Here is a 72089-nt window from a genome sequence, read left to right as displayed (position 1 = left end):
TACATAAGCATATATTTTAGTTACAATCTGTACATAAGCATACATAACCAAATACACTGTTGCTATTATTACTGTGAACAAACTGCTATCTACTATATCAATTAAGAATAAGAAAAATAAAAGTCTTTATTTTACCTCCACTTATTCCTTCTTTGGTACGCTTTCATACTTTATATAGATATGAGTTTCTGACCTACATTGTTTTCCTTCTCTCCAAAGAAATTTTTTTAACGACCACTTCTGAATATGTTATTATGCTTAGACATAGTGCTTGTGGCACTTATCTTCCCTGATGTTCTCTGAGCTTCCTGGACTGGTGGTTTGTTGTCTGACAGAAATTTGGGGAAAATTCTCATTTATCATTGTTTCAAATATTTCTTCTGTTCCTTTCTCTCGTTCTTCTATTTCTGGTATTGCCATCATGCATATGTTACACCTTTTGAGTTGTCTCACAGTTCTTGAATATTCTATTATTTTTTTTCAACATTTGTTTTCTTTGCTTTTCAGTTTTAGAGGTTTCTATTGGTATATTCTCAAGCCCAAAGATTCTTCCCTCTGTCATATCCAGTCTATCAATAAGCCCATCAGAGACATTCTTCATTTCTGTTACAGTGTTTCTGACCCCTAGGATTTATTTTTGGTTCTTTCTTAGTTTTCCCATCTCTCTGCTTACACTGGCCATATGTTCTTGAATGTTGTCTACTTTTATCACTAGAGGTCTTAGCATATTAATCATAGTGGTTTCAAAGTCCTTGTCTGATAATTCCAACATCCCTGCCACGCCTGGTCCTGATGCTTACTTTATCTCTTCCAACTATGTTTTTTGTATACCTTGTAACTCTTTTCTTGACAGCCAAACATGATATACTAGGTAACAGAAACTGCTGTAGAAAGGCCTTTTGTAATGTGGTGGTAAGATTGGGGGAAGGGGAAGCATTCCTTAAACCTATTTTTACATCTCACTCTTTTAAAAGTGAGCCTATGCCTCTAGCCTGTGAATTTCATGAGTGTTTTTCAGTTTTCTTCTCTCCCTTAGGTAGGACAGGAGGCTAGACTGGGCTGGAGCTGGTACTCCCCTTCCTCAGGCCAATTAGGCTCTGATAAAACTCTAGCAGTTTAGGCTCTAGTTAACTAGTTTCTTGAGGGCAGATCTTATTAAGAAGAACTGAACGTCCTGGCTTATTTCAAAATAGTTCCTTTTCCTCTCTTCATGCTGAAGGCACAGGGAATTTTTCTCTGATATTTTCTGTGACATCCTGGTCAAGTTCCTATAGGTAAAACTTCCAAAATCATGGGAGCTTCCCAATAACTGTGTCCCCTGGAGTTTTTAACTCACAGATTGGTCCATACCTAACCTCCAGCAAGTCATCTATTACAGTTTAGGTTTTTGTATCTCAGCACTGGTTCTTGCAGGGGTTTCTGCTCTGGTATATTGTGATTCTCTGTGTCCGCCTCTCTGTCTCTCCAATTTTGGATGCAGCCATCACCTCACTTTTCTTACATATTAAGAAGAATTGATGATTTTTCACTTTGTTCAGCTTTTGACTTTCTAGGACAGAGTAGTGACTTTCAAGTTCCTTAAATGTGGAATTAGAAACCAGAAGTCTTCCTCTAAAAACATTTTAATTTATATATTTATAACTGAGAGTTTCAACAAAATGTTTCAATAGCTAAAAATTAATCCAAGATAAATTGATTTGTCTGAAATTTTAAATTATTTGACTTCATGTTTCCTTAGTACTTATGACTTAGTTTGTTTCCATGGGTAATTCTATAGTGCAATAGCTCACAAAGATTAATTTGAATATAGAGTAATTAAAAAGTAGCATTAAAGCTCCTAAAAGTCTAATGGACCTTGCAAAACGTTTAAATAAAAATTGAAGGATAATGCATTGTTATACCTTTAATTTTAATATATTTCAAATATTTAAGCTTTGCATTTCCAAAAAATGTTGATAATACAATGACTGAGTCCTTGACTCCTAATTAACAGTATCCTTTCCTGTGTATTATATTTTCAAAGATAAGAAATGGTTCTAATATGAAAATTTCATTACAAAAGTGCTATAGTTAGATAAATACTATTATTGCATTCCTATTGGTTCTTAAAACAATATGCCTATATATTTATTTAGATAATTTATATTAGTTCACAAATAATTCAGAATTCAATGGAGTTGGATTTAGTTACAGTCATAGTAACTAAATTTCCAAACATAAATCTTCTCTAAATTTTTTCCTTTGTCCTCATTTCAATAAACTTTCCTGAACTCATTCTCTTTATTTACTTACTCATTCTTTTTTATTTCCACTAAAATATATACATTTATGTTTTTTTAATCTTGTATGACATCACTTCTTGTTATTTGGCATTTGCTTTGCATAGGGTAAGTGCTCAGTAAATATTTGATAAACTATGTGACTTGAAATTATAAACCAGAGTAATATTTCATGAATATGCAGTGAAAATGAAAACTGCAAAGCAGGCTCGGCCCAGGGGGTAAGTGGTTAAGTTCATGTGCTTCACTTCAGCGGCATGGGGTTCACTGGTTCAGATCCAGGGTGTGTACCTACACACCGCTTGTCAAGCCATGCTGTGGTGACATCCCACATACAAAAATAGAGGAGGAGTGGCACAGATGTTAGCTCAAGGACAATCTTCCTCAAACCAAAAGAAGAAGATTGGCAATAGGTGTTCACTCAGGGCCAATCTTCCTCACCACAAAGACACAAAAAAACCACAAATAAGATGGCAGAAAAAACTCCAAATTTATCCTTAATCAGCATAGTAAATGTTACTAGAGTAAACCAATTTACAGAGAGAGAGAAAGATATATATATATACTTTCATACATATATAAATTATATATACACATAAATTATGTATAATTATATATGTACACAAATTTTATGTATATGTTTATTTATATGTATCTATCCATCTACCTATATAAATAAATACAGAAAGAGAGGGAAAATGAGAGAGGGAGAGAGAGACAGAAAGAGGCAGAATCACACTAGAAATAGCATAATCTACCTCTATAAGGATTACAGAAGACAGGCTCTGAAAAAAACTAGAAGTGTTGAAAATAAGGAAAGAAAAAATCATGTCCATAATTATATCCATAAAACACTAAACCAAAGAAAACTATGTATGATATTCCCAACAGATATTTTATTAGGCAAAATGTGTTTATATCAAATGGACTCTAAATAATAATAAAAGGAGCAATCCACTAAAACGTTAAAATAAGTGAGCAAAGAACATCATGTAGGAAATATATAAGCCGTAATTAATCAATACAACATATGGGAGATTTTAACGTATTGAGAATGCAAGAAATCAAGTCCTGAAAACTATCACATGGGTTCCAGCCGGGCACTCAGTTAGACCAGAGTGATCTCCTGTTGAACTAAATAATTTCACAGAACACCACACCAGACACAATCTTTCTGTGATCACAATGGAGTGAGAGAAAAGCAAGACCACTTTTTAAATCGTATTTGAGCACAATCGCAACAATGTACCAACCACAAAACTGATCAAGCATGCTCCTCTCCTGACTGGAATGAATGATTTGTTTCTTTACCAGTTAGCGTTGAGTTCCATTCTTCCTGCCTTCTACTTAAAATTTGTAAGATATCCATTCATAGGACTGCCTCGACTTTTTTTTATAACCATTTTTTTAATTGAGGTAACATTGGTTTATAACATTATATAAATTTCAGGTGTATATCATTATATTTTGATTTCTGTGTAGACTCCATTATGTTCACCACCCAAAGGCTAATTACCGTCCATCACCACACACATGTGCCCAGTCACCCCTTTTGCCCTCCTCCCTCCCCACGTCCCCTTTGGCAACCATCAATCTAATCTCTGTATCTATGTGTTTGTTTGTTTTTGTTGTTGTTTTTATCTTCTACTTATGAGCGAGATCATACATATTTGGCTTTCTCTGTCTAACTTATTTCACTATAATACCCTCAAGGTCCATCCATGTTGTCACAAATGCCAGATTTTGTCATTTTTATGGCTGCGTAGTATTCCATTGTGTATATATGCTACATCTTCTTTATCAGTTCGTCCTTTAATGGGCATCTAGGTTGCTTCCAAGTCTTGGATATTGTGAATAATGCTGCAATGAACATAGGGGTGCATGTATCTTTATGCATATTGTGTTTTCATGTTCTTTGGATAAATACCCTGCAGTGGTATTTCTATTCTTAATTTTTTGAGGAATCTCCATACTGTTTTCCATAGTGGCTGCACCAGTTTATATTCCCATCAGCAATGTAAAAGTGTTCCCTTTTTTCCACATCCTCTCCAACATTTGTTATTTCTCATCTGGTTAATTATAGCCATTCTGATGGGTGTGAGGTGATTGTAGTTTTGATTTGCATTTCCCTAATAATTAGTGATATTGAACATCTTTTCATGTGCCTGTTGGCCATCTGTAGATCTTCTTTGGAAAAATGTCTGTTCAGATCTTTTGCCCATTTTTAATTGGGTTGTTTGTTCCTTTGTCGTTCAGATGTATGAGTTCTTTACATATTTTGGATACTAACCCTTTCTCAGATATATAGTTTGCAAATATCTTCTCCCAATTGTTTGGTTGTCTTTTTGTTTTGTTGATGGCTTCCTTTGCTGTGCAGAAACTTTTTACTTTGATGTAGCCCCATTTGTTTATTTTTTTTTTGTTTCCCTTGCCCGTTGACACATGGTATTTGAAAAGACGCTGTCAAGAATGATGTCAAAGTACGTATGGCTTATGTTTTCTTCTAGATGTTTTATGGTTTCACCTCTTACCTTCAAGTCTTTAATCCATTTTGAGTTGATTTTTGTGTATGGTGTAAGATAATGGTCTACATTCCTTCTTTTGCCTATGGCTGTCTAGTTTTCCCAACACCATTTATTGAAGAGAATTTTGTTTCTCCATAGTATGTTCTTGGTTCTTTTGTCAAAGATTAGCTGGTCATAGATGTGTGAGTTTATTTCTGGGTTCCCAATTCTGTCTCCCACTTTTAATATCGTGCAATCCAGAGAAAAACCACCAGTCCTCAAACTCTTCTCCACATTACCTAGCACAAGCTCCCCAACACCCTTAATACTGAAACACTAAATAATTCCACATTGTATGTTTCCTCCATCATTGAAATCAGGCAATAAATCCAACTTTATTTGACTATTGGTGTTTGCCTGCTGGTTATAGATGAAAAGTATCAACAATATTTTCAAAATTTAGCAGTTAAGACTGACAATATTATCAAGGATATATTTTTTTTAAAGATTTAATTTTTTTTCTTTTTCTCCCCAAAGCCCCCTGGTACATAGTTGTATATTCTTCGTTGTGGGTCCTTCTGCTGTGGCATGTGGGACGCTGCCTCAGCATGGTTTGATGAGCAGTGCCATGTCCGTGCCCGGGATTCGAACCAACAAAACACTGGGCCGCCTGCAGCGGAGCGTGTGAAATTAACCACTCAGCCATGGGGCCAGCCCCAATCAAGGATATATTTTTGACAGTATTATCAATGATATATTTTTAAGCACCTTAACAGTCAGCTAGGTGGAGAGAAGGATTTGTTTAAAATTAGGGAAACCACAAATTAAAATAAATAGGAATTAAGACATCTGAGTTTTGTAATAAAAGTTATCTATCAAATCTAAAGCCTTTGCAGAAAGAAAATGTTGAGTTGCTGAAAAGTGCTTTAGAACTTAGTAAATTTTAACTTTGTCAACGTTAACTGGTTTCCTGGCTTAAAATAATAACACTATCATTTTTTAAACTCTGCAAAAGAGGTTTTAGAGATATCAGTGATACCTAAATTGAAAGCAACTAATTTGGGGAGTTACTAGATGCTTTCAGGTTCAATTTATCTTCTGTTTTCTTCTTCAGCATATTCTGTGACTCAACAAATATTTTACCAGTAGAATAAAATGGCATGGCATTTGTCCCTATTTAGACTAATTTATTTTCTTCTTTTTGAATTTAAAGTAAAAATCCACATTAAGTAAATTCTACAGGACTTAGGTTTTATGGTAAATGTTCGTGGTAGTAACATAGACATGATTATTCTAGACATTAACATGTTTTTATAATAGTGTACATTAAATGCTGTCATTTTTTACATTTTTTCTAAGCATTAAAGAAATAAACTTGGGGTGTATTATCTAATGATATTTTTTCCAATTGTTTTAGTCTAAAATTTAACTTAACATTTTATAAATTTAAACATAAGAAAAGTTTTCATTTAGTAATCCTTTCTAATTACTAATTTCATATAGTAATCCTCATTTTTATTTTGTTTAAAATTTATTTTTTAATATCTTTTTAAATATGAGAAGCCTTTTTATATATTAAGTAATATCCCCAGGGTAAAATACAGTCAATTCTGCTATAATATGACATGCATTCCTAAAGATTTCTGCCCTATTTTAAATCAATAATAAAACTTGTGTAAAGGAAAAATAGGGTTAGAAGCACAACACTCAAAAACTCTGTGATATATAAAAAAATAGATGGGAACTAATGAAAACAGTGAAACATATTAAATTGTTAAAAAATATATAAGTACTATAATAAATATAACATTTTACCTGGAAAAAGACTGGAAGTTGGTGTGAGAAAGGTTGTAGCTTGTGAATTGATGGCGGAGGGTTATCTGAAGTAAGATGGAAATTTCTAACACCAGATGTGGGTGAGTGTGACTCCTAATCTGCACAATGACCTGAGGTAGCTGGTGGATGCTTGAGGTGTGTGCTTCTGTGCATTTTATGTGTCTTGAGGCTATTGGGTTCAGCTAAGTACAGCGTTCTAGTTCATCCAGTGTTTCTTGCAGATAAAATCATGCATAAGCAAGCACGAAATTCACATTATGCTCAAATTGTTCCTTAATGTATCAGTCACAGTTGAACAAATTTGTGTTTTCAAAAGAGGAATTGAGGCAAAACTGACTGTAATACCGTTCTATTTGGATTTCAGAATCATAAAGTTTGAAAGCTAACGAAAACCTTTGTCTTTTGTATTATTTCCTCATTTTACTTCCTTGTATGACTCATTCTACAACAGAAGAGTAATTCTGAGCTTTCCAAATTTTAGTTAAACTCTGAGGATATACCAGATCTGGTCTCAGCAATAAAGCGCTTTTGTTACCAGTATTTCTCTGGCCTTGAACCTCCTGCCTTTCTCCTGAATACATGATTTCACCTTAGACACAGTTCTAGTAATTGGTTCCTTTCCCCGTGTTTTGAAACGTACAGAATCATAATGGCACTAAAGATCAGATCTCCAGGCAGATTATACAAAATTGTCTAGTGAGGGAAAGAGGATACTGCCTTTGAATGAGATGTATGTGCATCTCCACTAATATAGGAAACAGAGAGCTAACTGTAAGATGATTTAATTTACTTATCACACACTAAAGATGGAACTGATCTAAAAATGGCGCTGTTATCTAATTATTGCAGGAATAAAGTGTTATAGACTAACTCTAGTAAAATTATGTCATCATCCTCATCATAATAAATAATCTATGTATATTTGACTGAGATTAAGCTTCTTTTTAAAAGAAGCAGAAGCAGACTAAAGACAGGAAATAAGTATTTCAAAACATTACTAGTACTTACTTTGAGTTGATCTATATGTTTAATTTTTTGGAATTTTTCTAACTTCTGAATTTTGGCTTAATAGTTCATTTATCTCTATCTTATCTTGCTTAAAAATTAAAACAATTAAAAGACTTAAAATTTGGAAAGCTCAGAACTGTCCGCTGAGTACAATTTTGCCTAATCATTGGTTTGATTCACCGGCTCTCTGCCAGTGTCCCATGATCAGAGCTCTGCAGTTGCACTTTCTCTCCACTTAGCGTGGAATCAATTGGGTAAAAGGTGAGATCAGCACTTACAGCCACTTGAGAGATGAGAATCAAGAACTGCCAATGGATGGTGAACATGATGTAATCTACACAGAAATTGAAATATATAATGATGTACACCTGAAAATTATATAATGTTATAAACCAAGGTTACCGCAAAAAAAATATATATATATTTAAAAAAAAAAAAACAGGGGCCGGTTCTGTGGCACAGTGGTTATGTTTGCACGTTCTGCTTCTCAGTGGCCCAGGGTTCGCCGGTTTGGATCCCAGGTGCGCACACGGCACAGCCTGGCAAAAGCCATGCTGTGGTAGGCGTCCCACGTATAAAATAGAGGAAGATGGGCATGGATGTTAGCTCAGGGCCAGTCTTCCTCAGCAAAAAGAGGAAGATTGGCAGTAGTTAGCTCAGGACTAATCTTCCTCAAGGAAAAAAACAAGAAAAGAAATGCCGATGGAGCACCACTTAAGGTGGTTCTTTCATTCAGACCACCGAGGAAGATATCATGGTCAGATAATGTATTACATTAAATTGCTATTACAACGTCTGTAATTATTGATGCCACTGCTTTGAGGATTTTAAATCTAAAATTCAGTTTTATTTTTGCAAGTTTCTGCTACATTGTATAACTCTTTTGATCATTTCTTCAGTACTAGCAATAGTCTTCCTATAGTTTATATTGTGTACACTCATCCTGTATTTATTTTAATTCTGTTTAAAGTTCACTCTCAAATGTTGAGCTCTGCTTCTTGGGACATGTGTGCCAACTGGATTTTGTAAAGACATAATATTCTAATTCAAATTTTTATCTATTTTAAACTTAATCTGGTGTCTGATCATAACTTCTCTCATGATGCTAATATATCATTTGGAAAAGAAAAATGTATTGCATTATGCTGAACATCACTTCTGAGTACTTTTTGAGAGCCTTAAGAGGTTATGTAACAAAATCCTCATTTAAAAAAACTGTCAAGTGAATCAAGAGAACATCTTCAGTTCTACAAAGAGGACCAAATCAATACATTCCCTGAGAAAACTGGTAGATTGATTTGTGCTTCATCTTTCAACAATCACTTTTTTATTTCTTCATCTAGTATTTGATGTTCCAAGTGTCCTTTCTCACACTGAGATCATTCAGCTCTAAGAATGATAAGCCAGGAGACATCCAATAATAAAATACACAAGTAAAAGGCATTTCTCATCTACTTTGAAACACAAAAACTCTTGAGAAAATTTTTGGTTCACAGTACTTCACATTTTGGTTCATAGTACTTTTGGTTTGCAAAAGAAAGATACTGTTTTTTTACAAGCTTTATATTCTTTAAAAGTACTATGAGAAGAAGTAGCAATTTTATGAAACAAGCTAAGAAATGGGGACGATTTATCTTGTTGATTTCTCCAGGTGATTATGATGAATGCTAATAAGACTGCAGACTGCAAATGAGATAATGTAATACAACTAGGGTTTTATAAAAGTGAAGAATAATGAAGGCACTCAGAGAATCAAATAACGTATGTGGATGATCTGAACTATCTTTTCCTCTTTAAGAGTAAATTTTAATTGAGAATTAGGGCTACAAAGGGAATCCTAAGCAATTATGTCTAGTGCATTTAAAGGAAAAATAAGTAGGTCTCCAAAAAAATATTTTCCTATGCAATAGAAAAAAAATTTTGAAAAAAGAAAAATGAAGAAAAAAATACTTGACAAAAATCATTAGGATGAAATAAATTAAAATAAGTCAGGCTATATTAACTTGTTTGAATTCCTAGCTACGTGACTCATTTTGCATGTCTTTGTCTGAAAAAGCCATCCACACTGACTATTTCTACATCATGTTTACAACAAAATTGTTTAATGGACTAGCAGTTTGAAACCATTTTCGGAAGGCTCACTACGTTCTCAAAAGGGTGAGCACTTTAGTTTCAACCCATTTTCCCTGTTAGTACGAGAATTTGATAGACAATTTTCCCCTGGGGAAAAATTAACAATCCCCACACAATGAATGAGGAAATTATTGTGTGATGCAGTGACCATGATATTGCCAAAAGTTTCAAATTTACATAAATGCAACTGTAAATAAAGGTCTGTTTGTCTATTCTCCACTGTTTTCTCTGGAATGAATGTCAACAGCATCGCTTACATAGAGGCTCTAGGATTTTGGAGCGGAGCTGCACGTGAATTGGCACACAATTTTCATTGTCATTAAACTGACAGTATAAGAGGTGTCTGTTATTAATGTGGCTAGTTTATTATAAGATACAACTGTAGCCCTGGTCAAATTGCATGCCACCCACTATATATTTATCAACTATATTGACCCATACAAATAAGTGCACAGTAATCAACATTAGGAATATTAAGAGTACATTCTATGTTTCTTGATTCTTTCTATAGAAAACTGTGTTTCTGAACTAAATAATAAGGCTTGGACTTTGCAGCTAGACTGCTCAGTGTTAAATATTGGCTTTGTGAGAAAACCATGTAATTTCTCTGTGTCTCAGTTTCCTTATCAGTAAGTTAGAGTTGCTGGAGGATTAAATAGTTTGATTCACGTAAAGTGTTTATAGCAGTATTGGACATTAATTCAGCCTTCAAAAAATACTAGCATACTATAAAGTTGAATGGTTAAAAGAATATGGATATTTCCAGTTTACCCTGAAGATGTGGAGCACTAGAAAGAACATTGCTCCCACACTTAAAAAAAAGTCTGGATAAAGTGCCAGTTAACAACTTGTCTCAAACCCATCAGAAACCTGCGGTTGCAGGGCAAATAAGCAATCGCAAATCTAGGGAGAGACGAACGTCTCCAAGGGAAAACAGGAACTGGACATAGGCTTACCCGGGACAGATTCTGGTTTTCCTTCTTGGGATTTGATAGTTTGCTTTCTATGTTAAGCAAACCCTTTCCCATGAGTGATTTTTCTCATGATTATGGGTTATATTTTCCTTTGCCATTTTATATCTAGTAAATTTTAACAGCTGCTAGATGTTTTTATTTTAAATTATTGAGTGTCTGGATTTTACTTTCTTTTTAAATGAATGGCAGGCTTTCTTTTGGTAATCAGTTAAGTTTCCTGTGGTTCATCTTGTTTCTTTCAGGGATTGTATGACCTTTCTTGGAGTGGTTGCACAATAGTCCTACTCTAGTGATGATTTAGCCCCACTGTTACAGCTTGTCATTCTGGCATCTCTACTGAATTCACCAAGTGATCAATGAGACTCTCCATAGTGGCTAGATAGAACTCAAAACCCTGTCAGCTCTGAGATCCGCTCAATTCACAGCTCCTGAGTAACTCTTGTCTCAGACCTTGTTGAGTTTCAGTCCTTGTGTGCACAATTTTGTATTCAGCAAAAATTCAAGACTTACTCTTTCCCTAGCTTCATTGAGTGTGAACCTATACATGTACACTTTTTTGTTTAGTGAAGACTCAAAGTTCTCCAAAGAACCCCATGCAGATCTTTGGAACTCTTTCGTGCTACAGAGCTCCCTCATGTCTGGAACTCTTCAGTGTCACTAGCTCCAGTCTCTGACTCCTCGACTCCCTGAGACTCTCCTTGGGACTCCTTTCACTGCCTCACTCTACAGGAATAGTCAGGGGCTGTCATAAAGTTCACCCTGTTTTTTCCTCTTCTCTCAAAGATCGCAGTCTTGCAATGCCTGCTTTCCGATATCTACAACTATTATTTCATATATTTTGCCCAGTTTTCTTATTTTCTATAGTGGGAAGGTAATCTAGTGCTTGTTACTCAATCACGGCAAGAAGCAGAAATCTCTTCTTTAAAAAAACAAAAACAAAAAGCTGGAGATCATTTCTAAGTTTTAGGACTTCTACTGTGCCCAAAAATTGATCATGGCGCACAAATGCATTGCACCACGAAGATTGGGAGATGTCAAGTCAGAGCTCTCTTACTCCATTTAACATACATCTTCGTGTTTTAAGTTAAGCTTTCTGTAAGCGGTGCTTTAATCCTATGTACTGACTCTACATGGGAGGGTCATTTCACCGTGGCAGATGGTAATCAGAGATATTTTTTGACAGGGAATCATTTGTTAATGTTGTAATCTCAATTTACAGAGGCAATTTCTGTGTGTCCTTGGACACTGGAATAAAATGTGTCAAATTTGCCTCTTTTTTTCATATTGTTGCAGAGATATCGATAATCAACTGATTTGTTCCCACCTTTTTCAATGCCATTCCATTTGGGCTGTATTCACATGTCTAGGACTTTGTGTGTGTGTGTGTGTGTGTGTGTGTGTGTAGATCTGTGTTATTTAGTATTATTGCCTTGAGGTCAGGTTTGAAATTCACTTAAGAGGATTATAAAGGTACATTTACGTTAATAAATGTAATTGATTTTTCATGAATTTCCTAAAATATATACATCTGAATATGTACTGTCCCCTTCGTAGTCACCATGAGAGAATCTATTTATCCATAATATGCCAACCTTTCTGAACCCATTTTGGAGTTGCCTTAAGTTCTTGTGGTACTTATGTCTAGTATTTTTAGCTCACTGGTATAGACTTTAATTAAATTACGAAATAAAACACTTTCTAGATTTTTCTATTTCTTTTCCCTTGAAGTTGTCCCCAGTCCCCTCTTAAATCTACTTGGCTTCAAATTCCAGAATATGAGAACCTCTTTTGTAATTTTTTTTTAATTCTTTCCTTACCAACCAAGACTTCATTTTTTTTATTCAAACTCTTTTTTTCTGATTTTTCTCCCCAAATCCCCCCAGTACATAGCTGCATATTTTAGTTGTGGGTCCTTCTAGTTGTGATGTGTAATTTCTTAAATAATTAAAATATCAGAAAGCAGAAATATAGCCACAATCTTTATCGAATAGAAGAGGCAAAATTATGAAATCCTAAAACTAATTATATTTTTTCTATAATATCCTTTTGGCTTAAGATAAAATTCTGTCCCTCTGAAAGTTTTTATAGGCCTTTAATGCCTTTCTTTGGAGAAATTTAATTTTTTTTCATTATGTAGAGCCTTTGATTGTGCCCTGGTTTTTATGTAGACATCTTCTCAGAATGATGGTCTTTTTTTAATGCTATAAAATACAGATATAATCCCTGAAGCTTTGTATTGTCTTTTTAGAAAATAAAAACAAAAACTAATGGCATTATACAAAATAATATGATTAAAATAATTTCATATCCTGATATAAGTATTTTTTAATGTCACCATATATATAAGTGAAAAAATGTTTGATAGATATCACTATTTTCTATAAGTATAATATGTATAGAAATACTTTCTTAACATTGTGTTATATTTAGCAGCAAAAATAGGGGGCTGACCTGTGGCTGAGTGGTTAAGTTCATGCACTCAGCTTCAGAGGCCCAGGGTTTCCCCGTTAGGATCCTGGGCAAAGACCTCGCGCTGCTTATTAGGCCATGCTGAGGCAGCACCCTACATAGCACAACCAGAAGGACCTACAGCTAGAATGTATAACTATGCACTGGGGGGCTTTGGGGAGAAGAAGAAAAAAGAAAAAAAAAAAGAAGATTGGCAACAGATGTTAGCTCAGGTGACAATCTTTAAAAAAATAATGATAATAATTCTGAGTTTATGCAACAAGTTAGGTTTTGCATGGTTTATCTACTGTTCCATGATTAAATGTAACATTTAAAGCTGTCTTGTTCAGGTACATTTCCCCTTTCAGAATTTTCAGCTTCTTCCCATCACCCTCTTTCCTAAAGAAACAAAAAAGAGAAACAGCAGTGTTCTGTGTCTTTCAAGCCAGATGATCACGATGAGATGATTCTGGCATTTGTGTGCAGTGTCACTTACTGTACAATTAGGAGCACACAGAACATGTGTGGCAGATTGCATTAGTGGCCCCAATCCGTGGTGCCCTTTGTCATGTAACTGTAGCTTCTCACATTAAAGGACAAGAGTAGATTTCCCCACCCCTTGACTTTGGCCTCAGTCATGCTGTCTGTATTGGACAAAGGAATGGGGCAGAACTGCTCGCATTGTGGTTCTAAAGAGTCCTCCCATATTTCTGCTTGGACTCTCATGCTTCCATTACCACCATATGAAGAGTTACTCTCAGGCGTTTCTGCCACTGAATTGTACTGCAATAATGAAGCAGGAGTTTGCTCTTCAGAAGCCACCACCAACACTACTGTGGCCTACAGTTGCTACCCCGCAAGGGCCCGCTGCCCAACAAGCATAAAAGCCAATAGTATGGCACTGACTTTTGAGAAAAGAAAAGGCTTTATTGTGAGGTCAATTAACAAGGAGACAGAAGGCAAGGCTCTCAAATCTGTCTCCTCCATCCAGGTTTTGGGGTGAAATTTAAGGAGTTAGGAGAAAAAGCTGATTGGCTAGTCTTGAATCCGTACATATATGGTAATCAAGCTGCTGGAAGCTGGATTTCCCTATTGAAGGACTTCTCACTTTGTAAAGGGCTCAGGTGGCAATATTTCTGAAGATTCTTGGTTCCAGCGTCATCCTGGAGCTACGGGTTCCCACCTGGCACGTGAGCAGTGCTGTCTCTGCTGTTGAGCAAGATTTGATTAATCAACAACCTGCTTTAAGAAAGCTAGTTTAAGCTGGTCAGTATTTTGTGTGCTGCTTCACAGTCACTGTTGGAGTCCTGTAAGATACAAAGGAGACCGTAGAATGGTGGGAATGAAGCTAAGAATCAAGAGCTTAAGGGGAGTAGAAATTCTATTTATGTATAAATGCAACTTAAAGGCAGAATCAAATAAATTATTCCCTACATATTAAATATAGTAGTCCTACTTGAATATTTTAACACAAAACCTTCTCATCAGTATATAGAGGCCCTCTGTTCAGGACTGAGGAAGAGTTATGAAATGGGTTCAGTGGTAAGGGATTACTGGAAATCATTATGTCCTGTAGCTCTTGACATTTTGTCAATCAAGGAACAGACAGCTCCTGGTATTTTCAAGCACCTCTTCTCTAATGCCAAAGCAAGAGAATATTCACTCTAAAATTCTAATTCACTCTGAAATTCTTCTACAAGAAACTTCACAGGAGGGTCCATGTAGCATCCAATCACTTAAATTCGTCCATTTCAAACCACTCCCACCTTGGGTAAATTCCTCAAACGCCCTACAAACCATGTCCATCCCCACGGTGTTTCTTTTGATTAGCAAAGTATTTTTTGGCAGATCAATGACAACTCTCTCCCAGTCCTCCATTTGGTCTCTAGTTTATGCTTTCCTTGTTTCTCCCAAGATCAATGATGTATCAACAATGTGTTCATAACACTAGGAAATAACCTGGCTCAGTCCAGAAAAGATCACATATCTGATTGATTGCTGTCTATTATTGTTGGTTGTAATTTTAGTTCTGCTTCCTAGTTTAAGTTGTCTAATGCTTAAAAGAAAGTAGTACCAGAAGAAAATTATTAGAAATCAAATTCTCTTTGCTCTAGTTTCCTAACAGTATGACTTGTATAGAATATAATGATGATGGATATCTCCAACCCAGGCATTACTATCATTTATCTGGATGGCAAAAGACTCAAGGAATGTGTGCAATATTTTAGACTGCAATTTAGCCAATATTTCCTTGATAAGGTATAAAGCTAGCTATCACAATTGTCAAGGTATTTTAATGGACATTTAATAAATTTAATCTATCAAAGATAATTTTTAAAAAATTGCATCTTAACCTCTGGCTATTCCACAATATTGAATTCTAATGATTAAATGACCAGGTTCCAAGCCACTGTTTCTAAGGGGGCATTTAATAGAAATGAAAAAGAGAAACATCAGAGTGCTCTGGAAAGGTAGCATGTTTAATGTCAAGCTTGAAATGAGACCCAGTCCTTCTTCCTGTGGCCATAGTCTGCAGAGAATTCAAGGCAAAAGAGAACTGATTTACTGGCCCAGAAAGAGGTATGCAGAGCAGCAGACATCCGGGGGAACAGTCAATATTTAGAGGGAAATGCTGGAGAAAGAGAGGGCCTTCCTACACCTCACGTGCCAGATAATACTCCACGTCTCCCTCCATAGAAGAGGTAGTTCCTAGTCTCTCGCCATTGGCATTAGAGAAGAGGTGCTCAAAGGCACCAGGAGCCTTCCTCTCCTCAATTGCCAAAACACCAAGAGCTGTAGGAGATAATTATTCCCAGGGATCTCTCACCACGGAATTCACGGCATAACTTCTCAGTCCTGAACAGAGGGCCTCTATGTACTGATGAGAAGGTTTTGTATTAAAATATTCAAGTAGGAATACTGTATTTAATAAGTAGGTGGTAGTTTATTTTATTATGTTTAAGTTGCAGTCATAATACATTGGTAGAGATCCTTGCAAAGAACAGAATATTTTGCTTGGGCAAAATGTAAAAATTATCTTCAGGTTCTTCTGAGTCAATACTCTGAATCATACTCAGCTTTTTTTTCATGCAAGTTAAAGTTTCTGAACTACTTGCATTAAAAAAGCATTCATTTATCACTCTTCTAGTCTGTATATTTCCCCAAGTAAAGAAATACTGTTGACTGCATTATTGTGGAATAACGATGTGTCAATTTTCTAGTTAAAATGAAACCATTTGTCATCCTTATGAATATGATCAATCCTTGCATCCTTATTTTTAGTCTAACTTAGAGAAGTTTTTAATAATTTTACCTTCATAAAACTTGTTTCAGTCCTTTTATTTAGAGGCGGTATTTATCAGTGATTTTGGTTCAAGATTGTTTTCAATGGTATTTATTTTTAATGTATATTTACCAAAAAGATGTAAGAAAAATGGCTATATCATATTGTCACAAATGTGGTTCTATTAGGGACAAATCACATTTGTCTTTTTCCATATTCATAGAGTCGAGTAATCACAATATTAATAGTTAAAATTTATTAAAGAGCTATTAAGTACTACACAATTTGCTATTCATTATAAATGGCATAATTCTAGTATTGACAACCACCTCATGAGGTAGGCACTAATATTACCTACACTTATTAAATGGGAAACTAACTCAGCTATATCTGGTAATTTTCCCCAACTTTTCACAGTTAATTTGTATCAAAGACAAGATTTTTACGCCACGCATTTTTGTCTTCAGAATCTATGTTCATAACTTCTGTAGGATTAGAAAGAAAATTAAATCTAGCCTTGGAGTCCAAAAAAGAGGGGAGGAAATACCAGGATTCAGAGACAAAACCAAAACCAGAAAATAGCCAACACAAGGTAAATGAAGACAGGAATTACAAGGTTTTACAACTGGATTTGAATTGACACTATTTGTTTCCTAAAAGCTGCTTTCCAAACACTAAGACAATGCTTTCCAAAATAATGCTGTAAGTTGTTTTTAAAAACACACATTTTTAACAATGTTATTCCTACCAATAGTCATATATGGTGATTCTTGCGTAATATTTGATGAAAAGATGATAATTGTAGACCCTTTTACCATGATAAAGTGATTAAAATGGGAAGTTGTTAAAAATAATTCAAGGATTTCCCCATAGTCTAGATAGTTGTGGATATATGAGAACAAAATTGATGCAAAGAATACCTTGATCAATTTGCATAAAAATAATGTGTAGACAAGGAGTAAAACAACAGACTGTGTTCAGATCAGGAGACCAGGTGCCGAGTCCCAGATCTATTGCAAGCTAGTCAGTCACTTTAAACAAATTATTTCACCTCTCAGGGTCTTTGGTTTTCTTAGCTTAAAAATAAGAGAACTGATAATTATTATTTTTAAGGTTCCTTTTACTTTGAATAATATATCATCAATTTTCAACTGCTTGAAATTAGTTCTTTAGATACAAGGTTGTCATATTTTGTAGGATGTGTAGATACCTAGTGACATGAGACTACTGTTCTAACTAATTAAAAATCAATATTTAATTTAATAAAGAGACTATAATTCCTAAATAAAAATCGACCTAGGAAGCAAATGTTCCCAAAGCAACATTCATTAATTTGTAATAAGTAGTTTCATTTGATGGAAATAATATTAATAGTGATTGGAGGAAATGTTACTCTCCAAGGAAGTCTTTATATAAGATTGCTTTCCCAGTGAACAGTAAAATATTACAATCCATATAAGCAACAATATGTCTTTCCTTCATTATTTTCATTATTTTCTTTTTTTTAACTTGCATTCCATAGCTTCCATGTCTGTCAAATATTGTTGTTTCAAACTCAGATGTCCTTTCAACATGGTGCAGTGACGCAGAAGTCAGAAAACCTGGACCTCTGCACCTGGTGTCATTACACTGTTCAGAGTCTTAGTTTTCTTGGTTCTTAAAGGAGTTTCATACTTAATATGCCTAATTCAGTGTGGATGTGAGAAATACATGACCTGATGATGCACGAGAAGTATTTAAAAAACCAGTGTCAAAGTATTCATTTGTTCATTCATTCCTTCATTCAGTTATTAAAAAGCAACATTTATTGAGTACCTATTATTTACAAGATCCTGTGCTAAGGAAGAGCAATACAATTCCTAATCATGATGCTCTCCCCACTGAATCAGGAAGACTAACTTCAATTAAAATTCAATGCGATAAATGCAAAAATAGAGGCAGGTAAAACACGCAGCATAAACAAAAAATTGAGCTTAACTGTCTTTTTGGTGGAAAGGAGGAGGTTAAGGAAAGTTTTCTAGAAAAGTTAACTCTCAGTTGCAATTTGAAGTGAAATAAATTTTCCCGGGAGACAAGGAAGAAAAGATATTTGCGGAAAGGCAAGGACTGTGAAATAGCCGAATTCAGGGATATGAAACCACTTTCCCATTGTTGAGGTTTCCAGGTTGATGCGACGCAGCAGAGGATGAAAGTGTGAAGAGTTTTTGCCATAGCGGTGATGAAGACACAAAGGTTTGGGTGCATGAGTCTTATGACCTGATATATGTTTTAGAAAGGTCACTGTGAAGGGAATATGGAATAAATGTAATGGATTATTTTATCTTTCAGTGCTTTATTCTTCCATTGTTTAATTTTACCCAATTTTTATCAGGTACTTTTTACACATTATCTTTGGTGTCCCTGTCTACCGTGACTATTTCTTACCTCTTAGAAGTATACATCTCAACTAAAAAATCATCGGTTCGTAGAAGACAATGCCTAAAGATATTTTGCTCTTTGTATCAGAAAAGAAGATATACTAACTTTGAATTCCATTCATTAAATATTTATTTAATTCTTATTATCTTCAATAAACTCAGCTGGATGCTGAGGCAGCTAAATGAGAGGATTCATTTGTCCTTCAAGGAAGCCGAGGGTTTAATGAGGAAGCGTAAGGGTAAGTAGACAACTAGAGAAAGCACAGCGGACACGATGCAAGGAAAGTACAGAGCTCGGCACACAAGCATGCCTGACAGGGAATAGGCAGTGCTTGGAAAAGGCGGTTGGGAGTTTCCAAGCAGAGGGATAAGTGGGTGAGCAGGCGTGGACACAGAAGAGAAAGAGCAGACACTCCTGCCACTGGGAATCAATTGTACAATAGTGTGAGTAAATGTCACACGTACGTGTTTACATTTTGATATGTGCTGTCTCTGAGTTCAAAGATAGAGAGTTGATTGGTATTCCTAGAATTGGCTTCGTTTATTCTTTAAAAAAGAATTAAATTGCTAATAGTGTCTACTGCTTAGTATTTAACTGCTATCAGACCACATTCTTCACTCATTCCCCTCTGTATCATGGGCAGTGATTTACAGTTTTGTGAGACCAGAGGATTAAAAGTAGACCTGTGCTGGGGCCAGCCTGGTGGTATGGGGATTAAGTTCACACACTCCACTTTGGCAGCCCGGGGTTTGCAGGTTTGGATCCCATGGGTGGACCTAGCACCTCTTGTCAAGCCATGCTGTGGCGGCATTCCACACAAAATAGAGGAAGATTGGCCCAGACGTTAGCTCAGCAACAATCTTCCTCCAGCAAAAAGAGGAAGATTGGCAACAGATGTTAGCTCAGGGCCAGTCTTCCTCACCAAAAATGAAACAAAACAAAACGAAACATAGACCCGTGCTTATACTGATTGTAGCTCATCTTCTCCCTTCCAAAACAAAGCATGCTTCTCTCTAGAATGATGAACCAGATTTTGGCTGTTACAGGACAAGATAGTAAACGCTTTCCGCAGGTAGCTTTTTGTTTATATTCCTAGAATCTAGACCACATTCAGAGTTTGATCAAGAAATGTGAACAAATAAGATAAGCTAGTAATTTGAGTTCTCTTGTATGTTTTGTTTCTTTATTGGAAAATATTTTCATTTTGACTTCATTTACTTTTAAACAGTCTCATTGAAATATAATTCACATACAACACTATTCCCCCATTTAAAGGTAGTCACTTCAGTGGTTTTTAGTTTATTCACAGATACGTGCAATGAATACCACAGTCAATTTTAGGAATTTTTCATCACCTAAAGAGAAACCTCATACGCTGTGGCTATTCTCACCCTACCCTCTCCACTCTTAAACAGCCACTAACGTACTTTTTGTCTCTATATGTCCCTATTCTGTACTTTCATATGAGTGGAACCATATAACACGTGGAATTCTGTGATGGTCTTCAAGTTTCATTAAGTTGTAGCATGTATCAGTGTTTCATTCCTTTTTATGGAAGAATAATTTTCCCCTGAAGGGGTATACCACATTTTGTTTATTCATTCACCGGTTGATTGACATTTGGGTTGTTTCCACCTTTTTAGTTGTTATGAATAATACTGTTAGAATCATTTATGTACAAATTTTTGTTTGGAAGCTGAGTCTTGATGTTTTTAAATATTTTTTAAATACAAAATAAAAACCAAGAAATTAATGGAAGCTCCCCTCCTTGGGAAGCGGTTAGCAGCCCTCTACTTTTATGTAAGTGTGGCCATTTTCTTATCTCCTCATGTCATCCAAGGGGCGTGTCTAAGAGCTCCTCCTTCCATTCAAGATTCTCCTTAGGGGACTTCTGGCATATTACTTATTGAATAAATATTTACATAGTACTTACTATGTGCTAGGTACTTTATTTAGCTTTTTAACAGATACTAATTATTATAACAATACTATGAATAAGGTATTATTACGATTTTCATATTGCAGAGAATGAAAAATAGGCAAAAGAAGATAAATAACTTTCCACAAAGTGCTAATAGTAGATTCTCTTCACTCAACCACTATGCTGAGCAGAAACTGTCTCCAGTAGGTTTTGTCTCTTTGTAAATACAGTGGTCCCCCCGTATTCACAGGGGATACATTCCAAGACCCCCAGTGGATGCCTGAAACCGCGCACAGTGCCTAATCCTAGATATACTGTTTTTTCCTATACATACATACCTATGACAAAGTTTAATTTATATATTAGGCACAGTAAGCGATTAGCAATAACTTTCTTTGGCATATCTGAATTGCCAACATCACTACTTTTGTGCTTTGGGGCCATTATTAAGTAAAATAAGGGTTACTTGAACACAAGCACTGTGATACTGTGACAGTTGATCTGATAACTGAGAGGACTAGTAAGTGACTAACGGGCTGGTAGCATATACAGTGTGGATACACTGGACAAAGGAATGATTCATGTCCCAGGTGGAACAAAGTGAGTCAGCAAGAGATTTCCTCACACTACTCAGAACAGTGCACAATTTAAAACTTATGAATTTTTTCTGGAATTTCCCATTTAATATTTTCAGACCATGGTTGACTGTGGGTAACTAAAGCCTTGGAAAGAGAAACTGTGGGTAAGGAGGGACTACTGTAATATTTTTTATTTTAGAACACTTTTAGATTTACAGAAAAATGAGTTCTCATACACCCCACATCCGGTTTCCCCTTTATTAATATCTTGGATTGGTATGATGATGATGCATGCATTTATTCTATTTCTATTGAAAATTATGTGACATAGCATGTTAACTGTTTTGATTTATTTTCCAAAAAGTTCAGAGACAGGAGAAGTTTCTAACTGTGCTAATTTCAACATTACTGTCTGGAAATTCCTAATCCCTCTGATTCATGTTTTTGTTTGTGTGAGGAGGATTGGCCCTGAGCTAACATCTGTTGCCAATCTTCTTCCTCTTCTTTCTCGTCCAAAAGACCCGGTATATATCCTAGTTGTAGGCCATTCTAGTTCTATGTGGGGTGCTGACACAGCATGGCCTGACTAGCAGTGTGTAGGTCCGTGCCCAGGACCTGAACCAATGAACCCCAGGCTGCCGAAGCAGAGTATGCAAAGTCAACCACTCAACCACGGGGCCAGCCCCTGATTCGTTTCCATGACTATTTTCTCTGACTATCTTATGACTATATTTGTGTCTATATCTATATCTACGTGTCGAAAGATATAGATATAGTCTATCTTATCTTATGTTTCATTTTGTAAGATATCTCAAATCCTTTTCAAAGCTTAGGGAGAAAATGTGTGAATATAACGTTGTGACCATCATTTTGGAACAGTTCCTTAGCACTCATTTATAATCCCTTTCAAGCAAAAATTCGCCACATTTGGTATATCACAAGTTAAGCAGCTCTGATTAAAGTATGCAAAGTAGGCTTCCTAATAAAGGTGACAGGACTAATTTTTCTAACGGTAATTTCTTACATTTCATACTCAGTATCAAAATGTGTTATCTCCTCAGTTTTATTATCAAAATCTATTGAAGAAGGAGGCTTTAGACTATCAACGAGCATGAAGTGTGCAGATAATGAGGCTGTTCTTCACATTGATCCCCTCAACGTTTATCTTCTCATCAGCTGCTTTCCTCCAATTCGCGTGTATAGTTAAGATACAGAAGATGAGGGTTGGGCACTATAATTTCCAAGTTACCCTTAGCATTAGAGAAACAAAATATCCTTAGATGCTTTTGCTGATCAATCATCACAGTATTATTAAGGACATCCATTTTCCATGATGATACTTAATTTTTTAGCACTTTATGAGACTCAGAATGAAGAAATAAAAAATAGATGCTTAAAAAGAAGTCTTGAAATATGAATCTCATTAAATGTTTCCAACTACTGCAGTTGGACTCTAGAATGACCACTCTTTATGCTTTTGAGTAGCTAAGACCTCAGAAAATGAAAAAAGTAAATGAAAATCGAAGGAAATTGTCCTTCAAACAGAAAGGACTAGAATGTGCTTTATACCTTAGGTGCAATCCTGGTGATATATTCAAATAGATAGCCCATGTAATGAAGTTGACATGATACTTATTCCTGGGCAAAAGAGCAGAGATAATTTTCAAAGGCTAATATTTTTAAATTAGTTCACTGACTCCGTTTGTAGAATAAGAATGATTTTCTGCACTACCAAAGTTATGAGTTCATAGCTTTTTTTTCCCCCAGCAGCCACTCTAAATTTTCAGCTTCCTTTCTTGTGAAACAAAAAAAAAAGGAAAAAGTCTTGGAGTTTTGGAGAGAGTGCTCTCAGTTCAACTCAGCATCCTGCAAGATGGCGCAGGAAAACGCAGAAAGAAAAAGTAGAACTTCCCAATAAAAAGCTTATCTTAGAGTTTCTTTTTGAAAACTAGACTCAACTTCCCCCTCCCCTCAAAGTATGGCTGCTTACTCTTAAATGGAATTCTCATAACTAAATTTGGAGTCTAGTGACCCTGGGTAGGTCACCAAATTTCTCTGAACACAGTATGTTTTCCAGTTACAAAAGATATGAAGTTAAAGTGTGGTTTTCAACCTCAACAAGTTAAGATGAGAATGAAATATGGTAATAGATACAAGATAATGATAATGAGTTATTGTTATTTCCCTTACCTTGAAAAATACAACAGCTTCTGCCCTTCTTGGAATATAGTAACGATAAATTATTTATAGTTAATATTGAGAGTTAGTAGGCTTTTCCTGTGTATCTCAATTTATTTTTATTAAAAATCTGCAAGGTAGATAAAATAGGCAATCTTTTTTCCAGATAAGAAAAAATGTGTTTTACAGATAAGATTACAGGGTTAATGAATGGCATCATTTAGCCTCCCATCCTGAGCTTATCCCTCTAATTTAAGTAGAAATGTTATACTATGTTATCTCATTTTTATAGAGCTAGTGATACAGATATAAGATATATTGACATTTCGGTCACCTGGGAACTCCTGCTCTGTGCCATATAACTCAAACAAAGGGATTTTCTGGGATAAAAGGTAAACTTTTCACTTGCAGTAATATCTTGCATTTAGTGTTCAAGATACCAGAATATGATTACAAAAGGAGTTAAATAGAAGCTGATATTTTTTATCTTTTGTTTCCTTTGCAATCTGTACTGTAAATGAAATAATCAAAATCCTATGAACGAAAGCTTGGTAGCTTTACGGAAAAAAAAGAAAACATATTTGCGATGGTCTGTCCAAAATCAGTGACTATACTACCTGAGAAATGGATAAGGACTAAAGTATCAGGGACTACTATTCACAAAGTAAAGCACAGTCTGTTCACAGATGTTTGGCTTTTGGAGAAGAAAGAAAAGAGAGAATATGATGGTTGGTGTTCATTGTCCCTAATTCTATTTTTCATCACTTCACTTCAAACTTATTTCATGCTCTTTCATGTATACATTTTCTGAGAGGGCTGATATGTGTATAAAATATTGCAGGAAAGTAGTTTTAAAAATAGAGATGCTTTGTGTTTTTTGAGTACTGAAGAGTATTCTTGTTAAGTGATCCATCTATTAAATGTATTTAGTATCCACCACATTCCTCCACCATCATGATCATCTCCCTCAGTAAGGCTTGGATGTACTGTTTTCATAAACAGTTGAACATCTTTTGAGGAATGCAGATCACAAAGGGAGAATAAGCAAATCTATCGAGTTATGGGCGTTGTTGAAGTTTGAATAAAAAGAAAAACACACCTTGATTTGTTATTGGCTATTTATGCATAAGGCATAAGTTGTCCTGTGTAGTTATCTTAATTCTCATGCTGTTAGGTAAAAAATCAACCACTCCCACCCAAAATACTAAAGGATATTCCATTTAAGGGTAACCAAATATACTTCAAGGCACGAGGAATCAAGTCCAGTTTAAAAAAATAAACTTTAGAATAAGCATTTGTTGGGCACTTCCACATTCTCCTTCATGTCCATGTGCCATCACTGCATGTTCTACCTTCCACCTGGTTCCACCTACCCCACTGCCTTATGGTCCATTCCAATCTTTGAACCCCACTTCACACTGCATCACAAAGGCCTGCCCTGTGTTCCTCCCATGCTCTAAATTGCTTCTACTTTTAACACTACATCACCTTCTTGCCACACGACCCCCCCAATCCTTCTTAAAAATCCAATGATCTAAAATCCATGCTGGGTTTTAACAGTTGTTCTGAAATCCTTCTAGGATTACTTGGAAGAGTCCTTAAAGTGGCACTGTCTTTAGACACTCTTTCACTACAATTCAACGAATTTCTTTGCTATCTATTTTAATCAAATTAAGATCACCCTTAGTATATGATATGATCCAGCTATCTGACTACAGGGTATTTATCCAAAGAATTTAAAACCAATGATCCAAAGAGACTTATGCACCCCTATGTTCATTGTAGCATTATTCACAATAGCCAAGCTGTGGAATCAACTCAAGTGCCCTTCCACAGATGAATGGATAAAGAAGATGTGGTGTATATATATATATATATACACAATGGAATACTATGCAGTAATAAAAAAAGGCAAAATTCTCCCATTTTCAACAACATGAGTGGACCTTGAGGGTATGATGTTAAGTGAAATAAGTCAGACAGAGAAAGACAAATGCTGCATGATTTCACTCATATGTGGAAGATAACAAATACATAGATAATGACAACAGATTAGTGGTTACCAGAGGGGAAAGGGGTTGAAGGCTGGACAAAAGGGATAAAAGGGAACATCTGTATGGCAATGGACAAAAGTTAGACTACTGGAGGTGAGCACAATTAAGTGAATTCAGAAATTGTTAAATAATAATGTACACCAGAAACTATACGATGTTATAAACCTTTATTATCTCAATAAAATTACTTGGGGGAAAAAAGAGATCACCTTTAGTAAACATGATGGCTTTTCTGTCCCTCTATGTGCAAAGCACCCTGTATCTTTACCATTTCTCTTTGTCTCAATTTTTCATCAAAGGATAAAATGTACCTGCCTTAGTTTGGGTTTTCCAGAAGTAGACCCCGAGATGAAGCATTTGTGTATGGGATTTCTTAAATTGCTCTTGGGAGAAACCAATAAGGGTCTGGAGGGAGCAGGATAGAAAAGGGAAAAAGGCTGAGCAAAGGAGCAATGCCAGCTGTAGTTGTAGCCTCAGGCGGTCTTCTGGGGAGCTCTAGAGAATAAATTATACCTTGAAATGTGTGTCTTTTGGAGAAAAAAATATGGGTTTTTTCAGCAGTCCATTTCCAGCTCCAGTCCTCTTGGATGGGAGCCATTAGCAGCAAAGGATGCAGAACCTGAGGGACAGTGCAGAACTGCTGCTCCAGGAGCTGGATGTGGCACCAACAATGTCTGCTATGGTAACTTATCCTTCTTCCCAGCATTAGCACCTTGATCACTCAGCTATCTCCTCCTCTTAACAGGCTCTTTTCACTATGTCTTAAGACATGCTCACATATTCTAAAAGGGATTTTCTATAGACACTCATTATTCTGTTCCTATTCTCTTCATGGCTTAACTTTACAGACATCCCCTGACTCTACCTCTTTACTAATTCCTTAAATGCAAGTAATTTGGTATACAGGTTCCTGATAAATGAAAGTATTGAGAGATCAAATTGTAAGTAGCTAATAAAAACTGAGGTTTCAATCTATTTCTTTAAATTATTTAAACTGCACAGTAGAAATAACAATTGCTTCTACCTATGTTTAGGCTGGTCCTGTTTAAGGATGCAAGAGAAAACAGGCATTTCCCTATGCAATAAAATATACGTAAAATCTTGGAAAATTTCGGAAATGTCCCAGTAGAATGTGGTTCTCCCAAATCATACTCAGCACCACTCTTTTACTTCAGTCATTAATTGCCTGGGAAACCTGGAGTAAATTTTTGAATAATCAGAATTTTTAAATCAAATAATGAGAACCAAGTGATTTAATGATGGGGAAAGCTATAATGAAACCACATTATTGCTTTAATGTTTTGCCTTCTGTCTAAAGAAAGAGAATCCTTTGACCTTATAAATGTTCCCAGTGCTATAGTCCAGTGCTACAGGTACAGAATAGATCATTTATCTGATGGAGCAGCCTGCATCGCTAAATGTCATTTGCTAAAGACAAGTCATAAAGTAACATTCATTAAATTACATTAAAATTGTAAGATCACTTAATGTTCTTTTGTTTACATCATTCGTTAGAAAGTAAAAAGGGCAAACAAAAGAGGACAAAAATTCTCACAATTTGTCCTTACTTACCCTATAATAGACCGTAATGGCTACATTTTAAAGTCAGAGGACCTTAAGGACAACCTTATAATTTCAAGGGGATATTGACTATCACCCCAAATGAAAATAAAACTGTGAAAGAATAGTGTTCGTTCATTTTGATCTTCTAATGATTACAAATGAATAGAAGAAAATGTGTTTTGTCAACAATTCCTTACAAAATTCCAAGTCAATAAAAAAGAAAAATGTGTGTTTTTGGCAAAATGTAGGAAGAGAGGAGCTAGAATTTTAGGAATAATTCACATTAATCATGAACATTTTCCTCCAGTTTTTACTGGTTTCCGTGGTAGAAGATTTGGCGTGGGTCTAGCTAGCAACAAGCAATTTTTCAATTTCTAAAGCCTGAAGCAGGCTATTGAGCCTCCTCTTTTGTTTCAGTAAGAGTATTTAGCAATCCAAAACAAATATTTCTATAAGAGCATTGCAAACATAAATACCTTAATAGTAGAATGGTGTTCTCTACAACTAATCTTGTTTTCACGTCAGTCACTGATAATAAGAAAAATATTCATTATAATTTGCTTTCAGAGAAGTACAGCTAATCAATACGTCTGAAGATATGGAGCCTAATACTTGTTCTGTGGCCAAGCTGAATGTCTTGGGAAAAACTTTCCAGGTCAACATTTCTTCAACTGTGAAGAGATGGTGCTAGATAAAGTTTTCTAGAGTTCCTCAAATTCTGGCTCTGTGTGACTGTGATATAAATGAAAGCTTTCCTTTCTTAGCTTTTCACATTTATCTGCATAACTAAAATTTATCAATTCAGTTTTTACATAGCTACCTTTTCTATAAATAATCAGAATAGAGGAGCTGGGTTATTTTTGTGGCTAGTATTCATTTAATACAAACATGTATGAATATACCAGCTGTACAAATGTTAAAAAATATTCGTAATGGTCATTTAATAGCTACTTCTCAGGACATCCCCTCCTCCACAACCTAAGCATCCCATTCATCACTGCTCTCAATATTCTGATGACCCTGTACCTCCCTCTAATTCCAATAGTACCTCCCATCATTCATAGGGATACCTCCTTACAAAGCAAGATGCCTCCAGGACCTTGCATCATTCTGATTGGGCAGTGCCATGCTCTTGGATAATTAACTATGCTGAGTATCACATAAGACCATAAAGATATATGTGTAGGGGGCCAGCTGGGGGTGAGTGGTTAAGTTAGTGCACTTTTCTTCTGTGGCCTGGGGTTCCCCAGTTGGATTCTGGGCCTTGACCTACATACCACTCATCAAGCTGTGCTGTGGCGGCATCCCACATGGAAGAACAAGAATGACTTATAAGTAGGACACACAACTATGTACTTGGGTTTTGAAGAGGAAAAACAAAAAAGTGGAAGATTGGCAACAGATGTTTGCTAAGGGCCAATCTTCCTCACCAAAGAGCATAAAACAGTGCTAAATCTTTAAAAAAAAAAAAAGATTTGTGTGGGTTTTCATATCATTTGGTAATCTTATCATCACTCATAATTATGGGTTGCTTACCGTATTTCAGGCACACACTCGGGAATTTTTATGCATTCTCATTTAATTCTTACCTCAACTTTTAAAAAATGCTATTTTTAATCATTGTTTTATATACAGTGAAAACTAAGGTCCAGAGAAATTAAACAATGTTCCAAGGTAAAAAGCATAGACGTGTCAGAGTTTAGATTCAAAATTAGGGAATCAGATTACAGGGCCTGTTGCTACTAAACTGCTCCTATTGAATTTTCTCCCATGCCATACACTTCTTTCGTAAAAATTTGAATACAGTCATAAGGTTTAATTTCAGAAACTGTAGAAATTTTTTCAGATAATTTCATTCATTTACCAAATTTGTGGATATAAAGTTATTTGTAGCATTCTCTTATTATCTTTGTAATGTATATGGGATCAGTAGTGTTGAACTTCTTTTAGCTCTTATGTTTACTCCATAAAATTTTGGCGTGGGGCATGGCATTGAACTAACTTCCTTATGTCCCCTATGGATATCCATTTATTCCAGCACCATGTGTTGAAAAGAAATTCATTCCCCCCATTGTATTGCTTTGGTGCCTTTGTAGAAAAATAAGGAATTCTATAAGTGTGGGTCTATTCCAGGACTTTATTTTTGCTTCATTCAACAATTCTTTGATATTTATGCCAGTGCAGCAGATTAATAGTAATTTTTGAATTTTGTATACTAGATATTCTACAGACTTGCTATTCTTTTCCAATATTGCTTTGGATGTTTGAGATTCTTTGCATATTAACATTAATTTTAGAACTGCAATGTCACTCTTTCACAAAATAAAGACATTGGAAATCCATTACATCTTTAGACTAATTAGGAGACAGTTAATAATGCTAGTCATCCAAACCATAAAAATTTCTGTCAGACAAATTTTGTAGTTTTCAATGTAGAATATATGTAATATTTTGACAGAATTGTCCTTGATAATTTCATTTTTCTTGATGTTATTTTTAATGGAATTTTAAAAGATTGCTGTCCAATTACTTGTGTTCTTTAATTTCTAGATATATGTACTTTTTTTTGTTTGAGGAAGATTAGCCCTGAGCTAACATTTGCTGCCAATGCTCCTCTTTTTGCTGAGGAAGACTGGCCCTGAGCTAACATCCATGCCCATCTTCCTCTACTTTATATGTGAGACGCCTACCACAGCATGGCTTGCCAAGAGGTGCCATGTCCTCACCTGGGATCTCAGCGGGCAAACCCCGGGCCACTGAAGAGAAACGTGCACACTTACCCACTGCGCCACTGGGCTGGCCCTTAGATATATGTACTTTTATTAGCTATTATTTTCATTGACTTCTTTTTTTTAATTGAGGTTACATTGATTTATAACATTGTATAAATTTCAGGTGCACATCGTTATATTTTGCCTTCTATATAGACTACTTTGTGTTCCCCACCAAAAGACTAGTTGTCACCTGTCACCATACACATGTGCCCTGTTACCCCTTTTGCCCCCACCACCCTACCTCTTCCCTCCTGGTAACCACCCATCTATTTTCTGTATCTATATATTTGTTTGTCTGTTTGCTTATCTTCCACATTTGAGTGAAATCATACAGTATTTGTCTTTCTCTGTCTGACTTATTTTGCTTAGCATAGTACCGTCAAGGTCTATCCATGCTGTGGCAAATGGCAAGATTTCATCTTTTTTGTGCCTGAGTAGTAAAGAAATCATACAACTCAGCAAAAAAACCAAACAACCTGGTTAAAAAATGTGCAGAAGGTCTGAACAGACATTTTTCCAAAGAGGATATACAGATGGCCAACAGCACATGAAAAGATGTTCAATATCACCAATTATTAGGGAAATGCAAATCAAAACCCCAGTGAGTTGTCACTTCACACCCATCCGAATGGGTATAATTAACAAGACAAGAAATAAGTGTTGGAGCAAATGCGGAGAAAAGGGAACCCTTGTATGTTGCTCATGGGACTGCAAACCAGCGCAGCCACCGTGGAAAATAGTACGGAGACGCCTCAAAAAATTAGAAACAGAAGTACCATGTGATCCGGCTATTCCATGTCCAGGTATTCATCCAAAGAACATGAAAATAATAATTCGAAAATGTATGTGCACCCTTTCGGTCATTGATTTCTAATTAAACATAAAAATTTGTAAGGATTCATTAGTGAAGCCATCCACCTTGTCTCATGATTTCTTGAAGGAGGTTTTTGATGATGGATTCAATGTTTTTAATAGGTAGACTGTTCTTCATGTACCTATTTCTTGTGTGTCAGCTTTGGTTAGTTGTATTTTTTGGTAAATATTTTCATGTAGGATCTTTAGGATGTTCTTCTTTTCATTTACAAGCTGCTTCGTTGATTTTCTCTATCTGCATTCTAGTTTACGAGTTTAACCTCTTCTTGTTATTATTTCTTTTCATCTGCTTCTTTGCATTTACTTTTCTGTTCTTTTTCTAACTACTTAAGATGGATGTTTAGATGGCTGACTTTATGAAATTATTTTCTAATGCATTCATTTTACACTATAAATTTCTAACATGGCTTGAGCTGAATCCAACAACTTTTGATATATAATATTTTCACTGTTATTTAGTACAAAATATTTTACTATTTTCTTTGTTACTTCTTTTTTTTTTTTAAACAAGGGCCTTCTGAAAGAATGGCTTTGCTATCCAGACCAGAATAGTGACTTTATTTTTTTAAAGATATAATTTTTGGTGGGGAAGATTGCCCCTGAGCTAACATCTGTTGCCAATCTTCCTCTTTGTTATTTCCCCCCCGCCCAAAGCCCCAGTACATGGTTGTATATCCTAGTTGTAAGTCCTTCTGGTTCTTCTATGTGGGATGCCACCACTGCATGGCTTGATGAGCAGTGTATAGGTCTGCACCCAGGATCCACACCAGCAAACATCAGACCACTGAAGTGGAGCACGTGAACTTAACCACTACACCACTAGGCTGGCCCCACTTCTTCTTTGGTCCATAGTAAATCTAGAAGTATATTTCTTAATACCAAATATTTGCTGACTTTAACTTATTCTTGTTGGCTTGTTTTGTGATTAGAATATATGCTGTATTATTTCAATTATTTAATATTTGTTAAAATATTTTATGAGCTATGATATGATAAAATTTAGTAAATATTTTATGTGAGTTGAAAAAATTCTGTAGATTTTGAGTGGTGTGTTCTACATATGTAAATTATTTCTATTTTGTAGTTTGAATTTTGCTTATGCTTAGCTTTTTGTAATTTTGATACATTAAAATCTCAAAAATATTCATGGATTCATCTATTTTTCTATTTAAATATTTACATTTGTATTTATGTATTTTGAGTCTGCATTAGAGGCTACAAACTTTCTTCTGTAAAGGATAAGATAGTAAATATTTTATGATTTGTGGAACATATGATCTTTGTTTTAACCACTTGACTCCGCCAGCTAGCATAAAAGCAGCCATAGACAATAAATTAAAAAAAAATGAATTGATGTTTCTGGGTTCCAATAAAACTTTATTTACAAATACAGGATAAAGTCCATAGTTTAAAGATTGTTGGTAAATATATATATATATATATATATATATATATATATATGTATGTATTTCTTATAAGACTTTTGGTCTTAAAGTCAATTTTATCTGATATTGAATAGCCACCTCTTTTTTAGGGAGTAGAGGTGAGTTTGGTATAGTGTTTGCTTGGTGAATATTTTAATCTTTTTGCTCTCATTTTGCTCTTTCATTGTTTTAAGGTGCGATGCTTGTAAGCTGTATATAATTGGATTGGTATTTCTCAATGTGTCTGGGAATTTTTTACTTTTACTTAGAGCATTTAGTCCACTATATTTAATAAAATTATGACATATTTGAGTTTAAATCTACCATAGTAAAATTTGTCTTATATTTTTCAATCTATTCTGTTTCTTCTTCTCTCCTGTCTAGCTTTCTTTTGGAATAATGGAATGAAATCTTATTATTCAACCTTCTCCTTTGCTATTTTCTCATTTGTACATTTTTAACTATTCTTTAGCAATTTTTCTAAAGATTGCCCCATGAAATCTTGACTTATTTGCTCCTAATATAAATTGGTACTTTCATTACTTCTCAGACATACAGGATTTTAAAACTCTTTAAGAATCCTAGCCTACTCCTACGCTTGTGCTATTTTTGATGTGTGGTTTAATTTAATTTTAAATCATGGAAGACTTAATCAACATTCATTTAGGTTTATCTACATCTTCATTATTTATTCTGCTCTTTATTTATTCCTGTATTTCTCTCTTTATGTCTCTAATTATTTTTCTTTTCTTTCAACAACTCCCTTAAACATTTCTTTTAATGCAGGTCTGTTCAGTGCAGTTTTTCTCAATTTTTTGTTTGTCTGAAAACATTTCAGTTTCACTTTCATCTTACAAGGACATTTTTGCTGGTTTTATAATATTAGGTTATTAGCTATTTTCTTTCATAATTTTAAGAATATCATTCAATTTTCTTTTGGATTTTATTGCATTTTTATATGGTTCATTGCATTAACAGTTTCAGCTTATTAAGAGTAGTAATCTTACCCTTTCACCTTCAAATAATGCAAACCCATATAAATGAGCTTGAAAAAAAATGAATGTTTTGACGCACATGCTTGTGAAGGAGTCAATCAAGGATTGAAGGATTCAGGACTGAATCTAGGGTGTAATTGGTATTACAGGGATTCACCCTCTCTGTATCTCTCAGATTTGATTCTTTCTGTGTTTAGCACCATTTTTTCCTAATGTTCATATATGTCCCAGATTACAACATCTCCATAGAGTCAATAATAGATAAAGTCTTCTTTAGCACCATGTAGGCTAGATGTGTAGTAGGCTATACCATCCAGGTTTGTGCAAATACAATCTGTGATGTTCACACAATGAAAAAATTGTCTAATGACACATTTCTCAGAATGTTTTCCTCTCATCAAGTGATGCATGACTGTACTCCTTAAACAGTCCAACCAACCCCTTGGTGGAAAGATGATTGCATCTGATCTAGTTGAGCCTTGAAACAGAAGTGACTCCTCTTGATTGAAATTGATATATATTCTAGCTTTAGTTTAGTATTTTTTTTCAAAGATTGGCCCTGAGCTAAAATCTATTGCCAATCTTATTGGCCCTGAGCTAAAATCTATTGCCAATCTTCCTCTTTTTTTTTTTTCTCCCCAAAGCCCCAATGCATAATTGTATATCCTAGTTGTAAGTCATTCTGGTTCTTCTATGTGGGATGCCACCACAGCATGGCTTGATGAGCAGTGCATAGGTCAATGCCCAGGATCCAAACCAGCAAACCCTGGGCCACCAAACTGGAGCATGCAAACTTAACCACTCAGCCATGGGGCTGGCGCCCTAGGTTTAGTTTTAATTGCTCTGTTCATAGTGCCTCAGCTAACAGCATACTCATAGTTCCTATTACTAACATGGAATCTTATTTTATGAAAAATGAAGTTTAGCAGTAGTCTTATGTCATCTATGATCTGGTGGCCCAATAGTACATTGCAACAGACACTTTCAGGTGTTGCCAAGGCACCAGATTGGAGATCATACCTGGTGAGTATTGGGTGCTATCCTCTAGGATATGATATAGACCTTAAACAAGTTGCCATTATATGATGCTGTATCTCTGGTATGTGTAATACATGGTCCAAGGACCAAAAGGTGAAACTAGAAATGAAACCAAAGGTGAAACTAGGAAAAGTCACACTCATCATTTCTCCCAGTGATCCATGTCAGCTATAGCTTCAGCACCAAATTCAGGAAGCAGCAAGGGCTGTAGCTCACTCCACGACTCTTGACTTGTACGTTTTTCCCAGAAGTTGTGACTGACAACAATCTTGAGGAAACCTTGATAAAATGTAGTGAACTTAACATGAGAAAGAAATTGATTCTCTCGAACTACAAGGTTGAACTGGAGCAGATACTCCCTGTGCACCATCCAGATGGCCTCCAAAAACTCATCCCAGTCTGCATACTCATTCTTCAGCTTCTGTGTTTTATCCTTTTAATGCTTCCTACTTGCAAACGTCTTCACTTCACGTCAAGACTGCCTTTAGGCTCCTGGAGAGTCTTCCACCTGTGCATGGAATCAGAAATTCCTAGGCTTCTCTTGATGTAAAAATAAGAAAGCCTAGCTCCCTTCTTCGAGGTCTGATTTGTACTCTAGAGCCTCTTTTGGATTAGACTGATGTTAGGAATTCTCCTATAATTGCACACTTGTTTGGCTGATTCTCCCTCGCTGTTCTCTTTTCCTTTGTTGATGTCTTCTGTAAGCAATTCTATAATTACTTGCTTGCACATGACTGCTTGTCTCAAGATCTCCTTTTGGGAAGCCCACATAACACGTGTGGTAATAAATTTTGAAAAATGAATGTTCCTGATTACATATTATGTATTATTTCTGTTTTCATGTTAATGATTGAGAGAGTGAAAATTGGGTCATAAAAATACATGCCTCATTCAAAGTTTATTATATTGAGACAAAAGGAAAACTTTCGTTTATTTTTATAATCCCTCAAGTTTGAAAATAACATTGCATTAAAAGATTGACTTAGTTTTATATACAGTGATATTAATTGATGCTCAAGTTATGTAAGGGAAAACTCAAGCTGCACAATTTTAGTATTATAATACTAATAGTATATACTGTTATATAATAGTATTGTAGAATGCTATTTTGTAATTTATAATCTTTGCATAATATGCATTTTGTGTGTGTGTATATGCGTGTGTGTTTGTATATGCATAGAACGTATCTGAAGGTATATCAAGAAAATGTGGTAATATTTTTGCCTCTTGGGGGAGTAAATAAGGAGCAGAGACAGTGAAGGAGGGATAGGGACATTTACTTATGATATAAATAGAGCAATTGTATTATGTATATATATTGAGCGTTTATGTATATGACTGTTGAGTGAATGAATGAATAAGTTAGATAATAAGTTAAATATGTCCAGTTTGTTATGGATAAGATCTTAATTTGATATTTCCTCATATTTACTTTAAAGATGTGCAGGATGCATCTGTTTTTAACAAGTATATCATGGAGGAGGACAAATATGAAAAGACGCTTTATTTTATGTTCTCCTCAAGAGAGAATAAAATCTGTGTGCATATTGCACTAGGAATTATTTTATTTCTTGGTCAAAAATGTCCATGAGAGAGAGAGAGAAATGAGGCTTATACCTCCAGATACACTCTCATTTAAGGTGAAATGAAGGAGGTAGCAAGTGACATAGACAGGTGGTCCTGAGAAGGAAAAGTTTAGAAGAACTACTTTGAGCCCTGTGAAACCTTCAAATCACCCACATAGTGCTGAATATTGAAGAACTCACACATGACTGAACATGTGTGCTGAAGAATGCACAGTTTCTGGTGAAGCGTAATTTGAGTTGTCAAGAAATATTGATATTGTTACAAGCCCTAAAACCTGCCCATTGGAGGATCTCGCCTTTGAAATGGGATTCATTGATCAAACCTCTGGCTGTGTAACATGTTTGGCTAGTGTAGGGAGGAAAAACTTTTCCTTTCTTCCTTTCTATGTTCTTTGCTGGTCTAATAATATAATTGATATAAGACAGATTTAAAGGAGAAAAAACAAATTTAATTTCATATGTACCAGAGCTCATAAGAATATGAGACTCAAGGAAGTGACCAAAGCAGGCATCTTTTATATTCTTTAGACAAAGAAACAATAAATTTGTGAAGAATTGACAAGATAAAGGGGTTTGGTCTTGGAGTAGTAAATTAGTAAAGAAGTAACAAGCTTTGTTTATACAGCCTACTCAGCTCTGAATTCCCTGTCTCTGGAGATTGGAATGTCTCTCTCTCTCTCCTAGTACAGAGAAAAAACCTTTCACATGGGAGATTTATTTCCTGCTTTCAGGAGGACAAAGGAAGATCAGAGTGTCCTTGCACAAGTTGTTTCTTGAGTAATTTTAATTCAAAATAACAATATGACAAAATGGCATATTTTGGGGTGGTCTGTCCTGAACCCCATCTCTAGCTCAAAGCTCTCAAAACCCAAGTCCTAACTTTAGAACAATGAAGAAAATATCAATGGAGTAAACTCCACACAAGGAAAAATGGCAGAGAAGAGACTCCTATTCATTAATTCAACAACGAATTTTAGGTTCTCTATAGTCATGCAAAACACAAAATGTTCGTGATAGAGGGTGATAAAGTGAGGGCTCTATCTTTAACAAATTTTACAGTTTACAGTTTTCGTAGAGAAGAATGAGAACCCATTAAAGTAAGGGATAATAGAGCTAGTAATGGGAAATCACGATTTCAGATTCTTCTCTAGCCATCCTGACCCTGGAACACCCAGAGGGTGAGCATCCTACTTTGGAACAGAGTCGAATACTAAGGGGAACAATAATTTACGTCATTTCTTTCTTTTTGAATGCTGTGTTACAAGTAAGTAAGCATCTTTTTTTACCTTTTTAAGATTATAATTAATTCATTCCGTCCATACCAGTACATTAGGGGAAAATTGTGGTAATTAAGCTATTTAGTCCACTTCTCTATCTCTCTGATAAGAGAGGGTCTAGAGCATCCTGACATATTCATGACATTAAAAGCATCAGCAGCATAGGATTCAACCTGTCCATGATGAAAATTACCTATGACCTGGTTATCTTACTATGATTATGTATTTTAGTTGGTACCCATCAGATAGAGCACCCACATGACCTGTTTTCATTTTCCAGTGCAGAACTACTATTCTTTGGCAAATATTCTTTCCCTATTCAAATAAAACCCTGGAGCATGCATTCAGATGTGAATTAGTCTTGCAGTACTTCAAACTGGAGGTCCAGTTTCACTTGATAAAGATAAGCGGATTGTAAAAGATATTCACTAACCATAGAAAAGAAATAATGTACAGCCTTTCAAATATTTGTTTTTTTAAAATTTCCTAGTTGTCTAGTTTTAAACTTTACTTCGATATGACATCCATGTAAGTTTTCAAAAATTGAGTCAGCATTGCTTAACATCATTATACTTTAATTTATTTTAATTTTTGTCCCCCTTTTCTTCAAAGAATCACATCATCTGGGAAGTATTATGAAGGGATGAGATTTATTTGATTTTTGTAGCAGTTTCCTAAATTATACGTGAATTTTCACTATCAGTACAAGGTGACATGCTGTGCTAAATGTACTTTTTATCCTTTAGATAAGCTAAGTCTTAAAACTAATATGGATATTTAGAAACAAGTTGAATGAAAATCGTGCAGGAAAAATAATGACTTTATTAATACCAATTTAAGACCTTCATTGCTAAGTCTTTTTTTTAATAGCATCTTCTTTTTTACTTAGTTATAACAGCTTTATTTCCATATTCACCTGGAGATATTTTCTCTTTCAATTCTCTCTTTTGTCTTGCATACACAAAAATATGTATCTCAAATAAACAAATTGCAAAAACAAACTTCTTTGGAAAAAAATATTAATTCCATTATGTAAATCACATTTTTTTGAATGCTGGTGTAAAGTCCATATCAAATATTGCATTTGTGGCATTTGATGGTTAGTTTCACAAAATTTTTAGAATAGATTATAGAAAAGCATTCAGTATTGTCTAGAAAGGACAAGATGACCCCTATATGCATCATGATTGTGAGTGAAGTGAAACACTATATTGTCATTTAATCTTAAATTGCTTCTGATATATCAAAAAGCTTAAGTTCTTATTTCCATTTATCCTAATACAGGAGAGTAATAGCAGTTAAGATGCTATTGCCTGCAGCTAAAAGAAAACACCAAATCAAACTCACTTTTTCTTCCTATGTAGAACTCCAGCTTGGATGTAGTCAATGATCTAGTGTATCCACAAGAGCCCGATGGCTTTCCTCTCTCTCCTGCTGCCCTCATAATTGGCTCCAACCTCTGGCTTCTCCCTCAGACATGGAATATGTGTATATCCTCCACCTCAGCCAGCTCACCAAATTCACTTGCATCATCCTTAAAGGTAAGCAGTATTGTAAATTTGGGGTTCACCATTCCCAGGTATGTTCTTTCACTATTACTACATGAGTAACTATCAGCAAACACAAAACATTGTTCAATATTTTTTAATTTATATTATTTGTAGCTCTAACTATAAACATGATTCTGAAAACTGCATTTTTGTATCTCTTCAGTATGTTTTGTAGATTTATTAAAATAGACATCTATAAATCTAGTTTATGTTTTTAAATCCCTATATAGCACTTGATTTTTTGATTGTTCTTCTACAAATAGATAGTTTCATAGTTGTCATAATTTTAGTATCATAAACAATCCTATAATGAATGTTCTCAGCTATGTCTCACCGGGTATAGGTATGACTATTTTCCTAGGGTAGATATCTAGAAGTTGAACTGCTGAGTCACTTTTTAGGTAATGCCAAGATGCCCTCCCCCAGGGGAACTTACCAACTTAGATCCCCACCAGCAGTTCATGAGGGTCCCTGTTAAACTATATACTTTCAAACTCTTGGTTTTATGAGACCTTATTAAAATTGGACACTCGGCTGGGCATGATAAAATAACTATTTTTATTTTATTTACATTTCTGTGATAATAATGACATTGAATGTCTTTTTTTTTTTTTTTTGTATTTTAGTGGCCATTTAGATTTGCTCTCCTGTGTATTACCTTTTTAAAAAGTTAGCTCGTTTTTCTACTAAATTGTCTTTTCTTGTTCATTTATTTATCCCTTCTTTTATAGTATCTTCTACCAGGCTGTGGCATCCTCCCTTTTATTTGTGGTGTTGCTTGTTATGGAGATGTTTTGAGTTTCAGTGTGATCTGTCATATCAATCTTTGTCTTAAGATTTTGGTTTTTCTGCTTCTCTAAGCAATTCTGCAATAACCAAAGATGATAGAGATATTTTTCTGAGATATTTACAGTTTAACTTTTTTCATTCCTGTTGTTTTAATTCATTTGGTATGAAATAAATGTCTTTAACATATATGAAAGTCTTCTGATGCCCATCGTTGAGGAGCCCAAGTCTTTCCCAAATTTTATGTAAAGCCGTTTCTGTTACTTATAAAGTCTCTAAATACGCAAGCTGTTTTCTGAGTCTGATATTTCTTTATTGATCTATTTCTTGTTTCTTGGTCAAACCATGCTGTATCATTGCTTGATATCAGTCCCCCTCCCTTTTTTTTTTTGTGAGGAAGATTGGCCCTGAGTTAACATCTTTTGCCAATCTTCCTCTTTTTGATTGAGGAAGATTGTCACTGAGCTAAGATCTGTGCCAATCTTCCTCTATTTTGTATGTGGGACGCCACCACAGCATGGCTTGATGAGTGATGTGTAAGTCCACATGTGGGATCTGAACTCATGAACCCTCCTGGGCTGCTGAAGCATAGAACACTAACTTAACCATCATGCCACCAGGCCAGCCCCAGAGATTAATCTTAATATCTATCTGATAGGATGAGTAGTCTGCACTTTGATTTTCTTTTCATACAAAATTTCTTGATCCACAAGTTCTGAATATAAATTTTAGAATCAATCCTTCAAATTCTATGAAAGATCTGTTAGAATTTTTATTGTTATAGCTAAATTAATGGAAAATGTGTACATTTATACTTCAAATCTTCCTATCCATTAACATAGTATGTCTTTCTATTACTTAGGTCTTCTTTAAAACTTTCCAAAGTTTTACAAAGTTTCCCATGAAGGTTGTGTATATCATCTATGAGGTATCTTCTTAGGTGATTTAGAGTTGTTATTGCTATCAGAAATGGCATGTATCTATTACATTTTTATTGTTGTTTGTATTCATGAATGAGATCAATTTTGTTTACGTAGCAAACTTCATGAGCTTTCATTAATTCCAAAAATTTGTCTGTTGATTGTCCTGAGTTTTTAAACACAAATAACCATATAATTTTCAAATGATAACAGTTCTGTTTATTCCTTCTAATTATTTTTTAACCTTTAAATCTTCTTTGATATTATTTTGTTGCCTAGATATCGAACAGATAAAAACCATAACAGCAGATTTGTTTTTATTATTGCTAAATTTAAAGGGAGTGCTTTTGTAGTTTTACAGTTTGTTGTGACATTTCAGCAAATCTTTTGGGAAATACCCTTACCCTATCATATTCAGGAAATTCCATTTTGTTGTTAGTTTGCTAAGATGTTCATTCTTATATCATTAATGGGTTATACATTTTATTAAATGCATTTTTATTAAATATTTTATGCATCTGTTGAGGCTGACTACATATTATTTCCCTTTTTAAATTACATTATTGAGGTGAATTAAATGATGATAACCAAAAAGCTTTCATTTCTTGGATACATTCAACTTAATTGTGATGTATACATGTTTGTGTGTTGTATACATTCATATATAATTTTATTTTATTTGCCATAATTTTAAGCAGAATCGTGCATCAGGCTCAAAATGAGACTAATCACTACTTATCTAGTGTCATATTTTATCTAACTGATTTGAGTATGAAGCTTATATTAATCTCATAAAATAAAATGAGAATATTCACTTTTACTCTTCTTACTCGGCTCTGGAATACTTCACTTAAGATTGAGATTCTCTCTTCTTTTTATGTATGGTAACAAACCATCATAATATTTTAGACTTTTGTTTTGTTTTGTGGAGATTTTCCAAGATATTGACCTATTTTTTTTAATGGTTACTGGTGTGTTTTGCTTTTCTATTTCTTTCTGACTCAGTTTTGATATATTATATGTTTCTATTCAAAGTCCTTTTCATATACATTGCATTGACAAAATTTTTCACATGATTCTTTTCTGATTTTTATAGGATTCCATAGGATTCTATCCCCATCTTATTTAATCAAGTATCTTACTATTGCTGAATTTATGTTTTTTAATCAGTTTTCCAGGGTTTGCCTATATTCATTAGTCTTCTCAAAGAACCTGCTTTGAGGTCTATTAATAATTTCTAGTATATCTTAGTTTTCCAGTTCAAATCCATGCACCCTAGCATTATAATTTTCTTTATTCATCCTTCTGGAGACTTATTCCATTGTTCTTTTTCTAACTTCTTAATTCAGATACTTAGCTCATTAATTTTCATTCTTTAAAATGTAGCATAAGCTTTTAAGTCAAATACAATCTTACTTACAGCTCTGCAGTTCTCACTTACATTTGAATGTCTTCTTTAATCAATTGGCTTTTTAAAAATATGGCTATTTATAAGCATTTTAGAAATTCCAAAGGTCTGATATTGTGGTTATCTTTTTATAATTCATTTCTACCTTGATTGATTTTAGGTCATGGAATAAGCTCTGAATTGTTACGGTACCTAAATAGTTACTAAGATATGTCTCTTCGTTCAGTACACATTTAAATTTTGTAAGGATCCCATAAGTGTTTGAGAAAGATGTGTTTACTCGAATTATTGTATGTAAGATTGTATATGGTCATGAGATAAAGTTTGTTAATTATGTTTCACAACTTTCTATACCTTGATTAAATTCATTTACTTTCTATATCAGAGAGTTTTGCTATGAAATGTTCTGATTATGATTGTCATTACCTCATTGTAATATTGACAGTTTTTACTTAGTTAATCAAGGCAGTGATATTAGGTATACACATTTATAATTTTATTATATGTTTCTGATGAATTGTTCTTTTCTATTATGTACTAAATATCTTTAAGCCAAAATTTCATTTTCTTTCAAAGTCTAGTTTGTAACTGATATGGCTTTACCAGCTTTCTGTTGATGATTATTTTCCTGCTATATCTTCTCCTATCATTTTATTTTCAAACTTTCAGTTCCTTTGTATTTTTAAGAGTATATAGCTTGATTTAAAAAATTTAATCAGACAATAACTACCATTTAATAAGCCAGTTTGATCTATTTATGTTTATTTTCTTATTGATGTATATGGATTTATCCCCACTCTCTGCATTGCTTACTTTTTATTCTGAGTTTCCTATTATTATTTTCCTCCTTTCCTGATTTCTGTTGATTGTCAAGTTTTCTTTATCTCCTTTCTTTTATATGAGCATTGGGATACTATTCTTTTATAGGTTACTCTTTTAGTATTAACATGCTATAAGAAATTCACATTTAAATTATATACACCTTCTTACTGTCTAAATTAATTGGCATCTCTCCACTAGTCTTGAGCATACCCATAACTTAAATGTTTTTTAACTCACATAAGTATGATTCTATTTTAATTACATTGTTTTTGAAGAATTTTTTTTCAACTTAGCTCAAAGTGTATGTTATAGCTTTGACCTAGAAAAATAAATTTCCTTTAAGTTGTTGGTGCACTTTGTAATATAAGGAAGCAAAAATCAGGGATTCTTTGAGGAAGAAAACCACTTTTAACATAGCGAGTACAATAAATAAAGGCAAGAATATGCATTTTCATCATCTTTTCAATCATCAATCAAACACGCTCTCGAAAGACAACTACTCAAGGACTCCTTGAATATAATTCCAATGGGCAAGAACAGAGCAAATAGAGTCATTCCATTTTATTTCAGTTATCTAGCACTTATGCTTCTGTGACTATCTGCAGAACTGACATGTGAAGATAAATGCAATGAAACTTGTTGAAACAGAAATCAGTATTGGTAAAATTTAAAGAATGAATAAATGTAACTTTTTGCTCTTCAAAGCAAGATCTATCTAAGTAAAAAGAAAGAAATGAATTATAAAAAAGGTCTTTCTTAAATATTAATAGTAAATAACCCACAGACAGAGCTAAGAACTAGAAAACTATGAAATCAACCAGAATTGTCGTTATCACTTCTTCCTTTTAGATATCAAGTGACATGAAGTTCTTCTATTCTACACTGCAGAGCAACACTGTTCCCTGCTCATATGTTCGGAATGGAGTCCCTTCTCTTCAAACATATTTGTCCTCTAAAAACTTACTCATTTCATCAGAGTTTGCTTTCTGCCATTTCACCAAAGTAATGACAATAAAATGTTGTCATTTTCACAAAACATTGCACCTTAGTAGTCCTTAATGTTCCTGAGTCCTAAAGTACCTATCACAACTTGTATATAATGGCCACTGGATAAATTGATTGTTATAAATTTGGATTAATTGTTGGTTAAGAAAATTCTTAAGTATATTTTAATAATTTGAGATGCCATGATAGGCTGTTCAGAGAAGAACATTTTTTAACATGTCAACATTTTAGTTAAAATAAAACATGGAGGTAATCAATTACTCTTCCTGTTTATAATGGTTTATATGAGAACCATTGTTTTATTGAACTGTGGTATTAGCTTATTATGGACCAAAACTCAGATGTAATGGGTTAAGAATAGGTTATCTGACATCCTTGTTTTTTCAGGACAGTCTGGGTAAACGCGATGCCCCAGAATAATTAATTGTGCTTCCTTCACTATTAAACATGTCCCAAACTGAATGATAGATTATGTGGCTACCCTACTTAACAAATACTTGTGATAAATGACTTATTGGATTTAGATAGGTCACAAATGATATAATTTAAATAAAGTTTATTGTTCCAAATATGATGAAGAACGTGTCAAGAAAATTCTCATATCCTTACCTTTGACCAAGTGCACAGAATACAACATATCTGGCTAATTTATGGATGAAGTTTGTGAAAGCAAGTTTTGGTGCATATTTAACAAAATAAGACATTTTTTCTAATCCTAGTCAAGGGGTAGAGTGGAATTATATATCTAAGTCTTCTATGAAAATATCTGGTGTACTTATTACCACCACTTATGACTGAGACAGTTACTGATAATAGAATATCTGTTGCTTATTAGATACCTAAAAAACGTTGAACCTGGAAATGACAAAATCTACAATTTGTGTTGTGGTTTCTGTAGTTTATGAAGGATATTGTGTCTACTCATTTCATCTCATTTAAAATCCATGACCACCGAGGAGTTCATGAACAATTTCTTGTTTATGGAAATTGAGTTGTTTACTTCTCATCAATTCATTCAACAGGTATTTAATAAGCACCTGTAAATCTCAAAGAATAGTGTAGGCTGTGAGAGAAACTGAGAAGAGAATTTATTTACACTACAAATTCCGCAGTCTACAAATATATTTATTCACTCTACACTCTCTAAATATTTATTGAGTGACCAAAATGTGCCAAGTACTGTTCTAGATGCTTAGGATACTTCAGTAACTAAAACAGACAAAAATTCCCTATCCTTGGGAAGCTTACACTTTATATATAACAAATAATGAAAATAACAAGTAAATCATACATTTTTTTGAGAAATAAATAAATAGAACAGTATAAGAGAGACTGGGAGTATAGGAGGAGTTGCAATTTTAAGCAAGTCTCATTGAGAAGATGTAGAAGTTGTAAAATACATATAATAGATTTCTCAATACTTTTCAGTTTTCATGTTTGGTTGCTCTGTGGAGCAATGATGAATATTAAAAGAGGAGAAGAATTGAGAGTATATGTCACCAACAATTGTCACACAATTTAACGCAGTTCTGACATTATCTACCTAGAGACAGTCAGTTCCCACAGGTTACAAGTTCAGTCCTGTAAGACTGTCTCCGACCCCCTTCAGATGCCAACAGTGTGTCCAGGCTGTTATCTGTGCTTCTGGCTATAAATCAGAGGTTCCCATGGCCCTTTCCTTAGGTCCAACTAATTTGCTGGAGTGGCTCACAGAACTCAGGAAAGCATTCTACTTACTACATCACTGGTTTATTATAACAGGATGTAATAAAAAACAGTCAGATGGAAAAGATGTGCAGAGCAAGTTATGTGAAAAGGAGCTCAGAACGTTGATGCTCTCTTTGCGTGCACTACTCTCCCAGCAGCTCCACTTGTTCACCAACCTGGAAGTTCTCCAAACTCCATATTTTTGGGATTTTTATGGAGGCTTCATTATGTAGGCACGATTGATTAAATCATGGCCATTAGTGATTAAGTCAACCTCTGACCCCTCCCCTTTCCGAAGAAGTCAAAGTTGAGACTGAAAGTCACACCCCTTTAATTACATGTTTGTCGCTATGGCAACCAGCCCCCATCCTTAGAGGTTTTCTAATAGTCACCTCATTAACATAAACTCACTTGTGGTTGAAAGGGGCTTGTTATGAAAAACAAAAGACATCCATTTCATCTGTATTGCTCTGGAGCTGTTTCAGGAACTGAGAACAAAACTAAATATTATAACAAATGATGCCCCTATGGCTCTTATAAAAGAAGTGGAAGGGTTTTAGGACCTACGTGTCAGGAACTATGATGAAGACATGAAGACCAGTGATGTATTTACTATAAATCACAATATATACCAATCAAAACTCATCCTGCCAGCACTTCTGCACACCAGCTGACCCTCTCTGATCCCTTAAACTTTACCCCATAATTTGGACAGGAAGACAGATCTCAGAGCATGCCCTCTTGTCTCCTTGCAGACTGTACTTGCAATAAAGCCACATTCTTTTCTCAAAAGCTAATGCTGTAATAATTGGCTTCTTTTATGCACGTCAGGTGAGAGAACGCCAGGAAGAGGATGAAGATGTAGTGCTGTGGTACAAATCAAGGAAGGAGAGAGTTGGAAGAAGGGAAGGATCAAAATGGCAAATCTTCAAAAATAAAATAAAAGGAAATGGAAATTTAGATATTGATGTTAGTACAAAGGTCATTTGCACTGATGGCAAAGGCAGTTTCAGCAGACTGAGGGTAGCAGCCAAAAGACAGTAAACTGAGATTAACAAGAAAGTAGGAGAATGATGGTAGCAAATGTAGACTACTATTTCAAAAAACCTAAAATGGAGGCAGGTCCAAAAAAAAACAGTAGCTAGGAGGCTAAAGCTCTGGAACCTGTGTGTGTAAAGAGGGTAGAGAAGAGAAAGTGCACAGGAGGAAGGGAAAGAGAGAGAAATACGCTGACTAGAAAGAATCAGGAAATGAATTAAAATATTAAAGAAAAGAGATAAAATCATGAAATAACTTCTCAGAGAAGGTAGGAGAAGACAGAATGCAGAGGAAGGTGGAGCGATTGGGCAATGGGACTGGAGGAGAAAAAAAAGTAAAAATATGTTCAAATGAAAACAAATTTAATGGGGGATTGGTGAGGAGCATACTGGGACTTCACTCCTTTGAGCCTCTGAATCTTTCTGAAAATGAGAAAAGCAAAAAGAAAGAAAGTTAAATATTTAGATGAGCCACACTGGAAAACTGGAGAAACATTTGACCACATTTAAGATTAATTAAGCAGTACTAAAAGCCAAACTAAGCTGAAAAGCCATAACTGTCTGGTACCACTGATCCACAACATTATTTGAATTTTGCCAGCAGTAGTAGCAGCCAACCTGTATGTGGATACAAAGAAAGTGTATTTGGGTTGCAATTCACAGAAGAGAAAATGGAAAAGGCAATTAAAGTTTGCCTGAGGCAATATGGCTGCCTGGAGAGCTCTCGCTCTACCCAGACCCAAGCTTTGGGAGCCTTTGCAAAAGTTCCTGCAGCCCATCCCTACAGGGTCAGCAAATTTCTCCAAATTCCATTTTCATTCTCTTTCTCTGCTCTGCCAGCAGTCCTAAAGCCATATGCCTGAATTTGCTTTTACTTTCCAATTTTATTTCACCCCATTTCATCACCATATTCCATATTCTGATAGTCTATCTTCCCAACTAGAACATCCATCTCTAGTCTTCAGAAAACAAGTCCAGATTCATTATCTGGGCTCTAGCTTTACCTGAGTGACAGTCCAGACAAAGGACAGAGACAGTTCACCTAAGCCACTCTGCCCAACCATGTTGAACTGAAGTCACATCTCCATAACAGTGTATAGAAAAGACCGAAAGCTGGTGGATTGTGTATTTTTCCACAGGGAAAATAGGTGTACAATGTCAGAATATGAATGTAAGATATCTTTTCATTGCAACTGATTGAGCAGAACCTGTAGACACTTTGGGATGAGTAGCATGCCTAATTAAAGCATACTGTCAGTAGTTAGCCTTGTCAACGCAAAAATGGCAATGGGGAAGGGTAAACAGGTAAGGAATAAGCCTTATTTAAGACTATTCCAAGAGGAGAAAGACCAGAACACAGTCAGAACTCAACTCAGCCAAAACAAAAGGCAAGACTGTTTTAAAATGCTGGAGGGACAAAGAGATTGTAAACCATCTGTATTTACTAGTCCTTGAGGGCCAGAACGTTGGCTCACTCATTTTTATGTTACTGACAGAACGCCTTGGAACCATTCGCAAATTAAGAGCATGGTATGTATTCACTGAATTGAATGAAATGGAACTGAAGTACAGGCTAGACAAAGATAGTTACACCAGACCTCCCCAGTGACCTGTGACATTAAAAGTTTCTTCCTCAACTGCAGTCAGGTCAGGCTATGCACTAAGCAGTGACTCTACAATCCATATTCTTATTATCCTGTGATGCTACCAGCCTCACCACAGCCTCCAGAGTCAGGAAAAGAGAGAATGTGGGCGATCAGGCTGGATTTCACATGGACAGGCAAATACGTCACTTTCACTTATCTTCCCTTGACCAGACCCTAGGTAGTCCCAGCTGAACTGCAATAGGGTCTCAAAAATGTAGTCTTTCTTGTATGCCCAGAAGAAGGAAATGAATATTAAGCATCTTGAGACCACAGCCTATTTTAGAATTGCAGTTGTATCCAAGCTTGTACTGGGATTACTTTGGCCTGTCTGGGTCCACAAACAGCAGCATTTCCCTAAGTAAGAAACTATCCCCATGAGATTCCCTTAGAAATAAAAAGTTTTCATGGTCAAATAAGTTTTGAGAAGACCACAGACTATTTTTTCCCATAGGGATTTACCATGCACTTTTAATTATTAAAGACTCTAAGTCACATGGTGAAGAAACCATTGTAACTTTATTTATCCCAAAGTCCCCAAGTTCTTAAAAGATAATTTTTTTACATTTTTATGAATCATTACATCAGAGTTCATTGTTAACATCAGAGTTAATTATTGCTCTGTGGAACATATTCTGAGAACAGATTCCCAGAGGGTAAGATTTTAATCTTGCCTAAAACTTGGAAGATATGAATAAGTTTCAAAACAATGATGCAACCTCATTATATGGATCAGTCTGGACAACTTTTTAAAATCCTCCTCATCTACATTTATCATTTCCAATCTCTTAAGTGTTTATTACTATTACTACTAACAAAAATAATACTGCTATGAAAAACAACTGCTCATTTCAGAAGAAAAATGCATCTTTTAGGCCCTATTGATCCTAAATTGAAAACTGAGGTCTTTAAAGTTTCTCTAGGAAAATATGCCTGCAGGAAAATTTATTTGGCAATTTAGTGAATAAGGAATTGGAAGAATTCAGTTCTATTTCCACCTCTAGTACTTACATGTTATTCTCAAAGTTTATAGCTATGGTGCCAAGAAAATATTTCCGATCCATGAAATTAAACTGATAACAATCACTCATTCTTTCCAGGGAGTACTAAAGATTGATAAGAACAAGAGAAAGCAATAAACTAAAATCTTTTTTTTTTTTTGAAGTATGCTTTTTGGTGAGGAAGATTGGGTCTGAGCCAGCATCCATTGCCAATCTTCCTCTTTTTTTTCTCCCTGAAGCCCCAGTACATAGTTGTAGATCCTGGTTATATGTCATTCTAGTCCTTGCATGTGGGATGTCACCACAGCATCTTGATGGGCTGTGTGTAGGTCTGAACCCAGGATCTGAACCAACAAAATCTGGGCCACCGAAGTGGTGTGTGCAAACTTAACCACTCCGCCATGGGGTCAGCCCCTAAAATCATTTTAATCAACAAAATAAGTTTTGTAACAGCTAATCTCATTTGTTCAAATACATTTTTTAAGAAAGTACTGTTGAACTCCTGGTGATGGAGTAGTGACACACATCTGTGTTTATTTGACATTTGGGTTTGTCTTCTTCTTGAGGAACTGGATGGAGAAATCCTGCTGAGATATGGTTCTCTCATACCTCATACTCATCTAATAAAAATTTCACTTAACTGGGAGAAGAACTTTTCTGCCCCAAAAAAGTCCATTTCTTTTAAAACACAGCATAATTTAAACAATTTCCTTCATCCTGGATTTTAACGATTCACAGAAGCATTTTTTAAATTTTTTGTTTATGTTTCTTCTTTTTTTATGAAGGAATTTTACTGATTTATAACTTCCATGCCCTAAAGCTCACTTGTTTTAACTGTACAATTCAATAATCGTTACTAAATTTACAGAGCCGTACAGCCACCACGCAATCTGATTCCAGAACCTTTCTCTCAGCCCCAAAGGAAATTTCTTGCTCACTCCTCATTTCTACCTCCACCACCAGCCAGCCGCTAGTCTGCTTTTGTTTCTAGAGATTTGCGTTTTCTGTACATTTTATATAAATGGAATAATATAATACATAGTCTTCTGTTTCCGACTTCTTTACTTAACATGACGTTTTCAAGTTTCATCCTTGTTGTGGCAGGTATGAATACTTCATTCCTTTGTATGCTGAATAGAACCCCATCACATAGTTATACCATATTTTGTTTATTCACAATTGCTGGACATTTGGATTGTTTTCATTTTTTTAAAAAACGTTCAGATTTAGGGGCTGGCCCAGTGGCATAGTGGTTAAGTTCATGTGTTCTGCTTTGGTGGTAGCATCCCACATACAAAATAGAAGAAGATTGGCACAGATCTTAGCTTAGTGACAATCTCCCTCAAGCAAAAAGAGGAAGATTGGCAACAGACGTTAGCTCAGGGCCAATCTTCCTCACACACACACAAAAATTCGGCTTTATTGTGATATGGTTGACAAATAAAATTGTAAGACATTTAAAGTATACATCCTGGTGATCTGTTATAGATATACATTATGAAAGGACTCTCTCTGACTAGTTAATTAGCATATCCATCACCTCACATATTTATCTTTTCTTTTGGTAAGAACTGTTAAGTTCTACTCTCTTAGAAAATTTCGTTTATACAATATGGTGTTATTAAGTACCATTATAACCACACAAAATTGGAGTTCTCTTGCCCAATGCACATAAATGGCCAATTAATTACAGCATCCACCTTTGGGAAAAGAGATCAGCTTTATTGTGCAAGACTGACCTGCAGGGAGACCGGGTGGGGAGTTGGGGGGCATGTGCCCTCAGATCTGTCTCCCGGATTCAGATGGCCCTAGGAGCTCCACGTGATACAGTTCCAGCCAACAAAGTATAAGAGGAAGATGCACAGAAAGGAGTTTCAGAGGAGCTCATTTCATGGGGTAGTTTTAGCTAGAATGTTATTTTGCTTTAATCCTTTGTGCCTTTTCCTTCTCTCTTTTTTCTGCCTAGAAGGATGGGATTACTGGAGAAGCAGCCGCAATCTTAGGAAGAAAAAAAATATATGACTGTTGGTTATCTTGGAGCACGAAGACAAAGGAGGCTGGGTCCTTTCAGTCTGCTACACAAACCCCAAGTTCTTCTAAATTTAGACTGCTGCTGCACAAAACGAATAAGCACCCTGATCAGTTAAGCTTATTTTAAGTAAGTTTTTAGTTGTTTGCTATGGAAATAGTTTCTGATTGATACCTTACAATTTTTCTCATTTTCACTTGAATTGTGTAGAATTATATTCTTCTGGAATTCTTTTCCAAATATATTTTGCTATAAAACATTTATTGATTTGCTTAATGATGTCTGATTTTACCAAATATACTTTCTCCCATCTTTAGTTTCCTTTTATGAACATTTTTCTGTGTAGTTCGATATTCCAAGGTCAAAATTTGAGCTGCTTGCAGTTTTAAGCATAATCTGTTTTATCTTTCCCTCATTTGCTCGTCTAAATTTTCGTGATTTCATTATAATAGTTTTTATCTTTGACAATAAAGATAAATTTCATCACTTATATTGTTTGCAGTCTTAGCCATTGTTGTTATAATGATATTTCTTGTGGGCTCAACAAGTGTTTAAATAATACTCATAATGCATTTTCAGAATTCAATTACAATCCAACTATAAAAACTAGATGTACTTATTTTCTTTTATCCTTTAATCAATTGTTGATAATTTTACATGCACTAACTACAACACAGACAATAAAAATAAAGAATATAACTCATTTTACAAATGAATGCACTTCTTAAATAGAACACAGGGGAACAATCAATTCTTTTATAGTTTCTCCTATAAAAATGAAAACAATAACTTTGCCGTAGGAGGGAAAGTAAACAAAGCAGGAAGTGCTTTATTACAAAGAATAAAAAGAAAATTATGAAACAACAGAAAACAGAACACAAACAAATATGTTGTGTTAAAAAAGCTTTTGCAAAATACATTTTCTTAAATTCCAAGATTCGATTATCATGAACTGTTTGAAAAAATTAGCATATATTATCTTTTTCATGTTTTGATAAACATAATGTAAATTTTTGATTATGGCTTCTGCTTCAGAATATTATGCATTGTAAGAATGTACTGACCACAACTATGTAAAACAATATGGATGAATCTCACATGTAAAATATTGAGCAAAATAGTCAGATACAATTGAGTACATCCATCAGGATCCAATTGTTATGAAGTTCAGTAAGAGGAAAAACTTGTCTATGGCTATAGAAGTCAAAATAGCAGTTATCACTCCTGGAAGATGTTGAATGGGAAAGAGCTTGAGGAAGCCTTTGGGGTGCTGGAAGTGGTCTCCATCTGAATCTGGATTGTTGACACATGAGCATCATGTGAAAAACTCACCAAACTCTCCTATGACTGGTGCACTTTACATTCTTTATTGAATGCAAGTTATGCCTCAATTTTAAAAAATAAAAGGAAGAAATGTTGGAACACCATTTAAAAAAATTTTTTGCTCATATCCCTGTACTTCTATGCAGAATTTTATCTAAGTTTAAACTTTGAATTTTGTTTCAAAATTAAGGGTTTCTCATATTCGTGTCAGTGTTTAAACAACCTCTAATGATCCACATGGAAAATTAAAGTTGTTGATATTGTGTAGCTAATCCAGATCAGCTGATGAAACTGTCTTCCAGAATTTTTATTCTATGTTCTATAATCCTCATACTTTTATCATGTTAAAAATAAGACTTTGGGCATCAAGAAGTCACATGTTTGGGGCTGGCCCCGTGGCCGAGTGGTTAAGTTCGCGCGCTCCGCTGTAGGCGGCCCAGTGTTTCGTTGGTTCGAATCCTGGGCGCAGACATGGCACTGCTCACCAAACCACGCTGAGGCAGCGTCCCACATACCACAACTAGAAGGACCCACAACGAAGAATATACAACTATGTACCAGGGGGCGTTGGGGAGAAAAAGGAAAAAAATAAAATCTTTAAAAAAAAAAAAAAAAGAAGTCACATGTTTAAAGTGGTCTAGAGTTATGAAAAGTCGATTCAAGATACATATATAATTAATAGTATATGGTTCTTTTAAAAGTCACATCAGAGCAAATTTCAGGAGAGAGAACAGAGATAAATGACAGATTGTAGACACTTCAACAAATAAGGAAAGAAGCCTCAACTGGAGGGAAAATATTGAATTAGTTAAAATACATGGAGTAACAATCTTAAAAAATGGTCCAGAAAACCCATGCTTAGGTGTGAGAAACGTTAAAAGTATACATTTAGTGAAGAGAATTTAAGAGTTAATAATAATGTATTTAATCATGTTTTTCTTTCTATTAATCCTCATGTAATTGTGATATTACATGTTCTGAAAGTAAGAGAAGTATACCTGTTTCTTTTCTCTCCAAAACATTTCTTTAATGACAAAAGTGAAAAACAATTTTTTTATTCTCTTTACCTCTAGATGGTGCCTGTGAACTGACACAATACAGACTGAGTAGGTTCCTCCAGGCTCTGGATATCTACTCCCTTCACCATCTTGATCTCCAAGACCAGAGCTTAAAGCTCAAACATAATGGAATGGAAGAGCAACATGAGTCTGTAAGAAGACCCAGAATAATGCCCATATCTCATTATTACTGCAACCATAGGCCCTCCAGAATCAGTTCAACTGACCCCATCTCTTGCCAGCAGCATGATTAAGAATTGTCTTTCAGAAAAACTGCAAAGTTACCTAGCCAAGGCTTGCACAAAAGAAGAACCTGTGACCTGAAACGACCTTAGAATCAAAGATCCTTCTCTCCACAGAACCCAAGGACAGGGAGGGACATGGCTGCAACTTGAAAGTCAGACTCTCCCCAGAAGTGAAAGGTGCCTCGTTAAGGAAGATATGGCGTTAAAATTCCTTCTTCATCTCTTAAAAAATGTTTGGAACCCATCATAAATGTTTGAAACCCTGTCATAAATGTTTAAAACCTTACCATAAGTGCTTGAAACCCACCAATCAAACCCTATCCCCTCAGTGTTTCCACGTGCCAGCCTGTTCTCCCTAGCCTCTTAAATTTCACCTCAAGTCCTGAATTGGGGAGACAGAGCTGAGGGCACACGCCCGCTGTCTCCCTGCAGATCGATCTCACAGAATAAAGCTGATTTCTCCCCAAAGTCTGAGGCCATAATTAATCGGCTTGTTTGTGCACATCGGGCAGAGAACCCCAATTTTGTGCGGTAACAGTTAGAAACTCTGGTGGGACCAAGATCCTAGGACCACCCACCCAAGGCTCTGGACCCCCCCCCCCCCCCCAGCAGGGTATGGAGTCTTTTCATTGACCCTAAGCAGCCACCTAGACAATTTCATCTAGAGGCTCCATTGATCAGATTCCTGTTTCCCTGCTGTGGCTCTCCAGGCCCCTAGGCATTTTTTTTCCTTCAGGAAAAGAAACAACTTCTGGATCAAGACATCTCTGGGCTCCTGCTAAGTAACTCTAAGAAAGTGACTATCCTATACCTCTCTCTGGTTTCGTTACCAAGCCAAAGAGAGTTCGCCTCCTGGAGAGTTAAATCAGGCTCTCCACCAGCAGTTGTTTCACAAAGTAAAATATATTTGCAGTAAATAGGAGACCATGAGGAATCAATTCCAAAGTCCTGAAGTCCCTGAACAAGGGAAGCAGGGACATTTATTTCTGATGGGGAATGAATGTGCAAAAGAGAGAAGTGGGTATTCACTTGCGCAGGCTCAGTTGGAAAACGTGCTTACACACACACACTGCAGATTATGGAAATAAGGTCTCAGCTCCTCCTGGAGAGATCTTAGCATTAAAAATAAGGCAAAGGTCATTGGCATAGCTCTTTCAGTGAGGCTTGGTCTGATTCAGGGTGGTTGGTGATTGCACCTCCTTAACATAAGAAAAGAAAAAAAACCAATTTGGAAAAACAGTTAAATTCTTCCAAATCCTCCCTTGAGTTCCTCAGGGCAATGAGTTGGTGACAAAATCCCTCCTCTAGTTTTATCCTGCTCCTCGTTCTTGAGGGGCGGAGGTCAAAGGCCCATCTTCTGTTACTGCTTTCTGCTAAGCAAGGGCATTGTCATAGGGACTGGTAAAGAAGTGTAGGAGAGGAAGACATTTCCTCTTCCCAAATGTGGGCTCGTCTGGCCAGAGAACGAATTAAATTCACATGAGACAGAATAGCAAGAGAAAATTAAACAAAGCTTTATGAGGAACCATGGGAAGAAAGGCCACCGAAGAAGTGGGGTACACAGAGTGGTTATATACCCCCAAACAGGGTGTTTCACATGTGATTGAAATGTCCCTCCCACAATAGTCACAAGATTGCCCTGTCGGCACAGTGCTTGATGGACACAGCAGGTAGTGGTTCTGCTATCTCGGAGGGCGTATCCGGAGGCAAGTGGATTGTCTGGAGCTGGGCGGTCACAGGTGAGCGCAGCAATCAGTTCCTAGCCTAAGGAAAGATGCTTAATCCTTAAAGAAATGCCAACGTTGGGAGGGGGAGGGAAGTTAGTTACAGGAGGTTACCAGACAAACACAATAAAATGCAGATTTAAGTCCTTGCCTTTGGTATTGATTAAGAGTTTCTAGAGAGAAGGTCATCTCCTTTCTTCTTCCTGGTACAGAGAGGGAGGCACCTTTTACAGATAGAGATTTACCTTGCAAATGTAAATATGTCCTAACAAAGGGAAAGTTCCATTCCTCAGAGCCTCCTTCCCTGTCCCAGTTTATCAAAAGCAATCAGCCTCAAATAATCCTGATGCCAAAGAGACATATCTTGGTGTGGCCAATTTCAGGTCCCTACAGTAGCAGATTTTTTTCCCCAGCTAATCTACGATAGGTTTGTGGATCACCACAGGCATAGCCCTGAGTTGTTCATAACAACCGTCTGTAATTTTATAGCTTCAATGCGTTTAGTATATTTTTAGGATCTGGGCATACTTTCCCTTCTTCCCCTCCAGATTCCTCCAGCTCTTTTATAGTTTAGATACTGGGTTGCCCATGCTTCTCTGTTGGACCTAGTTTTGCTGCCCAGGAACATGAGACCTCCTTGTAAACATACCATGCCTAAACGGTATGGGGTTGGTTAGGATCAAGGGCAGAGCCTGGGGTGGATAGTCAATCATTCAAATGCTGACAGGTCATTGGGATTTACTTATCTTTATAGTGTCACCAAAACAAGAGTTTCAAATCAGAGTGGTTTGCAGGAAAATTCGGAGTTGTCATTTGTCTGTGATGATCTGTCTTGATGTTCAGGTGTGGGCACCTTTTTTACCCATGTGTGGTAGATCTAAGGGGTGACTCCTTGTAATTTTAGGGAAGAGTGAGTGGTTAGTCACACCAAGTGAGGCCCTGCCCAAATAGGATTTAGCTGATCTTGGGATGTATGGCTTTTCCAAGTTTTAAGATAGACCCAAACTCCAGGTTCATATGGGTGGAGTTTGACCTCTGTAGGCAAGGGAAGACAGATTTATTTATTTATGGAGCACATCTACCACCTGCTTCAGATTGATTACATGACAGAAGCTCTGGTTTGTACATCATTCTTCTGACAATAAATGAATTGTCCAGTTATTTTTTCCAATAAGTTCTTTTATACCTGGGGAGTTTATGAACTTCATCAGCCATAGGTATAAGGTCTCTTTTCCATAATGGGTAGAATCATGAGCACTCTTAAGGAGCCCCCAAGCTGTTTGTTTGGGGACCCAAATCTTTCCTTGTTGGTTTGCCTTCCAGCCCTTGACTATTGGGGACCACTGGTAACCCTGTGGAGTGGCCTCATCAGAGGAATACACTGGTGTAAAGTCCTAGAAGGTTAGAGTGGGTTGTTACTGGTAATCGGAGAAGCTTTCCTGATATAGGGACCCTTTTTGCAGCTGCATCTACCAAGTTATTTCCTTTTACGGCCTTTGGTTCCCACTTTGATGGCCCTTATAATGGACCACAGCTACTTCCTTGGGGCCCTCTACTGCTTCTAGTGGTTTAAGGATCTTGGGCCCATGTTTAATTTCTTTATTGCTGCTGTTAAGAAGTTCTATTTCTTTCCAAATGGCTCCTTGAACATGAATTTCAGAGAAAGCACATTTCTACAAACCATACTTCCTCTGTGTTGGGTTATGGCTCACTCTAGAGATCTCTGTGGTTAAAATAAACCTGATCAATCACTTCTGCACAGGCGTGGGGAATAGGTTCATTGAATCAAGGAGTAGGGTAGCTGGGTTTAAGGTATGACAGGATTTTAAAGAAATCTGAGGAGGCTTTAATCTGTAGTAGGCTAGTGACTTGATGGGGGGTCCACATCATCATAGGTTGGCCCTTAGTTTTTCTGTTTTCTTGATTAAGAGGCAAGTGGCTGCTACATCTCTCGAGCTTGGGGGCCATGCTTTCACCATAGTGTCTAGCTGCTTTGAGAAATAGGCTACCACCCTTTTTAGGGGTCCAAACATTTGGGTTAGCACTCCTTTAGCTATTCCCTGTCTTTCATGAACATATAGGTCAAATGTTTTGCTCAAGTCTGCTAAGGCCAGTGCAGGCGCTTCCGTTAGCAAGTTTTTAAGTTTATTGAAAGCTTGGTCACATAGCTTATCCCATTCAAAGGGGTCCGTTTCTGGCCCCTGTAGTTTATCATAGAGAAGCTTAGCAATTAATCTAAAGTTAGAGAGCCAAATGTGGCAAAAGCCAGCCATTCCTAAGAATTCTCATAGCTGCCTAAGAGTTTTGGTGGCTTTCTTGAGGAAGGCCGCATTGCTTTTTTGAAATGATAAATCTTAAATACTTTATAGTCTCTTTAGATGTTTGTTCCCTCCCTTTAGACACATTATATCCCTTACTGGCTAAGAAGTTCAACATTTTTTAACTCATTTTTGACACTACGTACCTGAAGATAGAATCAGATCCCACAGGTTAAAGGTTCAGTCCCACAGGATTACCCTTTGCATCCCACCTGTGCCTCTGACCAACCAGCCACAGAACAGAGGTTCCCATGATCCCCTCCTTGGGTTTGATTAATTTGATAGAGTGGCTCATGGATCTCAGAAAAACGTTTTGCTTAACAGATGGAAGAGATGCTTAAAGCAAGATATGTAGGGAAGGGACGTGGAGATCCCAGACCTTCTCTGGGCATGACATTCTCCCCAAAACTCCACGTGTTCACCAACCCAGAAGCCCTCTGAACGCCATCCTTTTGGGTTTTAATGGAGCCTTCATTACATAGACCTAGTTGACTAAATCATTAGCTACTGGTAATTGACCTCAATCTTCAGCCCCTCTCCCCACCACGAAGGTGTGGGGAGGAGGATGGAGCTGAAAATTCCAACCCTCAAATCATTATTGGTTCCCCTGGCAGCCAGTCCCCACCTTTAGTGGGGTTTCCAAAAGTCACCTTATTAATAAAAATTCAGGTGTGATTGAAAGGGGCTTGTTATGAATAACAAAAGACACCCATTTCAGCTTTATGGCTCTGGAGTTATTTCAGGACTAAAATAATTCTTATAACAAAAGATGCCCCTATGGCTCTTATATCAGAAATTACAAGAGTTTTAGGAGCTCTGTGCCAGAAACAAAATGAAGATATTTCTTATTATAGCTCACAATAGCACACTGACCTAACATGATTCCTGCTGAAAGCAGGACAGGGTGGTCAGACATTACCTGAGGCTGGTGGGGAATGAGGATCCAAAATCATCTTTTAAATCCAGACTGTACAGCATTCACAGCCCTAAGGTCTTGAACAAGTCTAAATTCCCCTGTTCCCAGACTTTTAACAGGTAACATGGGAATGTTCCCTGGGCATCTCCATGGCCTGATTAATCCCTGTTCTAAAAGCTTATTGATTACAGGAAAGATTCCTCTTATGGCTTCTGACTTCAAAAGGTATTATTTCACCCGGGGCCAGTGATCTGTCTGCTTCAATTTTAGCTTGACTGGAGTGGCACTGTCTGTTCATCCTACCTGTCCTTGTGCCTGTACTTTCGAGTTAATTCACCTTCCATGAGTTCAACTCCCCGACTTTATGTACAGACTTGGTCCCAGCTTATTGAGGCCTGCAATGTACATAGCATGTCCTTCCTAGAGGGAGCACAGGGCATTCTGGTACACACGGAAAAAAATACTTCAGCATTTTTGATCCTACTTCACAGGTCAAGGGCTCCAGAGACCTGTTGGTCTCTCCTTTTCTTGAGATCCCTTTTATGTCACACTTTCCTTTAGAAAGATTTCTCTTGTTAGGTGTTCAACATGGGAATGTGGCTCCAGTATGGAGAAAGAATTCAACATGTTTTCCTCCTACTGCCAAGGTCACACAGGGCTCCTAGAGCCAACTGAGGAGCCCCTGGCCCCATCACATCTCATCTGTAGTCAAGGGAAGTTGCTATGGATTGGTCCTGTTCGATCCCTTCCCTCTCTGGCGATGATTCAGACAATCCTGCTTCCAACACCCTTCCCATTTGCAGTACGCACACTGGTTAGCCCCCATCTTTGTTGGTGGCCTTCTAGTCCCTCGGTGGGGGCGGGGGTCACTCACCCATGGCATTTTCCTTCTTTCCCTCAGGTTACCTCAAGTAGACTGGAGGGCCACAGCTAACAGGGTGGCTTGCCTTTTCATCTTCTTGTCTTCCTTTTCATCCTCAGCTCCAACCCAGTTATTGAGCACCCTAAATGCAGCCTCTGCTAATTGTGCAGGATTAGTATCAAGACTTATAGCCAACTTTTGGAGTTTCCTACAGATGTCTGGAGCACTTCAAGATGTGAAATAGATTTTCAGAACCACAGTACTGCCCTCAGAGTCCCAATTTGTGTATTGCCTGAGGCAATCCTGCAGCCTCTGAAAAGAAGCAGAGGAGTTTTCCTCGGGGCTTTGCTGGACCTCTCTTAATTTACACCAGTTAATGGGTGGCTGGCTTACTGTTTGCGTGGCTTTCAAAAGTAGACCCAAAAAATATGCTAGCTTTTCTTGATCCTCAGGGTCATTGGGATTCCACCCAGGGTCAGTCTCTGGCACAACCCGATTTCTAGGCCTCTGAATTTCATCCACTTGTTTCCTGGCTTTTAATAGAATGACTAACTTTTCCTCCACTGTGAGGAGGGTAGTTAGTAGGCCCTTTGTCAGATAAATGAATTCCTCTGGGTCAGCCCTCAATCCTCTAATGCATGCTTTCCAATTGTAGATGAAAGGGCTAGCACCATCCCTGGCTTAGAAGCCTGTATGTACTGGCATAATGCTGACAGTGTTATGAAAGGGTCACAAAAATTCAGACCATAACATCCAGTATTCCCTAACCATATTTTCAACTGCCTATCACACTTTAGGGTTTTTTCTTACTCTCTTTATCATACAGTGATTGCAGCAGAATCAATATTTGTTTGCAGTCTTGAGGGTGTCCATACTAAATATACTTAAAATAAAGTCTAAATGGTACAATGTAAATTGTCTACAAGGATGTTTATGATGTCAGAACCTCTTCGGTTTTAGTGCTCCTCTTCACTTCCTTGTCTGCTTACTTTATTTAATGGATATACACATAGATTTTTAAACCATCCTTTTGTTCTCCTGTTTTCTGATCACTTTTATTTCTGCCACTTTGTAATATTTTTTCTTCTTCTTTATTAATTTTGTCTCTGAGTACTGACCTTTCTGAATTCATCTCTGAAAACCAACCTAAGCTTTTTCCTATTAAAATACATATTTTCTTGCTTTTCTCCTTTTTCTCTCAATTGTAGGCATTTTCTTTTTGCCTTCTTCAAATTAATCAACAAATTTAAAATCTTTCTTTCATTTCTACTTTTCCTTCTTTCTTCATATTAGACAACTAATTTTCTTTTCTTTGTGTCTGTCATTAAGCACTTAGCTGTAAATAATGAGCTACACTTAAAATGTTATTTCCAAAGGAATTAACTGTTCCAAAAGGTTATCAATTTAGAGACAGGATTCAATTAGGAACAGATACCTGTTTCTCTATTTTGTTGATAAATTCAGACTATAAGAAGCTACTGAAAATTCTAATTCATTCTCTTCAGTTTTCTTAAAGCTCTGATGAGAATAACAGATGACTGAATAGAAGTTAGTTTATATAGAAATCATGGATTTGAAACACTAAAAACATTGAATCAATTCTGATACACCTATATATCAGCTTCTACTATCTTATTATTTGACTTTAGTCCTTGCTCTTCTTTTTCCCTGCTAGCTTGGCCATGCATTTCTGTGTGCATAGTGGGTATGTGAGTGTGTGTGACTGTGCATGAGAACCAGTAGGATCACAAAGTGAAGTCATGAAAAATACTATGTTATGAGCTCATCTTACAATCTACTCAGTTTGAACTCTTTTCCTATAAATCAGAGAATAGGTATACATAGTTTTTTGTTTGCTGAATACTATATTTATAGATATTTTTGGATTAAAGAAATTGATTTTGGTGGATCATTCGTATTTTTTCAAGCCCAAGAAGCTGGACATAAAACTTTCCAGAAACTTCTGAGAGAGATGAGAGTTCACCCACTCCCATCAGATTGCCAGAAACATATGTATGCTGCAGGAGCATCCATGATCACATCTCACCAACTAATGGAACCCATAGACCATCAGAGGTGGACAGGATCTTAGAACTGGACTATCCCAGGGCCCTTATTTTGCAAATATGAAATGTGAGGCAGATTCATACCGAAAAATCTTAAAATTTTCAATGTCAAGCCAATAAGAATATTGCATTAGAGAAAATGCAAATTAGCGTAGGGAATGCCTGAGGTCTAACAGAGACTACTGGTGCAAAGCAAATTGAGCATAATTTTTTGATTTTATCTTTTCACACACTTGTTGTCCTACCCCACAGCAACTCCTACCATGTCATGGTTTAAAAGTGCAAAGCTAAACTCTAAAGCCTGATATTTGGCTGTCTCTTTGCTCTCCTGAGAATGTAGTTCCATTGCTTGCCCCTGAGCCTCTGAACCAGCTTATTTCCCAGCTGGCTCCTGCCAGCCAGCAGCACTAATGCATCCCAGAAGGTTTTCCATGTAATAGTCACAGGCTGAGATGGCCAAATGCCTCCTGATATTCATCAGTTCCTTCGTAGGTGGAAAGGAAATGGGCTCTTGAGATTGGAGTCTGGAATTAATTAGAAGTAGGAGGCAGGCCTATAAGATAGATGATTGTAACACACCAAAAATAGAATAGGCCAAAAGAAAAAGAAGAATGATCAGCACTGGGAAGTCCTTGTTACACCTTGCTTGTTTACATCTGAGCTGACGACTTTGAGGCTCTTTTAGCAAATGCTTTTTGTGCAAGTTATCCTGAACACTCCACCAATTTTGAAACATTGTTCTTCTATTCTAGAATCATCTCTCTGATGTTCATCTCACTTCTTCAGTGAGCCTTCTGGGGGAAATGCTTCCTTTGTTTTTCTTAGAAATGCTGAAAACATGCTACCCACTCTTCCTTCCCCTCTTGCAGAAGTTTTGGATGCGGGATAGTAAATTCGCTTGGGGGAAAAACAATAAGAAAGCTAGATTTATAAATTCTGCCTTGAGTATGCAGTACCATGCATTAGTACCTTAGATGTTAATCTTGGAGTCAGCCTACTAAAGTTTCTTATAAGCCTCATATGAAAAGAAATCAAATCAAAGATCATGGAGGAGTTATACCAAAAAAAAGCACATCTGTCTATAGGAATTTCATAAGCCACAAGCATTTATTTTACTAAGATAAAAATTGTGAGAGAAAGGAATGGATAAAAACAAGTCAACAAAAGTATTTAATAGAAAAGAAATTTCAAACTCATAAATAATTTTTCTCAACCGATAAGGCTTAAAACACATTTTACGTTGTCTTCTCCATCTTCTCTCTTACCACTCTTACCAAAAACAGTCTTTCCATACCACACATGAATTTTCAATCTTGAAACGCGCAAGCTTTTCATTTGTATAATTTCATATCTTTTGTGCAAGCTGTTCCTTTGCCTGGAAGGTCCTTCCTTTACTTTTATTCCTGTTAAATTCTCATTTATTTTCCAAAGTTCTGATCAGATGTTCTCTTTCTGTTTGATTCTTTATCTGATCTCCATTAGGAAGGTAAATCTTTCTTTTCCCTACATTTTGCACTAATTACTATTATAGCACATAAAATATTAGAACATACTAATTTGGTAACAAGTCTATATTCACGACTTTCATGAGAGTTCATTGAAGACATGGATGGTGTTTAACTCATCTTTGAAAGTTCTTTGCAGAATTTAGCAAGAGAAAGCAATATATACTTTCTAATGAATGAACAAAGAAAAGGAGAGAGAAATGCATGCCTTATTTTCTTCATTGCTCTTCACTTCTTCTACCTTTTGCTTCCCATTCTGTGAGGAAGTTGTCTGAATGTGAAAAGGAGAGAGAATTAGCATAGATGATTAGACATGCAGAATACCTGAACTGGGAGGCAACTCATCCAAAGTCTTCATCTTACAGTTGAGAAAAAAAAACAGAGAATGAATGTGTTACTAAGAATCCTTCGAATGATCCACCCAACTACATAATGATGAGTTCTTTAACCCCAGGTGATTGATCTATCCAAAAAATATTAATAATATACTTATGCTGTGAACTCACTGGCTAGGCACTGGAGATAAGAAGATGAGTGAGATCAAGCTCTTCTAATTAAGAAATTCACAGTTTGAGGGTCGGCGGATGGGGTGAAAGACCATAGTGTCCCAGAATTTAGCACAGCACAGGCAGGAATACTGAAGAATGCTATTATGAAGAGGCAATTGCAATTGGTCAAACAGATGCCCTCAGTTACTGAGTTTGAGCTCTAGGAGTAAAGGATAAGTACGTGTTGGCTGCCATTAGCAAGGCATTACCAGAAAAAAAAGTATTCACAAGCTGAGGCAAAAATTAGTTTTTTTAAGCAAAGATTAAATAGAATGGGGACTGTGCAGAGATCATGAGTCTTACGGGGTCAGAAATGTCAACTGCATTTGGACTCCAAATTGTAAAAGGTAAGACACCAAAAGGTATTTAGTTAGAAAGATGCCCCAAAACTTCTCAATCAAACAAGTGACAACTGTTGGCTAAAATCAGATTTAAGGACTTTCTCTCTTACTATCTCAGATGGCCTCAATGTGGCCACCATTAAATTTAAAGAAAGAAATAACCAGAGGAAACCAAGAAATATATCAGGCTTGAGAAGTGTACCTAGGAACGAACTTGGAGGTGTTACCAGCATACAGGACTTCTGGAAACAATAGATGGGGAACAATATAGGTTTTTGAGGGAATTCTATTATATTGGAAAGAAACTATGACCCTGGACTAAAAAAGTTTTTGACTGTTTGACCTTAAAACAACCTTCAGTGCCTCCCAAACTGTATAATCAGGATATGGACTGCAAAAGGAACAGAATCCTTAGGGGAACATAGACCCCAAGGCTTTCTCAAACTAGGACCAGAAAAGATAATGTACAAGAAAGAAACTCCAAGAGAATGGAGCCAGGTACCACAGATAATAGATAATGGTGCTCCTCCAAGAAAGCAGAATCAGGGTCCAATCAAGGAGTGCTCCAACTATGGTAGAGGCCCTCATAAATTATGCCCAGCAGGAATTTATAATTTTAATGGAGCATGTTTGCTGTGTATCTTTTATTCTTCCTTTTTCTTTTTTTCTGAGAAAGATCAGTCCTGAGCTAACATCTGTTGCCAGTCTTCCTCCTTTTTTGCTCAAGGAGAAGATTAGCCCTGAGCTAACATCTGTACCAATCTTCTTGCACTTTTTTTATAGGTGGGTCACTGCCACAGCATGGCTGACAAGTGGTGTAGGTCCACAACCAGGATCCAAACCTGTGAATTTGGGCCATTGGGCCATTGAAGCAGAGCATGCCAAACCTAACCACTAAGTCATGGAGCCAGCCCCTATTCTTCCCTTTTCTTAATAGGAGTTCTTATTGTGTTTTTCATGTCCCTGTGACGTCACTGTATATTGGGTGTGTGTGGCAGGGTTAAACAAGTTGACATTTTAGATCCTGATGGTGAGGATTGCACATCAAACAGGGATCTGAGAAACTGAGCTGGAGGAATTAACTGGATGGGGTTTTGAATTGTCTGTCCCAGGGACGGGATGAACATGTCCTAGCTATGAAAGGAAGGAAGAGATAGACATTTAGTGACTGAAAGGTAGACTCTGGAGGAACTACTAGCTGATTACAAAACCTATTCTCTTTTCTCCTGAGCACGCAGCTGGAAGACATTTCCCGGCTTCCCTTGCTGATGTATGTGGCCATATGGCAGATTTTGAACTAATGGAATATGAATGGTCATTATGTATATCACTTCTAGGCTTGCCCATAAAAATCTCCCATGTACAACCTTCCATGTTGTTTCTCATTTCACCACTTGATGCAAATAAGCCCAGCTATGCTGGATGCCCATGTAGAATACTGAAAAGCCACACGTTGTGAAAGTCTTGGATCTCTTAGTCTTGACTTAGAACAGAATTTCCTGCTGATGAAGAGTACTCATTCTTCTGTTTCTGTGAATGAGAAATAAACTTCTGTCTTGCTTGAGTCATTAGTGTGTCATTGTTTGTTTCTTACAACAATTACATTTTTCCAAATAATATAATAACCATTATATTATTAACCATAACATGTAACCATAAAAACCATGCGTCCCTAGGGTTTCTGGAGTTGTTCTGGAGGTTGGGCTGCTAAGCAATCTGTATTTTTCATGAGCTGCTCAAGTTGTCATAAAACATTTTCTGTTGCTTGCAATCCTAAGAACCTTAACTGAAATGGTCTAGATAAGACAGAGATTGAATCTAACAGTTGGCATAGGAAGGTGGGGAGAATTTCAACAACTATTTTGCTGAATCCAATTAGATGTGTGTTAGAAGGAAGAGTCAAGAATAACTATCAAATTTCTAGCTTGAGTAACTGCATGTTACTAACTTAGTGTCTATAGGAAATTTCAACATGATGAGTTTAAAATGTCTTTGGGATGTCAAGATAAAGATATCTAGAGGCAATTGGAAAGAAGACACTGTTGTCCCAGGAGAGAAGACTGGGCTAAAGATTTCAGAGTAGAGATCTCCAGGATGAACCTGTATAATTAGAAGAATGGGGGCAAGCGTAGCTTTTTGAATTTACCTACATTTAAGGGATGAAAAGACATCCACAAAAGAAAGTGATATAATTTTTCCTTACTTCATGCTGCAACTAATTTATTAACTGCTTATAAAGGTGAAGTACATTGGCTTGTAGTAAACATTGGGGTGGGGGGAAGATGTGATAATATATTGAGAGAGAAATAAAGTCAAAGTGAATGGGAATATGAAAGAACGAAAGCAAATGGGAACACGATGTAGTCCCTGGGGAAGAAGAGGAGACAGGGAAAATAGGAGGGGGTCGTAGGAGGGAAGAATTCACATCCAATGAGATGGAGTTTTTCCAAAATGACAAAAGAAAGCAATACATGAGAATTTCAAACAGAACTGAGGTGTAAATCAAGTGGATATCAGGTTTGAATCACAGCCGATGGATAAAGACTAAATAAATAAGTAAATAAATAAATAAATAAATAAATGGTTACTGTCTTCCTAGCGTTCTGAATTGATATAATTCACTCCTTCATTGACATAATTCACTTAATAGCTGGTCAGCAATTTTTAATGAAGTCATGATACTATTATAATAATGTTTTCTTGAAATTCTTTAAACATAGAACACTGATTCATAATCTCCTTTAAAAATAACTAATATTTTCTGAGTACTAACTCTGCTGAGCACTTTACATGTATCATCTGTAATTCTCACAATGGTATGATGAGATAGAGACAATTGCTGTCGCCAACTGAGAAAATGGTGGCTCATGAGCTGGGCTTAGAGCTGATTAACTGCAAGTTCCACAAAGTACTCTATATTGTCTTTTATGGAAGCTCTGAAAAAAAGTGTTCTCCCATCCCCCATGGTGTCCCATTAGTATAATTAGCATATTGCACCATTAGCCATTAAAACTAGAAGGATTATTTTAATGTCTGCTTGAATAAAACAACGAGGAATAATCAAACACAAAAATACAGTTCCTGTCCCTAAATGGTGATTTATTCATTGCTCTGGGCTTCTCTTTAGTCAATTATTTCACTGATTTATAAACTTTTAAAAAAATTTTTATAACCTCTTTTATAGAAAGTATATAAACTTTCCAGGTGCTAATGTGCAAATTCATGTATGTTTCAACAAATAAGCAAGATTAGCTTAGTTATCCAGGAAAACCTAGATGAGTATGCAACTACATACTTAAAAGATACTGGATTCAAATCCATTCCGGAAAACCATGGACAAATATGCCACACAGCTCTGCTAAAGATACTGTGACCAACAACTAAATGCACTGAGCTGCCTCTCATACACATTTGGACTTTATACTCCAGGAATCATAATCTTTTCTCAACAAAAACAACCAAAAGACTGGTGTGTCATGGAATATTTGTGGTTTATGAAGAAATAGGTCTTTTTTTTAACATTGACAAAGAGAATAAGTAGATATTTTCAATTAACATGAATTCAGTTTGTCTTCAGACTTTTCGAACTATTGTATTGAAAATTTCACCCTCTGGGAGTGCTGACAAATTGCTTTTGGCTGGCATCTGTCTAATTGTAAAATAAATGGTCTTCTGATTGATGTAATTCTAAGGGAAAGTCTGATATTAAATTTATTTATGCTTATTTTGTGTATTTGTTCTACTGTTTCAGAGCCAAATGACCTCAAACATGGTACTGAAGCTTTCTGCAATTGTTGCTACAAAGTAAAATGGGAAAAGGCTTAATATAACATATTTTAAATACAGAGTAAATAATGTAGCAGAAGTGCTTAATTAAGCAACTGGCATGCAATAGGCACTCCACTCATATTAATTCACTCTATACTTTCATTGATATTTCTTCTCTGTCTCATTTTCTCTCTCTCTCTATTTGTGTGTGTGTGTATACATATTTGTTTTTTTTTTTAAGATTGGCCCTGAGCTGATATCTGTTTCCTGTCTTTTTTCTTCTTTTTCTTCTCCCCAAACTGCCCCTAGTACATAATTGTATATTCTGGTTGTGCTATGTGGGATGCAGCCTCAGCATGGCCTGATGAGCCGTGCTAGGTCTGCGACAAGGATCTGAACCAGTGAAACCCTGGCCTGCCGAAGCAGAGTATGTGAACTTAACCATTTGGCCACAGGACTGGTCCCTGTATGTATATTCTTGATATTGACTATTACATATCTGCAAGTGGTATTAAAAATATGCAATTAATACTTTAAAATCTTTAGGGTTATCTAATAGAATATTTAAACTGCTAACAATTTGGATAAATTATTTTATTTAAGAAGAATAAATATTTTGCATGTTTTAAGATTACTATTGTTTAAAATGCATGTCCCCAGGTGTTCATTCATTTGCTCATTCATTCATTCAATTTACCAGATACTTACTGCCTGTCTAATATGTGATAGACACTGTGAAGGATACAAAGATTAATTGAACAGAGTTCCTTCCCACAAGTAATTTAAAATATAATAAGGTACGTAAGGTATATATTTTATGCAACATATGCAAATAACTCTAAGATGGAAAACAAAAACTGTTATGACATAAAAATATTACAAGAAAGCAAAATGCTATAGGAGCTCAGAAGAAGGACACACATACCGCCAGGAGAGACCATAGCAGCTATTATGAATAAGTTCAAGTTGGAAAGATGGAGAGCAATTTGGAGGGCAATGAAAATGTATAGGATGCCATCTTTTTCTTTTTTATCTCCAACCAGTTGGTTTATTTCCCTCAGAATGTGCCGTCTATTTTTTTATAATTAATTAATTTATTTATTTTCAGATGTACATCATATTTCAAATTCTGTGTAGATTACATCATGTTCACCACCCAAAAACTAATTATAGTCCATCCCCTCACATGTGAGCCTAATCACCCCTTTTCCCCTCCCCCTCCCCCCTTCCCCTATGGTAACCACCAATCCAATCTCCAATGCTACGTGTTTTTTTTGTCATTGTTTTTATCTTCTACTTATGATTGAGATCATATGGTATTTGACTTTCTCCCTCTGACTTATTTCACTCAGCATAATACCCTCAAGGTCCATCTGTGTTGTCACAAACAGCTGGATTTCATCATTTCTTATGACTGAGTAGTAGTCCATTGTGTATAAATACCACATCTTCTTTATCCATTCATCCCTTGATGGACACCTAGGTTACTTCCAAGTCTTGGCTATTGTGAATAATGCTGCAATGAACATAGGGGTGCAAGTATCTTTATGCCTTTGTGTTTTCAAGTTCTTTGGCTAAATACCCAGCAGTGGGATAGCTGGATCATATGGTAGATCTATCCTTAATTTTCTGAGGATACTCCATGCCGCTTTCCATAGTGGTTGCACCAGTTTGCACTCCCACCAGCAGTGAACAAGGGTTCCCTTCTCTCCACACCCTCTCCAACATTTGTTGTTTCCTGACTTGTTAATTATAGCCACTCTGACCGGAGTGAGGTGATACCTCATTGTAGTTTTGATTTGCATTTCCCTTATAGCTAATGATGTTGAGCATCTTTTCATACGCTTGTTGGCCATAGAATGCCATCTTGTCCATCCATATTCAAACGGAAAATTCTAGTTTCTGAAATTTTAACTTAAGTAGACGATTCAGGGTTTTTTTTCTCCTGCATTTCAACAACTAAAATTCAAGGAGAATAAAATTCTGAGTATATAACTCTTATAAAATACTAAGAAAGGTTGAAGTTCACTTTAGAGTTCATAAGGGCATCTGAGATATGAGATGTTGCTTGGAGTGGTGTATTTCTCAACATTTTAGCAGGAAATCTAACTTCAGGCAAAGGGAATGATGTTTTAATTCTATAAAAATACAGTTGTTGCCAGAAAAAGTGATATACATGTGGAAGCCTTCACAAATACTTAATATTTTGAAGTAGACATGTCAACTGTCTTTCACATTGGGAGTCCAGTCCCTGGCATTCTCTTACAGCATTCACACTAAAACTGAATTCATTACACATTACACATCAGGCTTTCCTAAGGACAGCACCTGAAACAAGCTGGTCATATAGGGCCACATGCAGTACGTCCTTTCCTGTCTCCGTGCCCAGTGTGTGGTCTCAAGAAAATGGCTGCACTGCACTCCCAGCTATGGACGATGTGTATGAACTGCCATTCACAGCCAGACTCTGTCCTTTTCATTTTAAGATCTGGGCAGCGCTAGCCTGAGGATATGGCAAATTAGAATCACCACCCCAGGAGATTCCCTCCATCAGAGCATGGTGGGAAAAAGAATCCAATGTTCTCTCTAGGAGCTGGCCTCTTAAATATATTTAAGTCAGCGCTTTTATAACACTTAGCATTATCATGGAACACTTCTTCTGTGCCCCCCTCCGTCTTGGCTTCGCACTTCAGTCATGCTTCCTGTTGTGTTCTTTTTAGAATTCTTGCCGGCGGCACATCTACCTGCTTAATGCTATTTTTAACAATAATACTTCAGAGCCCATTTATCAACAAGAATATTGATGTTTGTTTTAAAGAGACATCACTAGTTATAAAAAAGTTGGAGTATTTTACACATCTCAAAAATGAAATGTTGAATGAAAAAAACATTAGAGAATGATATATACAATTCATGTATTTTTTTCAAAACATGCAAAAATATACTGCATTTATGGTTACCTATCAGTATATGTAAGAGCATGAAAACTGGCTTAGAAGGAAGCTCATTATATTTTTGACAGTGGTCAGCGGATGGGGGATGTGGAGATGATGGGAAACTTTGGCCATAAGGGACAAATGAAATTTCAACTCTGTATAAATATACAAAGTATACGTAAATCTAAAGTTTTATTTAAAGATACGAAGCGAATATAGTACTAATAATCGTTAATTCTGGTAGAGAGCAGGTGTGTATTACATTTTTTCTTATTTTTTTCTATAATTTTACTATATCAGATACACATTAATTTTAAAAGACAATTGAAGTATTGATAATTGAGAAGTTTTCCTCATGTGGCAACAGTGTAATTTTGCTAGAGTTGGGTTGTAGCCTTTTTTTAAGCACCAGAAGCAACTTGCTACTGAAGGCAGAGATATTTAACAAGCTCTGTGAGACGGCTAAAGCCACATCAAAGCAACAGTAAAGCGTTTTCGGCATGTGCATATGAGGGCCGGGAAATACACTCAAGCCATAAAAGAAAAAGTTATCTAGCACAAACATAGCCTTGCTAAGATCATGCATTCTATGACCACTCCATGGACAAAATCACATTTTTATAATGATTTCATCATTAAGTATCCAATTTTGGAGAAAAAGTATCCAAAGACATTTTGTCGTCAGACACTAAGTACTGTTTCACATTTTTAAAAGGATGATGATTTGCTGACACTGAGTGCAGATAACATATATCAGTGCAAATTTGCTATTCAGGAGCCCCTGAAAATCAGCGATAGGACCAACCATCCTGTCTTTGTTATTGGTAGCAGCTGTAGCACACAGCAAATTGGCTTTCAATTCAGGTCTCAGATTGAGCCCAATTTAGACTCCATTGGGGTAAAAAAAAGTTTCCTTTCTTGCTCAGTTCCTCTCTTCCCAGTACCTTCTGTCCTCTCTTTAGGGATCTTCAATGCTTTCTATCTTCCTCTACGTGCCAGAAAAGAGGTGAAAAACAAGTGTTGGAAACTTGATGTTATATTAATCAATCTAGAACCATTTGCATTTAGAAAGAAGGGCTGGGTTTTCTCTCCTCTGTTCTAATAAATATATCTAAGACATAGACCTCTGGAAGGAGCCCAAAAAGCTGAGTCAATGTATACTCTGCACTTAGTCTTCAGATTGGATCACAGCCCTATAATCCTCAACATAAATCCTTTTCCCTCCTAACTTTAGTGACCTTGGCACCTCAATGCCAACTGGCAACAGAGTGCAGTGCTTAGGAGCTCAGACTTGGGAGCAAGATTGCCTGAGTTTGTAATCCCAGCTCCACCACTAATTACCCAGTGATGTTGGGTGAGTCATTAATTTCTCTGTCCCTGCTTTCTTCACCTCTAAATATGTGAAGATGACAATAGTACCTAACTCA

This window comes from Equus caballus, chromosome 31, assembly GCF_041296265.1.
Source record: "Equus caballus isolate H_3958 breed thoroughbred chromosome 31, TB-T2T, whole genome shotgun sequence".
NCBI classification, from domain to species: domain Eukaryota; kingdom Metazoa; phylum Chordata; class Mammalia; order Perissodactyla; family Equidae; genus Equus; species Equus caballus.
Note: the sequence above shows the minus strand (reverse complement) of the source record.